Source organism: Eublepharis macularius, chromosome 12 (genome assembly GCF_028583425.1).
Source record: "Eublepharis macularius isolate TG4126 chromosome 12, MPM_Emac_v1.0, whole genome shotgun sequence".
Taxonomy (NCBI): domain Eukaryota; kingdom Metazoa; phylum Chordata; class Lepidosauria; order Squamata; family Eublepharidae; genus Eublepharis; species Eublepharis macularius.
The window spans coordinates 53,662,622-53,734,710 of NC_072801.1; the positions used below are offsets into that span (position 1 = coordinate 53,662,622).

Here is a 72,089-nt window from a genome sequence, read left to right on the forward strand (position 1 = left end):
CTAATGAATCATCCTTCAAATGTCAAAATCCCTCTGGAAAGAGTCCTGTCCTCTCCCTCTCCCTTTCCTGACAGAAACCAGGGCTGGATTACTGGCTGAAGTGTTATGGCTGCCTAGCAACAGCCATTGGTGGCATCTGGTTAAAGCTAAAGAAGTTTTTCTTATTAATTTGGAGGGTTTAAAATACTCCAATTTTTTTCAAGTTTTCAGATTTCTCCGCAAACTTGGAACATTTTCCAGTTGTATAGGAAGATCTATCCCCATTCATGCAGGCCCGGCATGCCCATTGAGGCCAGGTAGGCAGTGGTCTTGGGCGCGAGGGCACTAGAGAGGCGCCGGAGGGGGTGTCGGGGGTGGAGGTGTGCACAGCAGAGCTGGCGTGACTGGGCTGCTGCAGCCACCCAGCCCCATGCCGCCGCTGCCGCCACATGCCCCAGCCGGGCGCAGAAGCCACGAGCCGCTGCTGAGGTGGCGTGCGGAGCACAGAGCAGCCTCCGTGCACCGTCACAGCAGTGGCTCGTGGCTTCTGCACCCAGCTGGGGCATGTGGCGGAGGCACGGGGCTGGCTGGCTGGCTGCAGTAGCAGCAGCCAGCCATGCCAGCTCCGCTGTGCGCTCCTCCACCCCCACATGCCCCAGCCAGGCACAGAAGCCTTGAGCCACTGCTGGGGCATCGCGCAGAGCACGGAGCAGCTTCCACGTGCAGCCCCAGCCATCCTGTGCTGCATGATGACATCATCGCATGATGACGTCATCACACAGTCCATGGTGCGCGCGCTCTGCGTGCGTGTGTACAAGTGGCTGCAGGCTCCAGAAACTCTGGTGCCAGCAGTGGATTCATGGTTCCACTGTCTGAATTTATGTATCCTCAGATCAGGGCCACTAGGCAGTTAGTATACAAGATAGTATACAAATGTAATATAAAGAATTATTATGCCTACTGTTTTCCAGAGCATCTTAATACATATAAAAATTAGAGGACATTTTTTGAAACATATCTTTTCAACTTGATTGTTTATTGTGTTCCTGGGGGTGGGGGGATCCAGAGGGTTAGTGACCATCCTGCTTCATAGGTTTTAGTTAGGTATATGTTGCATCTACACACCTTTTATCCTTCCAACAAACAGACATTGTAGTTCTTTACTTCCTTTTGTGTCTCACAACAGCACTATGAGATAGGTTAAGTTGAGAGAAAGCAACTGGCCATGGGTCCCCCAATAGGTTTCATTGATGAGTGGGATTTGGACCTGCGATTCAAATGTCCTGCTACAATTTGGTCCTTTAGTAAATTTTTATGATTATCTACATGGTAATGCTTTGAAGATTTTGAAGTGACTTGAACTTCACTTTAGTACTTGCCAGCCGAGTTTACTTTAAACCCAAAAATGGCTGTTCCTGCAACAATACCGGTTGGAAAGAAGAAGGGAAAATTCCCTGCAGGAAGCAACGACACTCAATGTGCAAAATCTCTCTTATAATAATAAATATTTGATTTACAAAGTGCACGTGCCTCTTACTTCTTCAAACAGTGTTACAAATCCATTCATAACTACAATTCCTAAACATACAATAATCCAAAGATGGCGCAATATACAAATGGACTTAGGTTTGGTAGAAACTCAGTCCAGCTCCAGTCCTTCAAGTACTTCCTTTAGTTAGTTTGTTCATTCTTCTCATGTTGTTATTTCAATCCCAGGTTCTTCCAGGTAGGTGATACCGTTCTCAATATTAAGGGGAAAGAAGGACCGCCACGCTCAATCTGGGGCCGGCTACGAACACAGATTTCGTGCCACCTTCTTCAGGAGCGTGTCACACTCCCCCTCCGAGGAACCATCACCACTTCATATCTCTCCCGTCCTGGACGCAAGAGAGCGCAGGTCTAGCCATTGTCCAGGACGGGAGAGATATGAAGTAGTGATGGTTCCTCGGAGAGGGAGTGTGACACGCTCCTGAAGAAGGTGGCACGAAATCTGTGTTCGTAGTCGGCCCCAGATTGAGCGTGGTGGTCCTTCTTTCCCCTTAATATTGAGAACGGTATCACCTACCTGGAAGAACCTGGGATTGAAATAACAACATGAGAAGAATGAACAAACTAACTAAAGGAAGTACTTGAAGGACTGGAGCTGGACTGAGTTTCTACCAAACCTAAGTCCATTTGTATATTGCGCCATCTTTGGATTATTGTATGTTTAGGAATTGTAGTTATGAATGGATTTGTAACACTGTTTGAAGAAGTAAGAGGCACGTGCACTTTGTAAATCAAATATTTATTATTATAAGAGAGATTTTGCACATTGAGTGTCGTTGCTTCCTGCAGGGAATTTTCCCTTCTTCTTTCCAACCGGAGTTTACTTTAAAAGCTTCCTTGAAAGAGTTCATTAGCTGCACTGATATCAATATCTTTGTGCAATATTCTCAATAAAACTAAGTCAGAGTTCAATAGTATTAGCTTCATTGGTAATTGTCACATACTTGCTAGGAACGTGGAAATTCTCTGTTAAAATCCTTATTTAAGAACTAGTATAAGAAACAGGGCTGTGGCAGAAAAAAACAGAGAGCTGGCAAAAAGAAATACTTAAAATACTAAACAATAACCAACAACAATTTTCAATCCATTTTATTTTATTGGGGAGGTCATCTTTCTAAGCTGCAAACTCCATAACTACCACCACTTCTTACTAAAGGCTCGCCAAACTGCTCCATGCACTTCTTTATTCCTAAGACTGTATATCAGGGGATTGAGCATTGGAGTAATGATGGCATATAGCACAGAAGCTATATGCCCCTGTTCCACAGAATGATTGGAAGAAGGAAGAATGTAGGTGTATATGAGGGCACCAAAGAAGATGCCCACCACAGTGAGATGGGAAGCACAAGTGGAAAATGCCTTGATCCTACCCTGAGCTGTACGGATTTTCAGCACTGAAGAGACAATGAGGATGTAGGAGAGAAGAATCAGGGAGAAAGTTGCAATCATGATACCTCCAGAGATGGTAAAGGTCACCCACTGGCTAACCAATGTATCAGAGCAAGACAGTTGCAGGAGAGAAGGAATGTCACAGAAGAAGTGCTTAATTTTGTTGGAGTGGCAGAAGTCAAAGGAAAAGACCAAAGCTGTATTGATGATGGAGTTGAAGTTTCCAATAGCCCAGGAAGATGCCAGGAGTCCCCATCGTATTTTCTGGCTCATGAGAAGGGTGTAGCGCAGTGGGTGGCAGATAGCTGCATAGCGGTCGTATGCCATAGCTGAGAGAAGCACACACTCTGTGCTCCCTAATGTAATAGAGAAATACATTTGGAGTGCACATCCTATGAAAGAGATGGTCTTGTCTCCCAACAAAAGGTCCCACAACATCTTAGGAACAGTAGTGGAAGTAAAGCAGATCTCAATAAAAGATAGATTGCCCAGGAGGAAGTACATGGGAGTTTGGAGGCACTGATCTATTTGGATCAATGTAATGATGGCTAGATTTCCTGCCAACGTTAACAGATAGACGAATAGTCCAAGAGCAAAGAGGAAAGTATGTCTATTTGCATCAACAGAGAATCCCAAGAGGACAAACTCTATGACACCGGTCTGGTTCTGTCTTCTCAGAGGCTTGATGATGCCCATCTTCATAAAAAACAGTGGGGCTTCTTTGGTAGAAAAGGGTAAGGCTGTTTGATCTGGGGATGTCAGCAGTTTCATAACAACAACAAATAAGAGACAGTCTGCAGTCAGTTTTTATTATTCACTTTGCATGAATTGTACATTTTCTCAATACAATTTTACCCTCAAACTACAAAAAATGTATCATTGTGTAGACCAAGGAAGAAAGTAGATCACAGTCTATTGATGAGCTAGTGTCCTCTTTCCAGTGGACCTTAGACTTCCAGTGGACTCTTAGATTTCCCTATTCTGGAATTCGTGAACCAAATAGATCTTGGATGGATTTCAAAAAGTACTTCTTCTGTTCTTCACCAAAAGTGTAGTCTCAGTCTCATTTAACAAATGGTAATTATCTCTTTATTTTTTACAAGTTTTTGTGTAGACACTTGCTTTGTAAATTTAAACACACATTTGGTAGGCTGCTGGATTCCTAGCAATAAGAAATAAATCAGGCAAGACTTGCCTCCACCCACTCTTGAACTCCTATTCCAGCCAGGAATTGTGACTGGGGTGGAAACTATGAGCCTGTCATTACATAAAACAAAAGTTTTAAAAATGGCAACTGTAATTACCAACTAATGTGAAGATAAAAATACAGTTTGCCCATCAGAGTGGAAAACCCATATAATTGCTGGGTACAAGATGATTTCAGAATAAGTCATGACTGGGATAGATAATCTGTGTTACTAGAGAACTGAACTATTAAAAACACCAGAGATGATTTGAACTAGAAAGGGAAGAATAAAACCGCAATAACAATTAATGAAGTCAATATTACTTTAAAAAATCTAAGTTATTGGCAGGCAACAATGTTGAAACAGTGTTTTCTACATTTGGCAGGAAGCTAGAATGGCAAATGTAGCATTTTGTGCTTTTGCTGGGTGGTGGTCAGACTAATGGCTACAAAAAAACACATGGAAGGTTTGAAGTATTGGCAGTGGCCTAGATGCAGGCAACTTTTCCCTTCAATGGCACCCAATTCTCCTCTTAACTAAAGCTCCTGTCCCACAAGGCTTTATTCCTTCCAGGTCATATGATCCCCAGTTTAGAATGCTTTATTGGTCCATGGGGACCTCTCCTGACTTTTTCACAAGCAGAAAAGACAGTTGGATTGAACCCAGTAGGTGGTTTGTCTTGCTGTTAACATGGCACTGCAGTAGAATGCCCAACAGAAGAGAAAGGAAAGAACTCTATGGAATGCCTAAATATCCTTTCTCAAACATACAAAACGTTGTGCACAGGAAGGAAGGAATCAGGCACTTACGTATCTTCAAGAGGGATACAACTGTATCCTTAATGAAAGAGAAGATAGTAATCGATACTAAAGAATGTGTATATTGTACACCACAGAAACAAACCCACCCAGTTTATGCACCAAGATAATATGCATTGATACATTTTTCCAAAAGCAAGGACAGTAAAACTGCTATTAGGAAAGCATAGAAATGAATTGCAGGTCCCTGAAAGCTGTAGCCTTAGGATAAGGATGTTTAGAATTGGTCCTCCTTGGCAGTCACCCTGGATTTGACTTTGACTATCCTTGGATCCAAACTATAAGTAGTTTCTGTCACAGGAAAATGAAAGTGGTTCCTGGCAGGATAGTCAACACTTCCTGTTTGAAACTTTGTTTTGTTTAGATTGTTTCATTTACACTGCCCTAATTGTCCTGGAATTGTGCCCAATACAAAAGTTTGCTCTCTCCTCCTGACTCCTCTTAGCTTCTCCCGTTCATCATGCCACACCACCCAAATCGAGTTTTGCCCACTTCAGAAAGAAATGTGCAGGATATGGACTTGAATCTTACCTCTCCACTCAGCAAAGTTTGATGACTTCCTCCAACCTTCCTTCAACAGAAGGGCCACCGCATCAGAAGAAAGAATCTTAGGCTGGGAAAAAGCTTCAGGCTTTGCCAAGTAAAGTGATAAGATACCAGCAACAGAGCTCTCGGCCATAGGAAGACAGTCACTCTGTTTTGCTGGAACTTTTCTTGTTTATTCTTGAAAGCAACTTCAGAAAAACTTTTCTCTTTTTTTCCTGTGAATTTCCTAAATGGACATGGGCAGGATGTACTACTTATCACAAGCCTTTCAAATTGCCTTTTATTATTATTTGAAAAGACTGTCTTTATTCTCATTAACTGATCCATAAAAAGCCTTGCTCAATTCCAATCTGGCTTTGAAAGTTCACCAGTCATTTCACGTATCCCTCGAAGCTTTCATAAGTCATGGGTTGGATCCATCCAGTTTCTCAGCTGGTCAACACGAGAAAGATCCTTTTTGACCACCCAAAAAGTCTACACTGAGGATCATGAGATCTTCATGGATAAACGCTGCAGTAAGGAGGAGAATTGGGGGGGGGGTATCGGCCTAAAAAGCTGGATGATCCAACCTCATAAGTATGTTTATGGGTTTAATAAAAACAGAAACTGGAATCTGAGGGAGAATGAAAAATGAGGATGAAAATGTGATTCTCTGGTCTGTCAACATTTATGTATGTTCCATTTCTCCATATAAATATCTGCAAAGGCCGCTTACAATAAATACAGAACAATGAAACAAGAAGACAAGCAAGAGAATAAAATTCTGAATAAAAGCAATTTAAAACATTATCAATAAAACATCTGCAGACAATACAACTGGAATCCTAGCCAGTATCCTACTAGTCTGCTCAGCAAAGTCTTCCTAGACGAAGAGTCATGTCTATTGGAAGAAGGCTCTTTTGGCCGGAGGAAGGTGTCACACTTGGCTAAGAGAAGTGGTAGATAATATTTCCAGGACTGAGTGCTGGTTTGTTGGTCCTCATTCAGTCCATCTCTCTACACCATTTCAGGACATCTCTTACAACACCTAACAGTTAAAAAATAAGAAAACCTCCTTCAAACTGTCTTCTGAAGTGCTTTCACTATCCAGAAAGCCATTACAAGAATTCTGTGCTCAAAACCCAATAAGAACCAATTTGTTACCTGCAAGGCATATTGATTCAACATCTAAGAGTGCTGTTGGAATTGCCAGTCACTGCCAATGAGTTCTTCTTTCTTGGAGCTGCACTCATATCTCCATCTGGGAAAAATTCCCATTTTTGCTTCTCTCAGTTGTAGCTTTTTAGGGGAGGTCTTTATTCACCACCTGAGAACCTTCATCTCTTCTCTGCTGCTATTGAGCTTTTAACAAGACAGGACCAAATTTTTGCAGTTTTTCCCCCTAAATACAAGCACTTTTCCCTAGGGCTGATGGAAGTAATTAGCTTTAAGAAAAGAACTCACTGGGCTCATTAGCACGATCTCTTAGATGGAGTTCAGGTCAGCGGGGGTAATGTAACAAAAATAATACTTTCCCACAGCCATGTGTTTGAGGATGTTGGGTTTACTAGCAATTACTCCTTGGCATTATTGTGAACTGGTGACCAAATGAATCATAAACTATCGATCCTTTTTCAAGCATGGCTGCTGCTGTTTCATGTCTCTTCCCCCAACACACAAGCAACGTTTAGTTAAATGGGATGTATAAAGTCCACTGTCATTGTCAATGTTTTCCTTCCCCTTTCCATCTTTCTGGCTTTTGCTTAATAGCATTATGCAAGAATTGTGAGAGTGAGGAACTTATCCACCAGCTTAAATAAAGAAATGCAAGGAAACGTGGTCGTAACCACATTGTTAAGAACCCAAGAAGGGTCTTCATATCAGTCACTAGACACTCAACAGTAGAGATGGGCAAGAATTGTGAGAGTGAGGAACTTATCCACCAGCTTAAATAAAGAAATGCAAGGAAACGTGGTCGTAACCACATTGTTAAGAACCCAAGAAGGGTCTTCATATCAGTCACTAGACACTCAACAGTAGAGGTGGGCATGAACCACAAAAAAACCGAACCATGAAATTCGTGGTTCATGGATTTTCACGAACCATGAACCACAAACTGGCACAAACTGGGGCCAGTTTATGAACCAGTTTGTGGTTCATGGATCATGAAGTTTAAATGCCCCTTTCTGGCCACTTAGCGGCAGCAGGGAAAAGGACATTTGACAGTTTAAAGGACCATTTCCTGCCTTGCAAGTGGCAGTTCCCTTTAAACTATCAGCTGTCAGGCAGCAGAGGGGATCCCCCTTGCCGCCTGCCAGCTGATAGTTTAAAGGGCCCTGCCGCTTGCAAGCGGCAAGGCACTTTAAACTGTCCAAACCCCAGCCCCCAGCCCTAGTCCCAGCCCCACACTTACCTTGCCCTGCGGGCCCGCAGCATCCTCCCCCTCCTCCCATTTTTGGCCTCTTCTACCACTGCGTGTGGATCTGTCGGGTGGCAGAGGAGGCCAAAAACGGCTTTCCCGCCCCTCAAATGGTGGGCACAGCAGCCATGTGAGGGGCGGGAAAGTCTCCTAGGCTTCCTCCACTGCCAAAAACGACCTCCCTGGGCAGTTTAAAGGGCCCTGTGGCTTGCAAGCGGCAAGTCTCTTTAAACTATCAGCTGGCAGGTGGCTAGAGGGGATCCCCCTCACTGCCTGCCAGCTGATAGTTTAAAGGGACCTGCCGCTTGCAAGCCACAGGAAAAGTTTATATGGCCATTTCCCCAGGGAAATTTAAACTGCCCCTTTATGACCCAAACGAACCAGTAGACCAGTTTGTGGAAGTTCACGGAAACGAGTTTCGCAAACCACAAACCAGCCTGGGGTTGTATTTTTGGGTCGTAATTCAATTTATGCCCATCTCTGCTCAACAGATCATAGCCTTTCTTCCCCAGGACAGAATGGACAGGTCCAAGGGAACCTATCTCTGCCATTCTCAGATTCACCTCTATATACTTTATATCCATAATTCACATCCAGGGTCTTGGTGGTAGAAGGTACCTTCATGTCATAGCTGACTTATGGCAATCCCAATAGAGTTTTCATGGCAAGAGACTAACAGAGGTTGTTTGCCATTGCCTGGCTCTGCAGCTCTCATCTTTATTGGAGGTCTCCCATCCAATGTCTAACCAAGGCCAAACCCTCCTTAGCTTCTGAGATGTGATGAGATCAGGCTCACCTGAACTATCCAGGTCAGGGCATCCAGGATATTAAAATGCCAAAAATAAACTCAATACCTTGGCCCAGATTCTGTTTATCTGTGTACAAGCCATCTGGATATGTGCTGAAAAACCCCTTTGATGAGTTCCTGCCATATTTATTGTGTTACCCTCAGTTGCAAGATCACATAGCGATTTCTGATTTCTGATTGGCTACACAGCATTGTAACAACACCCCATCTGAGGCATGACCAGCAATTGGATAGATGGCTCCATGTGACTAATTCAGGAAAGAATCAACAACCAAAGATGAAAATGGCATTAAAGCCAAAGGAACGATGGTGCTAAATACAGTTTGGGGGGAGGAGAATGAACAGTTGCACACATCTGTTATTCAAGAAGAAGAAAATACCTGCTTCAGAAATACCTACATTCTATCCAAAACTCATAAATTAGAAATACTAAGCAGACTGGTATTTTGCTATCTTTTATTTTAATTATGTATTCTGCAAAGGCTATTAATGTCTTCTTACCGGGGAGGAAAGCTCAAGAATATTGACTCAATGTTCCCATTTCCATGCTATGGATGGATCCTAGGAATTCTGAGACCCTGTTCTACTTTATGTGAACCCAACAGTCACACTTCTCAGCCTAGCCTACCTCACAGTGTTGTCATTGTGAGGATAAAAGGAAGAGCAAAGAATAATGTGAACTGTTTCGAGTCCTCATTGGAGAGACATCAGGGTATAAATGAAAGGAATGAATAAAATAATAAAATAAACAGATCTAGCACTTAACAGTATCGTATGAGGTTAATGGTGGGGGAGGTGTGTGTGATTCCATCAACCAGGTTTCAGGCATTCCAAACACTTTAGAACGAAACTCGTAAACAGAGGCCAGAGTCTAGAGAAATCTCACTGTCAAATGCAACTCTTCCTGCTTCTACAAATAATAACAAATTAATCTTTAAGGTGTCATAAGACTCCTTTGTTATATTCAGTGATCACTCTCAGTGCTAGTTCTTCAATATCAGTATTAAAGCAGGTTCCCCACAACTGTTTGTTGTTAATAGGTCCACTGCTTTATCCCAAGCCACTCTTCTCATGGCTTCTCAAAGTGTCTGTTGCACATCTTTATTTCCTAAACTGTATATAATTGGATTGAGCATTGGTGTAAGGATCCTATAGAGAACAGGCAAGGCTCTATCCTGCTCCTGGGAGTACGTAGCATTGGGCTTCATGTATGTGAAGATTATGGTGCCAAAGTAGAAGTTGACGACAGTGAAGTGAGAAGTACAGGTGGAGAAAGCCTTAATCTTTGCCAGGATATTTCCAGTTCCCTGTACTTTTGGCACTGTAAGTCCCACTGTCGTGTATATTTGATCTGAATCATATGTACTCATATTATACATATGTGCAATTGTGTACTTTTCATGACCCTTACAGTTCACTGCAGATTAAGAAGAAATACAAGATTTTAAGGAGGAGAGGTTCGTAATTCCCAAGAATCCCAGATTTGTATTCCCATTCCAGAAAATCATTGCCATAACCTGAAACAGAGATTTTTGCGTATATTTTCAGCTCAGGAATGCCATAATGTACTCCATTAAATACAAGAGGAAATTTATCATTGCTTTGCTCCTTGTGTTTAAATTCTGAAATTAAGGCTGCTGTGAAAACACATTTTTTTTTAAAAAAATACAGCTAATGCTAACATGATACAGGCTTCTAATGGGCAGAAGGAAGTTTGGGTTGGGCTCACCATAGCAGTATGATATTTAAGAAGGAACTGGGAGGTCACACACTAATAAAAGACGTGGCTTGGGAAGTGTTCTGGAATGCTTGGTTTCTTAAACAGAACTAGAAAATTGCTAGAATTTTACCTGCTTTAAACACAATCGTTTCCCCTGTGCTCCAAGCTGATTGCTAAAATAAGCCAATGGCAGTTTCTTCAGCATGCTGCTTGGGTAACACATTCACATCACAAGGATACCTCAAGGGTTATTTTTAATGGTTACTCTCCAGTGCTGAAACTGGTTGGTTCTTTAGTTTTACAAAAAGATGGGCGTCCCTTGAAGGTGACAAAGTTTCTGTTTAGGCAAGCATTCAGTGATTATGGATAACTAATGGTATTTTAAAAATATGCTTTGTAAAAGCAAGTCTTCAGATATATTCTTGTATTACGACTTTAGTCATGTGTTGCACTGCAATATCAAAAGCAAAGGTAGAAAAAAATGGGGTTGGATCCAGGCAATTTTCCTGCTCAGTCATACCCAGCTTCCTCCTCATTACAGCAATTGTCTGCTATGGCTTTTGTCCATGTAGATCCCATGATCCCCAGCATAGCCTTCATAGGAATCAAAGATGACCCTCTCTTCCCTCTTGGACCAGTGGAAAAGCTGATTGGATCTAACTCATAATCCCACTTCTAGCACATTTCCTTCTCCATCAGTAATAATGGTCCTCAGTTTCTGCTGAAGTTTAAGGCATTTGCAGACTATTCAAGCATACTTAAAGCAGCATTGGATGTCAGTTATGAAATCCCAGTTGGCCTTGACTGGATGGAAAAGCTACGTAAGCTCCCTGCTTTGCTTCAGGAGATTCAAATAGTGGTCCAGAATCCAGACTGGCTAAACCACCAAACTGGAGGACACAGTGGAGGACTTTGGCTCTGGCCACACTACTGAGTAATAACAAGTAATAGAACTATTAAAACCATAGCTGGTGATACTGCTCACATGTCTTTTGTCTGTTGAACCTCTCTATATAAAATTATTATTTTCCCTTCTTCTCTATTCTGTGTGCGCGCACACACACACTTCCATCTGTCTGATAGCTATGACAGCTCAAGGCACAATAAATTAACTTCAAGTGGCAAGCTTTCCAAAATGAGATTAAAGTTACTGCTCTTCTCTAGTCAAGAAGAAACAACATCGCTACTCGGGAGAAATCAAGGAGAACTGAGTAAGTGTTGCTTAATTATATTGTTGTTATTATAAATAAGCTTCATTTGACTCCGTACTCTAATACTTGGTGAGCCACTCACTTTCCTTCCTTACATCTCAGTTTTTATTCTGTTTCTCAAAGCTTGCCATTTGAACAGCATACATTGATTTTGCTTTTTCACTCTGTAGCAAAAAAATTTAGGAGGCAAAATAAGAGAAACCTTGCAACCAAAACAGCAAAAGTGATTATTTAATGTTTTGACCATGTTCTGAAATAATTAATAGAGTATTTAGGTGAAACTTCATCTACAATTATTTTTCAATTGTAATTTAACAGATAATAAGCAAAGGATCCCGCCAACATTTTTAGCTCAGTTTGGCCCAATTATCCCTATTAATTCAATCTCTGGCCAACATGGCTTTTGTCCATCAGGTCTTATAAAGCCTGGTGTAGCCCTTTTGGATGGCCAAAGCAGACCACTTTCTCTCTTTTTCTCCAGCAGAAAAGCTGGATGGACAGACCCCATCTGGGTAAGGGTTTACTCTCTTGTATTTGGGTTGGTTTTTATACATTTTAAAAAGGTAATATTAGAATTAAAATTTTGTGCCTTTAAATACAGAAAGATGTGGGCTGACATGCAAAACTGCAGTTCAGACAATCTTACCATGAAAAAAATTGCAATCTACTGTCCCAAGTCTTTGATGTCACTTTCCAGCAATGCATAAATGTTTAAGAGTGTACGGAAGGGAAGTTTCTGTCTACCCTATTTAATACTCATTTCACATTAAAGAAATGCAACAGTATCACATTTTAAAAGTATAAGAGTTTAAAAATATAATAATTTATTACAAAGATATTAATATTCAGGGCTAAAGAGCAGGTCCCAGCAGATTAATAAACTCTTTAATGTTTATAATGTTTATACATTATATAATGTTATAATGTTTATACATGATATGTGTGTGAGGAGCTTTCAAACAAATCTACCACTTCTCTATAAAAATTATTTTTTCTATGCTAAAGAGCCCCCCATTCATTTGTGCCAAATGATCATGCTGTATTTTAGTTTTCTGCCACCATGACAGGTAGCAAAATATCCTGTAGCACAGCTCTAGCATCTTATTCTTGAATTAGTAGCCCCTGTGTTTCATTATGTTTTTCTTCAAGTTTAGGCGGCTTAGTTGCTTCTCTAAAATTATTCTTGCTGCTTTCACAACAATAAACCAACTCCTCAAGGTGATGGTGAACAGAGGCATCATCCTGTCTTTCTGAAGCATGTCAGTTCTCTCTTGTCGTTGCTTTGTGGCTTCCAGTCTAGCATTTTCTGTTGACCAAACAGTACATAACAAGTAGTGTCCTTGCACAACAAATCACTTTATATGTGATTTGGAAAGAACAAATCAACCAAATGATAGTGATACCCTTTAGGTGTAGCTGTAGCTTCACGGGAATAGGAATTGCTTTTTCGTGAGATGATTCCTGTAGCTGGGGATGGTGTCTAATTATTTGAGGATGCACATTTAGAGATTTTGTATGCAGCCTCTCTGTGGTGAACACTGCATCAATTTTCATAGGAACTGGTAGCTGCTTGTGGAAATGCAACCTAAAGCTTGGATTCAGAAAGAAGCAGGTAGCAAGAATAGCTTCAAAGAGGAAATCAATGGAAGAGCATTTAAACAGCCTTCTCTCTTACAAAAGATCCTCTTCGGCAGATCTTGCCTTCTTGGTGCTGAAATGCATAGGATAAGCAGGGATCAGGCTTGAAGGCACATCATTAATGCAGAACAGGTTTGTATTTCCTCAGTTAATGAAGTTTCTTATTGGTGCAATTTTAAGAACACTTTCGTGAGAAGAACCTCAGGACATTTTTTTTCGGCAGTATGCTCTGGTATGCAGTACTGACATTTCTTTTTGTATTATTGGTGCCTCTTTCAGGCAGTGGATTTGGGCATGAAGGTGGTGATTACATCACAAGTACCGGCACCTCTCTTGCTCACTCTTTAGAGAAAAAGCACTGAGTAAGCCCCACCAAATAGACCTGAGCAGGATTCTGAAGATCTGTTTAGAATTGCTTTCTGAGCTGGTAAGAGATTGATTCTTCTCCCTTGTCACAAACATGTTAATTTAGTCTCAAGTTGTATGTGGGCGGGGGCGGGGGGGAGTAATTGCTGGCAAAATGTCAGGGTTAGTAGAATAAAATTAGAGAATTTACAGTGTAATCCTAAGTAGCGCTTCCATGGAAATCCGTAGAAAGGGCACAACTCTGCTGAGGATTGCACCATCAGTACCACCAGTTGTGGTGGTGACCATTAACTTAACTAACCATGGATTTAGTGAAACCATTTTTAACAAGGTTTATACAGATCTGAGGATTATATGTCTCTCAAGAACTAGTAGCCATGTTAACTAAATTGAACCTTCATAGCAGTGTCTTTGCCCAACTGTTGGAGACAAACAGTGAGTATAAGGACAACCTGCTCTATTATCTTCTGCTTATGAGCATCCGAGAAGCAAGCCTATGACAGCCTTTTGATATAGGATGCCAACCTAAAAAAAGTGCAGCTCCCTCCGCCTTCTCTGCTGCTGCCCCTTTGTCCCATCTGACACAAACTATGTAAAATATTTGTCTTAAATCCAATTTTTAATTATTATTTTTTTGCATGCCATCCCTCCTCAAAGGAAACCGGAGAGGTGTGCATCTGATTATCTAAGCCATCCTGTACTGCTAAGAATGCAAATACCTCAATTTTACAGCACCATCGATCATTGCATTGCAAACAATGGGGTGGTACATTGAGAGAAAACTTTCTCTCCCCCTGCCCCCCCCCCCCGCAAATTATAGAACTCAGAGGCATCCAATGAAGACGATAGAAAACAGATGCAAGTTTGACAAAAGGAAGTACTTTGTTCAATGGGTGATTAACATGTGGAATTCACTGCCACAGGATGCAGTGAAAGCCACATGTATATATGGTTTTAAAATGGGATTAAACCAGTGCACAGAGAATAGGCCCATAGCCATGGTGACTAAAGAGAACCTCTCTGTTCAGTGGCAGACAGTACACCTCTGAATACTGATGCCAGGAGGCAACATCCGGGAAGGCCTGGGCCTCTATGCTCTGTTGCTGGCCCTCCAGATTAACTGATTGGTGACCAGAATGCTAGAAGAGATGGACTCACTGGTCTGATTCAGCAGGGCTCATCTTATGTTCTTATTAAAAATAATAAATTATTATTTTCACACAGTTATTTATACTGTCAGATGTTATGGGGGAAAACAAATCTTGAAAGATTCTGGGAATCTAAAACAGGCTATCTGTCATCCACAAAACAAGTAAGCTGTACAGGTACTTTCTGGATTCCCCCTGCCTTACCCCATATGCTAAATGCATAGTTGTGTTATTTAACACGTAAATTTAATATCTTGTACAAGCCACTATTCTCTTAGCATTGGTTTTGGGTCTAAAGCTCTATTATTGCATGATTCTTATATTATGCATCCTGTTTTAATTAGGTTTTCGAGACTTTCTTTTTCCATGCTCCACCATTCTTGAAGGCATATCTTCCCTAGTGTATCATTTTAAAAGCAAAGAATAGGCTGTCCAACTGGCAGTGGAGCTATGTCCTTGACAGGATTGCTACAAACTGACAGGCTTGATAAACAGGCCATTACGTTTACACCTAACTGGACTCAGATGTAGATAATAATATACTTTAATGGCTGAAAAGCTCTCTGCAGATTTCTGAATGTCACACCGATCAAAGTCTGAATGTCAGACCCATCAAAGTCTTGATGCAACTTAAAACATCATGAATTTCTTTTTTTTGAAAAGTTTTTTATTGGGTTAGAACATTATTATTTTTACATTACAATCAATTTTCCCCTAATTTTTTGTTTCTAACCCCCTCCCTTTCCCCCCCTTTTGTTGACTTCCAACAGCTTTCCCACCCTCTGTCCCTTTTCCCTTACTTCTATTAAATTCCTCTGTCTAAAACAGATATACATTCTCCATTATATTAAGCAGTACATCTTTAACTCCTTTACTTATTATACACCCAAACTATGCGTCTTTAGATAAACAATTTATCCAGTTTTGAATATTTCTATATAAACCTATATATCATAAACCATAAAAATTTCCCACATTTAAATCAAACAATTTGATTTGTTCTCTATATATTACTCATTTCATCTTTTTATGGTAATTCTATATAACTCCTCGCATAATCAATCAATTTAACTCTTCTGTACATTCAGTTTGGTGCATATAAATCTTATCAAAGAAAGAAAATATTGTTAATTGCTCAATTCTCATGTTTAAACCTTATCATTAATTATTCTCTATCAATGTTCTATCAGTTAACCTATACATATCTATATATATCTCAATCAATTAATCTAACTGCTTATAAATTCACATTTCTCTTCCTCCCCTGGTAAAGTCACCCCTCTCTTTTATACTTTTATACTTTTATTATACTTCAGTAGTTCTCAAACTGCCACAGTTTTCCTCCCACCTCCCATTTCTTCTCCAAATATTGTTTCAGCTTCTCCCAGTCTGTGTTAAACTGCCCTGAGTCCAGATCTCTCAGTTTTCTTGTCATCTTGTCCATTTCAGCCATATACAGCAATTTGTAAATCCAATCTTCAATAGTTGGCACTTCTTGTACTTTCCATTTCTGCGCATATAAAAGTCTAGCTGCTGCAGTCATATAAAAAATCAACGTCCTATGATGGGCTGGAATTCCCTCCATTCCCAAGTTTAGCAGCAGGAGTTCTGGGTTCTTATTTATTTGAAACTGTAAAATTTCACTCATTTCTCTTATTATTTCCCCCCAGAACTGCCTAGCTACCTCACACGACCACCACATATGATAGAGGGAGCCCTCATGTTTCTTACATTTCCAGCATTTATTAGAAGTATTCAAGTTCCCTAGCGCAATCTTCTTTGGTGTCATGTACCAACGATAGATCATTTTAAAAATGTTCTCTTTAATATTAATACATGTCGTTGTCTTCATTGTAGTTTTCCACAAGTATTCCCATGCCTCCATTGTTATTTCTTTATTGAAATTTATAGCCCATTTCACCATCTGTGTTTTAACTATCTCATCCTCAGTATACCATTTCAACAGTACTTGGTATACCTTGGATATTCTTTTCTTGTCTTCTTTAAAAAGGGTCTGCTCTAGTTCCGAGTTCTCTGTTCGTATGCCCCCTTTTGCAGAGTCCGAATTGTATAAGTCTCTAATCTGTCTGTACTGGAACCAATCATAGTTAGGTGATAGTTCCTCTTGCGTCTTTATACTAAGTTTAGATACTTCAATTTTAGTTATTTCTTTGTATGTTAAACATTGTTGTTCATTATCAACAGCTCTCGGATCTATCACCTCATATGGAACCACCCACAAGGGGGTTCCTTCTTGTAGGTAAATTCTATACTTCTTCCAGATTGTATATAAACTTCTCCTTACAAAATGATGTAGGAACATCGAGTTGACCTTTACTTTGTCATGCCATAGGTATGCGTGCCATCCAAAAAATTTTTTATATCCCTCTAGGGCTAATAATTTCTTATTCTTTAGTGTCATCCACTCTTTTAACCAAACTAGGCAGATTGCATCATGATAAAGTCTCAGGTTGGGCAGTTGCATTCCGCCTCTTTCCTTTGCATCTTGTAAAACTTTTACTTTCACTCAAGGCTTCTTGCCTGCCCACACAAAATCTGATATTTTCCTCTGCCATTTTTCAAATTGTTTAGAGTCTCTGATGATTGGTATTGTCTGTAGCAAAAACATTACTCTTGGTAGCACATTCATCTTAACTGCTGCAATCCTGCCCAACCATGACAAATTCAATCTATTCCATTTGATCAAGTCTCTCTCTATCTGAGTCCATAATTTTTCATAATTATTCTTGAACAAATCTATATTTTTTGCAGTCAGCTCAACTCCCAAATATTTCACCTTACTAGTTACTTCACAATCCGTTGTTTCCATTAACAATTGTTGTTTCTGCTTAGTCATGTTTTTGCATAATATCTTTGACTTCTTTTTGTTAATGAAGAAACCTGCCAAGTCTCCATACTCCTTGATCTTGTCTATCACTTTTGGCATGTTCTCCAGTGGGTCTTCTACAATTAACATTATGTCATCTGCAAATGCTCTGACCTTGTATGAATAGTCCTTTATTTTTATTCCTCGTATTTCCTCATCTTGTCGTATTTGTATCATCAGAATCTCCAATACTAAAATGAACAACAATGGAGATAACGGGCAACCTTGTCTTGTTCCTTTACTAATCGTCAATTTCTTAGTCAGTTCATCATTCACTACAATTGCTGCAGTCTGGTCTCTATAAATTTCCTTAATTGCTCTGATGAATCTTTCTCCCAGTTGTAGCTTTTCCATAGTGGCAAACATAAAGTCCCAGTTTAAATTGTCAAACGCTTTTTCAGCGTCTACAAAGAAGAAACCAACCTCTTTGTCACAACGCTTATCATAGTATTCAATAGCATTGATCACTGTCCTTAAATTGTCTCTTATTTGTCTGTCTGGCAAAAAGCCTGCTTGTTCCTCCTCTATGACTTCCGAGAGCCACCCCTTCAGTCTCTCCGCCAATATCTTCGCAAAGATTTTATAATCATTGTTAAGTAATGATATAGGTCTGTAATTTTTCACGTTAGTCAGGTCTTGGCCCTCTTTTGGGATCAATGATATATTCGCTTCACTCCAAGTGTCTGGAATCCTTTGATCCCTAAAAACTCCATTCATCACCTCTTTTAGGAGTGGTGCCAGTTCATTGGCCATTGTCTTATAAAATTTAGCCGTAAGTCCATCTGGCCCTGGCGCCTTTCCTAAATTTGCGGATTGTATTGCCTTACTTATTTCCTCATCAGTTACTTCACTGTTCAACTTATTTCTCCAAGCTTCCGAGATTTCTGGAAGTTTAGTTTTCTCCAGATATGATGCTATTGATTCTTTGTTTACTTCTTTTTTATTATACAGCTTAGCATAGAATTTATAAAAGGCTCTACTAATGGTAGTCTGCTCCAGATACGTTTTATTTTCTTCACAAATTTTATTTATTATTTTCTTTTCCCTTTTCTTCTTCAATTGCCATGCCAAATATTTCCCAGGTTTATTAGCGCCCTCAAACGCTTTTTGATTCAGTCTTTTAAGATTCCACTCTAATTCTTTATTACTCATTGCTGTTAACTGTTCTTGAAGAATTTTGATTTCCTGGTATATTTTCTTTTTTCCTGGTCTCCTTTTTAACTGTGCTTCTTTGGCTTTTATTTTCTCCTCAATCTCTTGTCTTTTCTCCTCTTTCTTTTTCCTTGCTCTACCATTTAAGTCCATTAGTATGCCCCTTACAACCGCCTTATACGCGTCCCAAACTTTGCTGGTTGGTACTTCTTTATTCACGTTGTATTGTATGAAAAACTTTGTCTCTCTTCTCAATATTTCCATATTCTCTCTTTCCTGTAACAAGTCCTCATTTATTCTCCAGGCTTTCCTTTTTCTCCTTTTTCCAAATTTCCACATAATTGGGTTATGATCTGAGCCTACCATCGGCATTATTTCTACCTCCTTAGTCCATAGCGCTAAGTCTTTTGAGGCCCAGATCATATCAATTCTTGATAATGTAAGATGCCTTGCAGAATAAAAAGTAAACTGTCTGGATTTAGGATATTCTCTTCTCCATACATCTTCGAGAGTCTCTTGTTGAATCAACTAAAAAAAAAGCTTTGGCAATAGTCCTCTTTTCTTTTGTGCTGTTGTAGTCTTTTTGTCTAATTCCAAATCTGTCACTCCATTGAAGTCTCCAGCAAGAATTATCTGGTCATATGCATGGTCGTCTAAATGCTTCCTTAAATCCTCAAAGAAGCTTTCCTTTGCACCGTTAGGTGCATAAAGTCCGACTACCAACACTCTCTTTAAATTCCAATTACATTCCACTGCTACAAATCTAGCTTCCACATCTCTCATAACAAATTTTGGCTGCAGCTCCTCTTTTATGTACAACACCACTCCTCTTTTTTTCTTGTTGGAGGCCGCTGCAAATTCTTTGCCCAATTTTCCAGATTTTAAGTATTTTACATCCTGTTTTCTGATATGGGTCTCTTGCAAACAAACAATATCACATTTTTGTTTTAGTAGCCAATGAAAAATATTTTTCCTCTTATTCGGTGAGTTTAGTCCATTTACATTCCAAGATAATACTTTACACTCCATATTCATAGTTTTGTTGGTAAGTCTTTTTCATTGTCCTTAATAAATCTCTCCATCTCCCGCTCAGATCTGATGCGTTTTTTTGCCCCTCCAAACTCAAAGGACACTCCTTCCGGTAGCTCCCATCTGTACCTGATGTTCATGTCCTTCAAAGTCTGAATTAACACTTTATATTTTTTCCGGTCCAATAACACTGATCTGGGCAGTTCCTTCATTATAATAATCGTCTTGCCATCAATCTCCAATGGATCTTGAAATTGTTTTGTCACAATCCTCTCTTTCATGTTTCTAGTTGTAAACTGCACGATCACATCCCTTGGTAGTTTCCTCTGGGTTGCAATTCTCGAATTCACACGGTACGCCACATCTAGGATAGCCACAATTTCCTCCTCCTCCTTCCCCAGGTATTCAGCCAACACCTCAGTCATCTGTTCTTGCGCTGACTTCCCTTCCACTTCTGGCAGACCACGAAAACGAAGCTGCTTCTCCATGTGTTTGGTTTCTGCAACTGACATCCTCCCCTTCACCAGTCTCATCTCTGTTTGTTGCGTTTCTATTAGATTCTCCATCGCGTCTTCTACTGTTTTGACTCTCTGCTTCGTTCCTTGTAATTCACTGCTAATCGTTTCCACGCCTTTTTTCACTTCTGACAGCTCCGACTTTACTGTCTGTGTAACTTCTTTGACCTCTTTAATAAGCTCCAATTTCGTGTCCTTGAGTTCTTTCATCATGTCTATAAGTTTTTTGTACAAATTTTCTATTGCCGATTGCCACTCTTTTTTCGACATCGTGGGGCTTGCTTTAGCTCGCTCCCACGAATCTGCTCTCTTCCTTAGCTCCGTGGCGTATAATTAAACGTTTTCCTTTTTTTCAAATGTCCCAATCTTTGCCAAAATTAATTTTTTGTATCCAAAATGTCGGGCGTCTTTTCTCTATGGTTTCTCTATGTTATTATAATCCAAGATGGCCTACTTCCTCTTCCGCTGAAGCCGCGACCCTTCCCCTTTCAAAAATGGCGATTCCCCACTTCCTGTCCGTTGGCAAGGGCCGCTTCCCTCCAGCCACTCTATTGTTGTTACGCACTTCCTGTCTCCCGTCTTCCCACAGCAGGTCTCGCGATGGTGTCTTTTTCCCACAGCTCCCAAACCACAGGTATTCAAAACAATAGTCCGATTTTTGTAATAACTTCTTTAAACTTAGTCTCTTTTAAAATACAACTCCCGCCGAATCTTCACCTCCTTTTCACTAGTCTGTTGCAGTTTAAAAATCTACTCTCTTTCCTCTCTGTTTTTGTCAATCTGTCCCGTTTCAAGAGATAGCGATCTTTACCTTCTCTTCAACTTTCTCGGGTTGTAATCGCTGTTTCGATCTTAAATTCTCCTCTCGACTTCCCTCCCCGATCGAAGCTTGGGTATGTAGGTCTTATGCCAGCCGAATTGGCCCCAAGACTGCCGCAGAGATTATAGCCGACCCGTCGCAAGGTGGGACCTCAAGGATCGGGGGGGAGACTCCTTGTGTAGAGCCCCCCCTCGTCCGAGATCTAGCTCACCCTAGGGTCTTGAGCGTTCTTTGCCTGCTCCCCGCCTGAGAGCAGTCGGCCGCGGGTTATTTTCACCCCTCCGGCCGGTTAAAACGGCAGTCCGGTCAGCTCCGCAAATAGAGCTGCGTTAGACCTCCATGGATCCCAAACCGGAAGTCTCAGCAGAGAGAAAGCAAGGAAGCATAGAACCATTGAGAAAATAAATTGTGATGAGTAGCTGTTGGGATAACAGTGAAATGCTTTCTGGGAATTTGAAGAAAGATTAGCAGAGTGCTACATCCTTTAGGGGAGTTCAACTTCCATCCAGTATAACTTGTGCTTATATATTTTTAAACAGACAAATACATAATAGACTCTGTAAATATCCTGTGCTTCTGATACAAGGAAAGGGATGCTATAAAAGCCCATTTCCAAAGCTTACAATCGTGTGAAGAAGTTGGAGTGAGAATCAATTTCAAAAAAGTAGCATATGCTACTGCTGCTCACAAAGAATGACACAGAAATTGTGATTTTGGAGTGGGTGAACAATCTGAGAGTCACTATGAAAAAAAGGAATGGTCAAAAATGAAGAATAAAACATATGTTTATTAAGGCTGACTGCCTATTGACACAAAATCAAGAGCTATTGGGACTAGTTTGGTTTTTCCCATGCTTCAGGGATTCCTCAGTTCTTTTACTAAATATAAGATCCAAATAGCTTTTCAACTGGTGAAAAAGCAAACAGGGCCCTCCTTTGATCAGCAAAAGTATTATCTTTGTACGTGGTTGGACAAAATCCATATTTGATGGGGACTGTCGCAAGGAGGAGATTTGGAGGAGATTGAGTGAAAAACCTGGCTGGTTCAATCTGTAGAAGTGCCACTAGTTGCCAATGGATTGGTGGAGCAGGAAGAAGAAGAGGTGGGAAAAGCAAGAGGCAGATGAAAGCATCCTAAAACTTTCTAAGCATTGTCTAAAGGCTGCTACACTGAGATGGAGCACTTTTACATATGATATTAAGTGAATAATGTTTGAGGATATGAAGCAAACCCCCCATAAAACCCACCCCCCATAAAACATATTGTATGTATTATTTTCTCACAGATGGAGTCACCACCACATCAAATGCTGCAGAATGCCACCACTGTCACTGAATTTATACTCCTGGGACTCTCCAGCAACCCTGAAGACCAGCTCATTCTCTTCGGTGTCTTTCTCCTCGTCTACTTGGTGGCCCTGATTGGGAACACCCTGATTCTTCTCATTGTCAGTTTCGACAAGAGGCTCCACAACCCCATGTACTTCTTTCTGGGCAATCTCTCTGTGGTGGACATTGGGTACACAACATCCACCGTCCCCAAGATGCTGATGAATTACCTCTCTCAGGACAAGACTATCTCCCTAGCTGGCTGCTTCTCCCAGATGTACTTCTTCATCTCCTTTGGTGGCATTGAATGCCTCCTGCTGGGTGTCATGGCATACGACCGCTATGCTGCCATTTGCCACCCATTACGTTACAGTGTGCTCATGAGACCCAAAGTCTGCATCTGCTTAGCTGCTGCAGCTTGGATTCTGGGCTTGGCTAACTCAGGTGTGCACTCTGGAATGATGTCTCATTTGTCCTTCTGCCGGGACAATGTCATTCAGCACTTCTTCTGTGACATCCCACCCCTCTTCCAGCTCTCTTGCTCTGACACTCAAGCCAATCAAATTGCTACATTTGTGGTGGGTGGTGGTGTGATCATGGGTTCCTTTCTGGTTACCCTGGTGTCTTATGTCTACATAGTCTTGGCCATCCTGAGGATCCGCACCAAGGAAGGACGTCTCAAGGCTTTCTCCACCTGTGCTTCTCACCTCACTGTTGTCAACATCTACTTTGGCACCATAATCTTCACATACATTAAGCCCAACTCTACATACTCCCAGGAGCAGGACAGAGCCTTGCCTGTTCTCTATGGGATCCTTACACCAATGCTTAATCCAATCATATACAGCTTAAGGAATAAGGATGTACAAGGAGCACTTCGGAAAGCCATGGGCAAAGGAACATAGGGTAAAACAGCAAACCTATAAAGTACAAACAGTTGTGGGAAATCTGCTTTAGCATTGATACTGGAGAATTAGCACTGAATGTGCACTCTGAAAACAAAGAAGGCTTTGACACCTTTAAGATTAATTGACTAAGATGGAAGACTTGCATTCAACAGTGAGATTTATACCTATATCCATAAATGACAGGCAGTGGGGGGGATATGTGTTAGCACTCTTAATTTTTACCACTGCACAGTCAGTATTTTCTGGCATCTCCAAGTATTTCTGCATGCTTCATGGAAATTCTGACATACATCTTTAGAACATATTTAGAACTATGGCTCCCTCTTCTGTGTCATAAACTACTTTTGAAATTATCCTATTTTTAGAGCAAGATTTGAGTCCAATAGCATCTCAAAGAGCAACTAGATTTCAAGGGTAAGTGCTTTCAAGGGTCATAGCCCCCTTCGTCAGATACGAGGAGTGCAAACAGAAAGGGTGTCCTTTCTAAGCAGAAGGTGGGAGGCATATTGTAAATCAGAGTGTCATGCTGTAGTTTGCTTGATAAAGCCTGGGTGCAAAGTGCAGAAAATCAGTGTCTGAAATGTGAGAAAAATTCTGTGTCTTGATTCAGCCCTGGGGTATCCATTTTTCTAAATTAGAGGAAAACACCCTCCTCTTCAGTACTAGAAGAATTTCACCAAGCCTTCAGCAGCTTCCACCCTACCACGACCATGAATCAATTCATACAGGAAGAACATTTTCTAGAAACCACCGTACAAATACATGACAGAAACCTAAGAACCACCTTATCATTTCTACACTCTTTCATAATAGCAGTTTTTCTGTCCTTGTTTTTGGAAAAATGTATCAGAATTCTTATTATCTTAGTGCATAAAGTCTGTGGGTGTGTTTTCCTGAAGCACAATACACACATTCATTAATATCCATTACTACCATCGCTTTCATTGGAGATAAAGTTGTATCCTTCTTGAAAACAGGTAAGATCATGATCCATTCATTCCTCTGCACTAAGCTTTGTATGTATGAAAAGGGATCTTTAAACATTCCACAGAGCTCTTCCCTGCCTCCCTGTTGACTTCTGCTGGGCACTCTAATGCAATGCCATGTGAATGGCAAGGCAAACCACCTATTGGGTTGAATCCAACCGTCTTTTCTGCCGGTGAAGAAGAGGTCCCCTTAGACCACCAAAACAGGCTAAACTGGGGGTCATGTGACCTAGAAGGTCTAAACCCCTGTGGGACAGGAACTCTAGTAAAGAGAATTGGGTGAGATTGAAGGGGAAAGTTGACTGCATTCAACCCACTGCCAATACTGCAAAACCTTCCATGTGCCCTTTATAGTCATTAGTCTGACTACCACCCAGCGAAAGCGAAGAAGCTACATTTGCCCCTCTAGCTTTCTGTCAAATGTAGAAAACACTGTTTCAACATTGTTGCCTGCTGATAACTTAGATTTTTAAAAAATAATATTGCAGACAAATGAGGCCCTAAGAGTTATAAAATTAAAACTAAAGGATCTCGATTACAGCAGTACTCTCCAGAGAGCCAGACGTACATGTTCGGGCTTATCCCTGGGACTTTCACCCCCAGAGGCTATTCCATCTTATTGCTATTCTTTAAAGATTCCAGCTCAATGCAGAGCCTTCACATTGGCTAGACTTAACTCCTTCCCCTCTAAAGTGCTTTCTGGTCGTTTCTCTGGACTCCCTTATTCTGAACGCGTTTGTGACTGTGGACAAGGAAAGTTAGAGACCTTGGATCATATAATAGTTTTTTGCCCTAAGTGGAGTAAGGAAAGAGAGAGATTTATTATTCCTATTATGTTAAAAGAAAAGCTTCCCTTCCTTCCATGGGCAATCTCAGTGTTATTGTCTGATAACTTTCCTGACAATCAAACCTCTGCTATAGTGGCTTCCTTTTTAGCCACAGTGATAAAGAAACAAAATCTTCATGAGCTTAGATAGTTTAAAGTGATAATGACGAGTTATGTCTGTGTGAATTGGGTATGTTCAAGTGTACAGTTCATATTTTGTTGGTGTTTGTATGGCTTATGGCTTCGGCCGGAAAAGCAATAAACATATTATTATTATAAAAATAATATTGTCTACATTCATTGTTATTAAGGTCTCACGCTTCCATTTTTCATTCAAACATCTCTGGTATTTTTAATAGTTTAATTCTCTAGTAACACAGATTATCTTATTTCAGTAAGACCATCCCTGGTCATCTTTTTAGGAGTGCAGAGGAAGACATTGGCAAATCACCTCTGCTTCTCATTTGCCTTAATTTAATTTAATTTAATTTATTATATTTATATTCCGCCCTCCCCGCTTTCGCAGGCTCAGGGCGGATAACAAATACAAACATGTTTTAAAACATTTAAAAACATTAAATAATACATTTAAAAACATTTAAAAACATTAAATATAACAATTCATGCTGCACAGTGGTTCATACATGCCTCTGTGTTTGCATAGGGGTGATGGTTTAACCCCCCCTTCATGGGGGGGGGCGGGCACTGCCCGGCGTTAGCCATATGCCTGGCGGAATAGCTCTGTCTTACAGGCCCGGCGAAATGCAAGCAAATCTTGCCGGGCCCTTGTCTCGCAAGACAGAGCATTCCACCAGGTCGGGGCCAGGACTGAAAAGGCCCTGGCCCTGGTCGACGCCAGGCGGGCCTCCCTAGGGCCAGGGACACTTAAAAGATGTTTTCCGCCAGAGCGGAGAGTCCTCTGGGGCTCATATGGTGAGAGACGGTCCCTCAGATACGTCGGTCCCAGTCCGCATAGGGCTTTGTAGGTTAACACCAAAACCTTGAACCTGATTCGGTACTCCACTGGCAGCCAATGCAGCTGGCATAGCACCGGTGTAATATGCTCCCACACCGGTGCTCCAGCAATGACCCGCGCTGCTGCATTCTGTACCAGCTGTAACCGCCGGATCAGGCCCATGGGAAGCCCAGCGTAGAGCGCGTTACAGTAATCCAACCTAGAGGTGACCATTGCTTGGACCACTGTAGTCATGTCACGGGGAGACAAATAAGGGGCAAGCTGCCTGGCCTGCCGAAGATAATAAAAGGAAGACCTGGCAACTGCAGTGATCTGGTCCTCCATCTTCAAGGAGGAATCCAGAATCACCCCCAGGCTCCTAACCCTCGGGGCCAGTGTAAGTGCTGCCCCATCAAGTGTAGGAAGCTGGGGTCCCAAAGCCATCTCCCCACGACCCACATACAGGACCTCCGTCTTCGTGGGATTCAATTTCAGCCGACTTTGTCTCAACCAACCAGCCACAGCCTCAAAAGCACGCTCCAGGGCATCAGGGGCCGATCCAGGCTGCCCGTCCAACAACAGATAAAGCTGGGTGTCATCCGCGTATTGGTGACACCCAAGCCCGAAACTCCGCACCAGCTGGGCGAGGGGGCGCATATAGATATTAAATAATAATGGAGAGAGTATCGCTCCCTGTGGCACACCACAAACCAGTGGCCTACGAGATGACACCCTCTCCCCGAGCGCCACCCTCTGTCCCCAATCATGGAGAAAGGAGACCAGCCACTGCAGTGCTGTCCCCTGAATCCCCACATCGGCAAGGCGGTGGGTCAAAAGCTCATGATCGACCGTATCAAATGCTGCTGACAGATCCAGCAAAATCAGCAGTGCTGATCCGCCCTGATCCAGATGTCTGCGGAGATCGTCTGTGAGGGCGACAAACAATGTCTCGACCCCATGTCCCGGGCGGAAACCAGACTGGAAGGGGTCTAGGGCTGAGGTCTCCTTCAGGAAATTCTGCAGTTGCTTCTCTGCCGCCCGCTCAATCACCTTCCCCAAAAACGGAAGGTTGGAAACTGGTCGGTAATTGAGCAGGTCAGCAGGATCTAATGATGATTTCTTCAGAAGAGGCCGTACCACAGCTTCCTTCAGCACCTTGGGAAAAACCCCAGAGCTCAAGGACAGGTTTATAATCGCCTCCAAGAAATCCCGAAGCCCGTCAACACTGGCTTTCACCAGCCATGACGGGCATGGGTCCAAGGGGCACGTGGTAGGCCGTACCACCTGCAGAATCCTGTCCACCTCTTCCCCGCAAAGAGGGCTGAAATGATCTAATATGGGTCCCGAAGACGGCCAAGGGGCCTCTAGTTCATTTACTGTATCAACTGTGGCTGGTAAGTCGCGGTGGAGAAGCAAGATCTTATCAGTAAAAAAGCTCGCAAAAGCCTCACAGCTTATCTCCAAATTCAACTTTTGATGGTCTCCACCTGATTGGGAGACCAATGAACGGACCACATTAAATAATTTAGCTGGGCATGAGCTAGCTGATGCGATGGAAGCTGCATAATACTCTTTCTTCACAGCTTTCACCGCCATCTCATAGGACTTCATAAACAGCCTATAAGATGTTCTTGCTTCCTCGTCACGAGATCGCCGCCACACACGCTCAAGTCGTCTTAGCTCCCGTTTCTGTTGCCGCAGCTCCTCTGTATACCAAGGAGCCCGGCGATTCCGGCAGCGAAGAGGACGACGGGGGGCGATTTCATCGATGGCCTCAGAGAGCCGGACTTGCCAGTCCTCCACTAGCTCATCTAATGAACCACCGTGGAGCATTGGTTCCCTCAGAGCATTCTGGAACCCAATTGGGTCCATCAGTCTCCGTGGGCGAGCATAAATTTGCTCACCACCCTTGCAGGAGGGGGGTGGCACGCCGAGCCGGGCCTTCACAACCACGTGGTCTGACCATGGCACCAACTCTACTTTATCCAGAACCACATCCAATCCCATCCCGAAGATCAGATCTAGCGTGTGGCCTGCTTCATGTGTGGGTGCCGATACAAATTGGGAGAGTCCCAGTGTTGCCATGGCTGACACCAGGTCTGTGGCCTGTATCGAGGTGGCATCATCTACATGGGCATTGAAATCCCCCAGCACCATCAACCTGGGGTACTCCAAGGCCCACCCAGCAACCACCTCTAGCAGGCGCGGTAAGGCGTCTGCTGGTGCGCCGGGCGGTCGGTACACCAAGCAGACAGCCAAACTCTCCTCGGCATTCCACACCAGGCCCACACAATCAATGCCAGAGATCTTCAGGGCGGGAAGCGGCTTGAAGGAGAAACCCTCCCGGACAAGGATTGCCACCCCTCCCCCCCGACCCTCAGTTCGTGACTGATGAAGGACCGCATAACCCGGGGGGGTCAGCTCACCAAGAGCAACTGTTTCTCCTTCCCTCACCCAAGTCTCGGTCACGCATACCAGGTCCATATTAGCTGCCATAAAAGTATCATGCAGCATACTGGTCTTATTATTTATGGACCTGGCATTGCACAACATCAGTGTCGAAGGAGGATTTTTCCTAGCTCCAACACCGACGTGCCTCGGGATGGGGCGTAGGTTAGAAGGGCACCGAGCCTTTCCACATCTCCGTGACCTTCTCCCTTTAAACCAGGCCCCACCGCCATACCTCCCCCGTCCCCAGAGGACTGGTATCCCTGGCCCTATCTCAGATGCCTTCCTCATATCCATCCCCTTATCACAGCATACAAACATCCTAAGCAGCAATAAACAGCACCAGTTCTTCAGCAGCAGCAGTCCCCGGCAGCAGCTCCTTTGAGGCCAGAGCACCCAGGGGGCGGGGCTGAGCAGGTGGAAAAGCTCAGCCCTCGATGGAGTAGCCTCCCTGATCAGCAGAGCGCAGGCAGCTTCAGCAGCAGCAGTCCCCGGCAGCAGCTCCTTTAAGGCCAGAGCACTCAGGGGGCGGGGCTGAGCAGGTGGAAAAGCTCAGCCCTCGATGGAGTAGCCTCCCTGGTCAGCAGAGCGCAGGCAGCTTCAGCCTTGATAGCCTCTTGCTGGAGGCACCATAATAATTTGACTTGACTGCACAGACACGCACACACCCAAACAATTTATATCGGACTCTCCCTGATCACCATCTATGTTTTACATGTTTTAGAGCGCAATCTTTATCGATGGGTGGAAATAATCAGATTAAATCACCACAATGAGATCATCCTTCAGTAACCTATCTTACTATTCTTTTTTGGGATTGTACAGTTTATATTCTTAGTATTTCCTAAGCTGCCCTGACCTTGATAGCCAACACAAGCCCAATCTCACCAGATCTTAGAAGCTTAGCAGGGTTGGCCTTGGTTAGCAATTGGATGGGAGACCTCCAATGAAGACCAGGATTGCAGAGGCTGGCAACAGCAAACCACCTGTTAGTTTCTTGCCATGAAATCCCCACCAGGGGTCGCCATAAGTCAGCACTCTCCACCACCAGTATTACACCTGTTTCCATTTCTTCTAATTCTTATCAACCCAGAGTGGAAATACACGTTACAAAGTATTTATGGTGTGAGATCTGCATTTCAATAAATGGATGTGGGAGTTGGGGGAAACTGGGGATTTGGCACTTGTAGACAGAGAATTTCCTTGTCAAAGATTAACTACAGGAGTAGCAAAGAAAGGCTTGGCCAGAGTTATTTCTTTATAGAAATGTAATGCAACAGTTTGCATCAATTTCAAACCACATTGTTATTGAAAAGAAAAAATGTAAAACACTGGTGCTTCACAATCAAGTTTTAAAAAGAAGCAAAGGAGCCTGGTGTACTTTTAGCAGTTGAGGAGGAGCTGATATTTAACATGTGAATATACTCACGTGGAACAAATGGAAATGTGACTGTGCGAACAAGTGCATGGAAAGTTGGAGGGGGGACATGTGAACTGAGGTTCACTTGAGCATCCCTAGGTAATAAATAACGTGTATTTCCACTCCAATCTGTTGCTTAATATTATGGAATACAAGAGGGGACCCATAAATTTGTGGCAGTAAGGGAGGAGCCCATCTTTCCCTGCCTTTGCTCATTTTCCTTCATCTACCTCAAAACCGACAACTGTTCACTACTTGGGCTCCTGCATACCCCTCAGAAGCAGACTCACAGAGAGTGGGATTCTTGCTAGGTTTCCTGCCTGACCCCTCCAAGCCAGCTGCCTCAACAGCATCTTTGCAAATGGGGGAGAGGGGCAGCAGATCCTCTACCTCCCCCTTGCCAGCCACTTGGCTCCAGCAACTTCTCCTCCAACCTGTTCCTCACAGCAATAGGGACTTCTATCCCTTCCTGGCTTTCTGCCATCTCATCTGCTCACCACTGCCCTGCCACCTCCCTTGTATTCTGCCAGCCCAGGCAGCAGTTCCAACAGAGATTTTCCATTTGGGGCAATTTGACTCCTCTATTCCCCCCCACCCCCAGTTTTCAGATTTTTTGGAAATACGGGAGGTCCCCCATGTTTGCAGAAAAGTTTCCCTTGTCTCAATATGGCCCTAATCTGAGGATTTAAGCATCTACTCCTACCTGTCCTCCCAAGCCCGCCCCCAAGTTTCAGGGTGATTTCATATTGGGGGGCCATTTTATGCCCCCCAAAGGTGGTTTCCATCCCACACCATATTTCTACTGTGAGGAAAACTCCCACCCAGCAAAAACACATGGATTGTGGCTGCCAGTGGCTGCAGCCACAGTCCCACAATCCACCCCTCCAACAGCCCAACAGAGCCAAACACAAACTCCACACCAAATTCCCTATCATCCCCACAGCTAGCTGGCCAGCCACTCTAAAAGTGTGTGTGTGTGTATATAAAATATTTAAAATATATTTATTATAGATGTATATACATATTAAAAAAAAAATCCTTCCCCCTTCTTCTTTTGTTACAGCTCTAGATAAAACACCGGGAGCACTGCATGATTGGTTTCCATATGTGTGGGTGTGTTTGATCATAAATTGTTTACAATTGACCACTGAGGAAGGCCTAAGGGCCAAAACGCGTCTGGTCAGTTTTGTACTGTACCTTGGTCTATTTGTGTTGGTCATTGCACTGTACCATCATCTGTATCTTGAGATGTTTTAGCAAGTTTTAGTGTATATATGTAGCCTGTAATTCAGGCCGTATGTTTTAAACTTGTTTTTATTCACATTGGTGCACATCTCTAATAAATACTTTTTTAATATTTAATATATATATACAATTTTAGGTTTTAGGTTGTTACTGAACCCCTTTTGTTCCCCTGCTTGTTTGGGTTGAGTTTGTGGGTTCTCCCCACCACCACCCCTTTTTTCTTCCTTGCTGTGGCCAGCCACTCTCCATTGTTCTCTATGATGAGAGCTTTAAAAAATTTCTTTCCCAGGGGCACTTATGCACAGAGCAAGGATGCCATAGCACAGGCACATATTCCTGATGTAAGATCATCCCTGGGAAAGCACAGCACACCCCAAAATTCCCCATCACACCCAGAGCTGACTGGCCAGCCACTCTCCATTCTTCCCTATGAGGGCCAACCATCGCACCAGAGAATCAAAAATGTATTTTAAAAAATGCATTTCTTAATAAAAGCATTAAACATCACATCACTATTAAATCACAACTTCTAAACAATCCCCACCATCACACTAGAGAATCACACACACACCAAAAATAACATTTAAAATTTTATTTCTTGGATTTCTTGCATGCCCTCCCCACAAGCAGGCTGAGGGGGGATTACAGCATTAATAGCACATCCAAATCACAATGTACTTTGAGACAAAACCTAACATCATACCAGAGAATCAAACACCAAAAAAATGTTTTTTAAAAATTATTTCTCCGATTTCTTGCTTGCCTTCCCAACAAGTGGGCTGAGAGGGGGTTACAGCATATACGATGGTAGTACAACATTGATTACACTCCCGTCCAACAAAAATAAAGTGGTTCAAGGGGAAATTTACCATAGAACCACATCCATTCCACCCAAACCAAACTGAACCAGGGAACGCTCTTCCAACTTAGTCCAGCAGAACCATTGTCATTTTCTGCAGCCAGGCTCTGAGTTCAGCCAGTGGGGAAGCACCACAGAGCAGAACCAGACAGTACCAAACAACAGGCACAACACAATGGCATTCACAGAGCACAGTTGCAAAGGATCCCCCTCTCCTCCCATGCCAGCTTCAGGCCGAAAACTGCCTGTGAGGCAGTGTTGGGATCTAGCTTTCATCATCAGCTGGCACTCGGCCACACCATTTGTCCCCGCTCCCCCCACCCCTTCAATGAGAACATTTAACAGAATTTACCAGAATTCAACAACATTTACCAACATTTAACAGCATTTAACAACAACAACATGAGGAGCACAGCTTAGTTTGGCTGCTTCTCTGGGTTTTCAGTTGTGTGTCCCTCTCTAGTTTACCTAACCTAACTTGTCTCTTCCTCTCTTCTCATTCCAGTGGCAATCAACATTTCTGGGGCCTCAATTCACAATTATCAGATTAAATTTGTACCCGCAGGGACTGGGACAGTGATGCATTCTGTGCGTGTATGTGGTTGAGGAGCAGCCGAATTGCAGGGTGCATTCCTTTTGCCACTGAGTTCCACCCTCCTCCTGCTGGTGATCTAACTTGGGGCCAAGCTACAAGTGACGAATGACACTTGAATGGCAAGTGTATTTCTCCCTGTTCACTTGCCCTCCACTCAATCCACTTGCTGTTCAAGTGTCATTTGTCACTTGTAGCTTGGCCCTAAGTTTACTTTTAGGAAGAGCGCTATTCCCTGGGTCATAGACTTGCAGAGGGCATAGGCCACAAGGAGGGCTCACCTCATTCACTCTGAAAGTCCACTCCAGAGAAATCGAAGAGCCACATGTTGACCTTCAGAAAGACCAACTGCTCAACTCTCCATGAGAGAAGGCGAGTGCAATGTAGGCTGACAATGTCGCCTGCAAAAGAAAAGACACACTCATCCTCCACACTCGTTGGAAGGAATGAGAGGAGCCACTGCATCTCAATGGAGAGGTCTGGCCAAACCACCTCCTTCTTGGCCCAGTAGCTCAGAGGATCAGTGGAGAGCAACTTGCAGGGCTATGCAAGGTAGTCCTTGACCACTGCCTCTGCTGAATCCTGTCTCACACGACTCACAATCCCAGAGGGGCTGAGGGCCCACTGGAGCATCTCTATCTCCATGGACATCCCGGTGGTGGCTGCAGGGGGAGCCTGCTCAGAACGGGCACAAGCGGGACCCACAGAGTTGCCCCTCCACCCATCCCCTCTGATGACACGTGACCCCTCTTGGTCTGCCTACACCTCACCAGCACACAGAGAGCATCTCTGGTGCTTGTGAGGTTCCCATCCCACTTGACAAAAGTGCCCTTAATGTGTGGGTTGCACATGGTCACCAACATGTACCACTCCTTCTCCACGAGAGGCTTTAGCTTGGCAGCTATGCCTTACTGCAGCCTTTTCATGAGCACGCTCACTGCTGGAACCAAGTCTGCACATGGTGTGTCTGGGTCCACAAAGTAGGCCATTGAACTCTGGAGTAAGTACACCAGAGGAATGACCAGATCCAGGGTCACCATGTCAGACGAGACCACCACAGGGCTTAAAGGGCTTTAGGACTTCCACTTTCTGGGAGATTATGAGCCAATCCTCTCGGCTGAACTCACTCTCCTGCCTCCAGATGTCGCTCTCCAAGAGCCATGACTCGAGGGAGGCCGGCTGCTCCACCAAGCGCCCAAACATGACAGAGGTGGAGTTCCAGCAAGTGGGAATGTCAGAGATCTGGTGATGTTCTGGCATGCCTGCCCTGGCCTGCTTCTGGTGCAGTTCATGAATGGACTTCACACTGCATGAGAAGTGACTTGTGAGTCTCTGACACTTCTGCAGGAGATACTGAAGGTCATGAGTTATGGGGTCTTAGGGTTCCCTGGGGGGAGTGCAAACCAAGCACATTCCTCACCACAAGGTGGTTTGTGGGCCACACAGTAAATGCACTCCTGGCCCACTAGCGCCACCACTGCCCTCATGTTTGAGCCACCATCCATCACCATGAATCCCATGGTTATGCTGCCCTCACCTACCCAGTCGTCCAACTCCCTCCTCAAGGTGGATGTGATGTTCTCCGCCATGTGTGCCTCATCAAGAACATCTGCATGTAGCAGAGCCTTGCAGTAGCCAGCCCAGCAGTCTCCCATCCATCCCAGCCTGACTATGGGCACCCCACCCCCACCCTGAAGTTCCTCTGGTTGCCACCAGTGAACAGTAAGTGACATGTATGCATGCTGCACATTAGAACAGGTCCATATGTCAAACCTCAAGTGCACTGTTCTCCCAGCAGTGTGGGACAACTGTGCCTTCACGTGGTCCCTGGCAGACCTGTAAAATGAGGGCAACATGGTCCTGCTCAACTTTCTGCAAGCAGGGATCGCATACCAGAGAATGGGATCATGAAGCAGCTCCTGGAAGCTGAAGTCATCTACTAGAGAGAATGAAGGGCTACCTATAGCAATCATCTTGACAATATGGCACATGACATGCCTGCTCGCCTTCTGGATCCCCCCTTTGTGCACGCTAGTGTCTTGTGTACTAAGCATCTCCGTTAGAGATGCTTGGTGTCCTTGCCCTACAGGAACCTGTGGAGAGGGAGCACCAGAGGAGCCTGCCTCCTTCTGGCTAACTGGCAGTTGTGTGGTGCCACTAGAACTTCCCCCCAAAGAAGCACCACCTAGGCCCTTTTCACACTGCTTACCTTCACTCACAACAACGTGGAACATGGCGCTAAAAATGTGGGAGATCGCGTTTTCTCATGCAAGATTTGCGTGATGTTGCAAGAAAACATGCGAGAAAATGCAATCTGCCACATTTTTAGTGCAATGTTCCACATTGTTGCAAGTGAAGGTAAGCAGTGTGAAAAGGGCCTGGTGTTTCCTCTTCATGTAGTTCCTCATGCCAGACGTGGAGAGATGGTTCACCTCCCTCCCACGACTGATCCGTTGTCTACAAAGCCGGCACTGGGAAAACCTGGGGTCCTCTGTTCTCTGGAAGTGCTCCTAGATATCGAAGGTAATGGGAGCCCCACGCCACACAGGGACTGTGCTTATGGGGGGCCCAGGAGACACTTCCTGTGAGGTGCTTGAGGCAGACACACCATGCCTCAGCTGGGCAGTCACAGATGGATGAGGATGAAGTGGTAGAGATGTGAACTCTTTCACCACACTCTCTTCCTCTTCCTCCAGCACCATCTCCTCCTGCACAGCCATGAGAGGCCTGCTGCTGGCCTCAGAGAAAACTGGGGAAGTTCCACCAACAGCAGGGCTGTCTGCCAGTTCCTCCAACATCCTACAGGTCCCTGGGATGAGCATGAAGGATAGAAAAGTCACATGCCCCTTGTCCACCCCAAAAGACTCCACATGGTGCCCTTCCTCCAGCTGCCAGGTCTCAAAAGCTGCAGGAGGGGGAGCCTCAGCAGCAGGCCCCCCACCCAGTGCCAGCTTCTGCCTCAGACACCTGGGTTGGGGGTGGCCCTCCAGCAGCTGCCTCAGCAAAGAGGGCCCTGCAAGCCCTCTTGCTGTCACCAGCCTCTTGCTGAAGCCAGGCTGGTGAGTGGCAGCTGTGCTGGGGAGGACCTCCTCTGCTCATGTGGAGGGATAGCCACAGCTCTCCTTCTCCCCCACCCCTCCATCCCCTAATCTTAGCCCTGGCCTTTCTCTCAGGGCCCCTCTCAGCTTTCCTATCACTCATTTTTCCCCTCCACTTGAACCTACTCTAACTACTTGCTGTTAAGTTTTTAAAACACTCCCCCCCAAGCACCTAGCCAAAAGTTTTAGTTTCAAAACCTATCTACCTATTCTAGATCTTTGTTTTTGTGGCTCTATTCCTGGAGATGGTCACTGAAATATCATTTTAAATGGCCCTTTTTATTTTTATGAACCTAAACAACAACACCAGACAGCTGAATTCCTCTTCAGGAATCAAACTGTCCCTAAACCACAATACATACAAGAAAGCCTAATACAAAAAACATGCCCACCCTGGCTCCAAGGGTGCCAGCAGTGGACAGGGAAACCCTAGTTAACTGAGTACTAATGGGTAGCCTAGTTATCTGGATATAATTGGACCAGAACCTAACTCTCGCTAATTCCTTTCTTACAAAAATATATTTAATGGGGAAAACTAGCCTTTGTTCCCTAACAATTTAGTTTAGAGGGCAAATATTCAATGAATGATAAAGCTTACAACTAGCCTACCTTACAAAAACACTATTTAAAACTAAGTAAGAACAGTACTCTTGGAAACCCAAAGTATGCTACCCCAACACTGCTATAACTACAAACGCCACCACCCCCAATCAACAAAACAACAATAGTTAACAACAACCCCAAACTGTAAAGCACCAATGTTCAGCAGAGAAGCAGGAAAAAATTAAAACAAAATTAACAAACTCAGCCCCCCCCCATTAAGCACAGCAAAGCAATCCCCCCTACTCAATTAGCCCCCCAACAAAGCCCACCTAAACTTCCCCAACACACACACTGGAAACCTTCAGCAGAAAAGCAGGAAAAAAATGAAAACAAAATTAACAAACTTAGCACCTCTCAATTAAGCAAAGCAAAGCAAACCCCCTGTCAAGCCCACTTACACCTCCTCAACACACACAGCAGCCCCCCTCAAAAAGACCTAGAAAAACCAGGCCCCCACAATAACTTTAAATCAAGAACACTCAAAGCCACCACACAAACACACACTCATCACTCACTCCCCCAAATAAATTAAAGATTTATTAAAAGTAAAGCTTTTTTAAAAAAAACCTTTCCTCCCCCCACCCACCAAGACAAGCAAGCAATCACCACCAACCCCCTTCCCCACAAAGAGAAAACCCAGTGAGTCAGTGACTGACTGACTCTCCTACTAGGCTCCTGAAGTGCAGCAGTAAGTCAGTCAGTAAGTCACAGGGAATCCATCTTGCAGTCCATTCAGAATCCATATTCAAGGCAAGCCAAGTGAAGTCCCAAGCCACCACAGAGACAGAGAATCCAGGGACTCTTTCAATATCTTTCTCTAGGCCAGGGAAAAATGGAAGCTTGCTAAATGGCAAGCCTCCAATTCAAATCCCCTACAGCATCTCCTTCCAGAGAACCTATTGGCTGGAAGGAGGATGCAGCTGCAGGATCGGACACTCCTAACTCCCCCCTCCCTTCTCAGTGCTCCCTCTCTCCTCCCCCTTGTACCCCTAGTCTAGTCACTTGTACCCCCGCCTCCCCCTCCCATCCTGCAAATTAGGAGGAAATCTCTGAAAGCAGCACTTTTCTTGCTGTTTGTAAGTTTGCAATCAGCAAGAAAACTTCTGCAAATTCAAGCTTCCTACCTTTTTTACCAGATGGGAAAAAGCTGCTTTCACTTCCTTGTTCTTCAGGCTGTAGATAACTGGGTTGAGCCTGGGTGTTCCCACATACCCAAAGAGCTGAACAGGAGTCACCAGAATCTCACTGAGTGAACTAATCTCAATATACTAAGTCAGAGCTCAATGGTATTGAACTGTAGATGTAAAGAACCCCTCTCCATCTCATCTGGTATTGCCATATACTTCCTAGGAACACGCGCAACACTCCATTCTTTGGTTTGTGGCATCCTCCAGGGTGATGTTGTTTAACATCTATATGTTCCCCCTTGCCAAGGTAATTTGTAGCTTTGAGCTGGGTTGTCATTGCTATGCGAATGACACCCAGCTGTATCTGTTGATGGATGGCAAGCCAGACTCTTTGCCAAATGCCTTGGCAAAAGGTCTGGATGCTGTGGTGGTAAGATTGATGCAGAGCCACCTGAAATTAATGGGTGTTTACCTGGATGCCACACTTTCAATGGAGGCCCAGGTTATGGTTGTTGCCCGGTCTGCCTCCTCTTTGGCAGACCAGGCAACTGGCACCCTCTCTCTCACCCCAGGTCTTGGCTTCGGTGATCCATGCAATGGTCACCTTCAGGTTAGATTACTGCAACTTGCTCTGTGCTGGACTACCCTTGGGCTTGACCCAGGAGTAACAGCTGGTTCAGAATGCAGGGTCTTTGCTTTGAGTACCAGAACCAACACCTTGAACTGGATCTGGAACTCAACTAGTTACCTCTATCATTCATGGTCAAGCTTTAGCATGTTTACATGAACCATTTTATACTGCCCCTCTTCAGAATTTATATATATCAGAGAGTTTACATTTGAAACCTTATTTACAACACTAAAAGGTCCTTCCCAAGCTACTGCTAACTTTGCTTTCTCCGAGGTTTCAACATGAGGATGTGGTCTCCTAGCCTGAAGATTCTTTCTCTAGCTTTGACGTCATACTAGGTCTTCTCTTTTTGCTGGGCTCTTTGCATGTTGTCTGCTGCAGCCACTCTCAGTTCTTGCAGGATCTCCTGTAGTGCCTGAAGATTGGTGACTATGAGCGGAACTACAAGTGACAAAAGGCACAGGTTGGATGCTTGTCAGCTTCCCTCAAGTTTTGATAGGAAATGTAGGCATCCTAGTCTTGCAGCTTGGCTCTCTGACTGCTGCCCAATGGACTTTTCAACTGTCACTTGTCCAACATTCCACCAAGCTGCCTACATTTGCCATCAAAACTTGAGGGAAGCTGACAAGTGTCCAACCTGTGCCTTTTGTCACTTGTAGTTCCGCTCTACATCTCTTCTTTCAATGTTCTCTCATCTTGTCCATGCTTCTTTAAGAATGTCCATAGGTTCACTTGCCTGACATCACCTGCCACTCAAAGCTCACTGAATCTGAGAGGGATTAACTCTTAACAGTCCTACAAATGTGTGTGTACAGCCCTCCCAGGCTTTCTTTAACATGTGCTGACAGCTACAGGGAGTAATGATGAGGGATTTGTGTATGATTTCATCAACCAGGTTTTAGGCATTCCAAACACTTTAGAACTAAACTCATTGATAGAGGACAGAGTCTAGAGAAATCCCAAACTCGGCCAACTGTTCCTGAAACACTAGTTGGCAGAACACAAAAACTGGATAATTTCAAAAGCGATTTATGTCACAGCACAGGGAGCTGCAGTTCTAAAGATGCATATCAAAAGTCCTATCAGGTATGCAGAAACATTTGGGCATGCCAGAAAGTGTGATTGTGTAGTGGTTAAAATCAAAGATTCAAACACCACCACCCCACACACTGTAATTTGTGAATATGGGTATAAATCTCACTGTTGAATGCAACTCTTCTAGCTTAGTCAAATAATAATGAACTAATCTTTAAGGCATCATAAGACTCCATTGTTATGTTCAGAGCACACATCCATTGCTAAGTCATCAGTATCAGTGCTAAAGCAGGTTACCCACAACTGTTTGTGGTTAATTGGTCTGCTGCTTTATCCTGTTATGTTCCCCTGCCCAAGACTTTCCGAAGTGCTCCTTGTACATCCTTATTCCTTAAGCTGTATATGATTGGATTAAGCATTGGTGTAAGGATCCCATAGAGAACAGGCAAGGCTCTGTCCTGCTCCTGGGAGTATGTAGAGTTGGGCTTCATATATGTGAATAATATGGTGCCAAAGTAGATGTTGACAACAGTAAGGTGAGAAGCACAGGTGGAAAAAGCCTTGAGACGTCCTTCCTTGGTGCGGATCCTCAGGATGGCCAAGACTATGTAGACATAAGACACCAGGGTAACCAGAAAAGAACCCATGGCCACACCACAACCCACCACAAATGTAGCAATTTGATTGGCTTGAGTGTCAGAGCAAGAGAGCTGGAAGAGGGGTGGGATGTCACAGAAGAAGTGCTGAATGACATTGTCCCGGCAGAAGGACAAACGAGACATCATTCCAGAGTGCACACCTGAGTTAGCCAAGCCCAGAATCCAAGCCATAGCAGCTAAGCAGATGCAAACTTTGGGTCTCATGAGCACACTGTAACGTAATGGGTGGCAAATGGCAGCATAGCGGTCATATGCCATGACACCCAGCAGGAGGCATTCAATGCCACCAAAGGAGATGAAGAAGTACATCTGGGAGAAGCAGCCAGCTAGGGAGATAGTCTTGTCCTGAGAGAGGTAATTCATCAGCATCTTAGGGACGGTGGATGTTGTATACCCAATGTCCACCACAGAGAGATTGCCCAGAAAGAAGTACATGGGGTTGTGGAGTCTCTTGTTGAAACTGACAATGAGAAGAATCAAGGTGTTCCCAATCAGGGCCACCAAGTAGACGAGGAGAAAGACACCAAAGAGAATGAGCTGGTCTTCAGGGTTGCTGGAGAGTCCCAGGAGTATAAATTCAGTGACAGTGGTGGCATTCTGCAGCATTTGATGTGGTGGCTTCATCTGTGAGAAAATAATACATACAATATGTTTTAGGGGAGGTGGGTTTTATGGGGGGTTTGTTTCATATCCTCAAACATTATTCACTTAATAATATATATAAAATAAAATGTTCCATCTCAGTGTAGCAGTCTTTAGACAATGCTTAGAAAGTTTTAGGATGCTTTCATCTCCCTCTTGCTTTTCCCACCTCCTTTTCTTCCCTTTTCTCCAAACCATCTACAGTTTGGATCCAGCCAGTTTTTTTATTATTATTATTATTACTAACCACAAAAACTACAAAGAAGGGGAAAAGGGAACAGGGAGAAAGGGAGAAAGGGAAGAAACAACATATAAAAAACACAGACTACATCTACAAGTATTGCATTCCCTTCATAATACAATTATTTAAAGTTAAACTTTCTAATATGCTATTAGATCGGTAGATCTTATAAAGTACGAACTACAGTCAGGATCAGGTCTTCTTCCCCCCCCCCCCCGGCGTCTCGGTTGCAGCTCTCTCTGAACAGCTACAGTAGCTGCGCTCACTCCCTCCTCCCCATTTCCCCCTTCAGATCCTAAATCTTCTCCTTGCTGAAACTCTTGATGATTAAACACAAAGTCCCTCAGCTGTGCTTCCGATGTTATCTTGTAGGCTTGGTCTTTATAACTGAACCAGATGCCTTCCGGAAATAACCATTTGTATTTTATTTCACGCTTCCTCAGCAGAGCTGCAAACCTTTTATATTTGAATCTTCTTTTCCGAGCTAAAAATGGAACGTCCTTCAATATCTTAACCTTGTTACCCAGAAAGTCCAGGTCCACATTGTACGAATTATATAAGATGGTGTCCCGAGTCTTCTTAGATGAAAAATAAATAATAATCTCGCGAGGCAGCTGACGCTTCGTTGCATATTTTGAAGATGTCCGGTGGACTTCCAGAATATCACTTTTTAACTCTTCTTTAGTTGCCTTTGCGAATGACACCAAAAGTTCCAACACCAAATCCTTTAAGTTTTCACTTTCCTCCTCCTTCACATTCTGAAGACGCAATACCGTCTGAGCACGATCCACTTGTAACCCTATCAACTGATTCTCCAAAAGCTTTACTTCTTTGTTACTTTCATGAGTAGTGTGTTTTCCCGAGCAGACTGCTCTGCCCCAGATGCTACATCTTTAATGGTTTTCACTTCGTTCTCAACTGAGCCAACCCTTTGACCGATTTCATTTAGCTTATCAACAAAGGGCTTCATAGCTTCAACGACCGACCGTTTAACCACCTCTTCAAGAGACTCTCCTTTCCCCTGCAAAGCAGCCGAAACAGATTTGCCCACAGCAGGGCTCTGCTTTTTTGTCGCCATCTTAAAGGGGGGGGGAGTCCGCCAACTAAGTTCCAAAACTCAAAGAAGGGGAAGATATCCGAACCTTCTTAGCTTCAACTCCCACCAATCCTTCGCATACGCTTAGAATAACAGAAGGGATTCGCTTACTTTCAGGTTTTCACCTTAAATCTGCTTGTTGCCGTTCTCCATGGCCCGGCAGCATGCGATGTGCTGCGCAAGTCTGCCGGCCTCCATAGGAGCAAATAGGCAATTTACCCCCTGCATCGACTTCAGGGGGCTCTTCCTGCAGCGCTCCGGACCTTGACCCCCTCACTGGGAGTCCTGGGGGTTAACCCTCGCAGGCCAACCACCCGGTCAGGCTGCTCGGGCGCTTCCTACCGGACCTGCGGAGAGGAGCATCCGACATGGCTGGGAAAACGAAATCGAATCCCTATCCAGCCAGGTTTTTCACTCAACCTCATCCAATTCTCCTCCTTGCCAGAGTCCATATCCCATGTAGCTTTTGTCCAACCAGGTTCAAAGTTAACATTTTTGCTGATCAAAGGAGGACCCTGTTTCATTTTTCATCAACTGAAAAGCTACGTTATATTCAATAAAAGAATTCTGAATCCCTTAAACATAAAAAACAATTTTGCCCCAATACCCCCCAGTTTTTTTGGGTAATAGGTAGTAGGCAGCCATCCCCATAGATTTTAAGCATTCCATTTTTAATAGTGATTCTCAGATTGTTCACCCTCAAAAATCACAATTTTTGTATCATTCTATGTGAACATCACCAGCATGTGCTAAATTTTTAAAATGGGTTCTTCCCCAAATTCTTCAAACAAATAAAAGCTTTAGGAATTGTATTTTTATTTAGGAATGGGATTTTCCTCATACCAATAGCACAGGTTGTTTACAGAGTCTATCACCTATTTGCCTGTTTACAATTCTATAAGCCAAGTCATACCAGATGGAAGTTGAACTCCCCCTAAATCAGGCAGCATTCTGCTAATCCTGCATCAGATCCTCAGAAAGTGTTTCACCATTAACCCAACCCTTACTCATTACAACTTATTTTCTCAATTTTTGTATGCTTCCTCTCTTTGAGTCTCTCTACACAAGATCTCTTACACTAGGACACTGGAGTGAAGGAAGGTGCAATGTTAGCTGGGAAACATAGTTTTAAAAGACAGAGGCAAAGGCTCTGTCAATTTCCCCTCTCTACAGAGCCAGAAATGATCACTGCTCAGAGGGTTTGTTTATTTCATCTTCACCTCCTGGAAGGGGAGGTGAAATTGACAGAGCGTTCAGGGAGATGAAGGTGAAATAAACCCTCTGAAATAAATCCAAATCTTTTCTGGCTCTCTAGAGAGGGGAAATTGACAGAGCCTTTGCCTCTGTCTTTTTAAACTACACTTCCCTGCTAAGATTGTCTCTTCCTTCACTTGAGTGTCCTTGTGTAAGAGGTTTTGTATAGAGAGACACTCAGTCTCTGATCAAAACCATAATGTTTCAAGACTTGAGGGATGGGACTTTATGAAGTCTGGAAAGAGATTTCCAGCCATCTCTATATATAATTGAGTAAGCGTGTTTCAGACAACTCACTTTATACCCTGGTGCACCACCAGAGGGTGCTGCTGCAAAGGAAAGCCCAGGTAACTCACCATATCACTCCAGAAAACATGTCTTGGTGGGAATCCCAGGCAGGGAACAGAAGCATAGCAGGTAGCAATGCCCTCTCCATGCCTTAACACAGCCAGTATTAGGAGCAGAGCAGGTGGCAATGCCCATCTCCAGCCTTAACACAACTGGTAATAGGAGAGAAGCACTTGGCAATGCCCACTTATACATTAACCCAGCTGGTATTAGGTGCAGAGCAGGTGGCAATGCCCATCCCCTTCAGCCAGCTGGTATTAAGAGCAGAGTGGATGGCAATGCCCAACACCACCTTAACCCAGCTGATATTAGGAGCAAAGGAGGTGGCAATGCCGACCGCTGACTTAACCCAGCTGATATTAGGAGTGGAGCAGGTGGCAATACCCATCCCCACCTTAAAACAGCTGGTATTAGGTGCGGAGGAGGTGGCAATGCCGACGTCACCTTAACCCAAGTGTTATTAGGAGCAGAGTAGGTAGTAATGCCACCCCCGCTTCAGCCAGCTGAGATCAGGAGCTGAGTAGGTGGCAATGCCTGCCTCTGCCTTAACCCAGCTGGTATTAGAAGCAAAGAAGGTGGCAATGCCCAACCCCACCTTATCACAACTGGCTTTAGGAGAGAAGCAGGTGGCAATGCCCACCCCCGCCTTAACCCAGCTGGTATTAGGAGTGGAGGAGGTGGCAATACTGACCTCATCTTAACACAGGTGGTATTAGGAGCAGAGTAGGTGGCAATGCTGGCCCCCTTCACCCAGCTGGGATCTGGAACAGAGTAGGTGGTAATGCCTGCCCCTGCCTTAACACAGATGGTATTAGGAGCGAAGAAGGTGGAAATGCCCACCCACACCTTAACCCAGGTGTTAAAAGTGGAGGAGGGGCAATGCCCATCCTCACCTTAACCCAGGTGTTATTAGGAGCAGAGGAGGTGGCAATACCCACCCTTGCCTTAACCCAGCTGGTATTAGAAGCTGGGTTAAGGCAACCCTCACCTTAACCCAGGTGGTATTAGGAACAGAGTAGGTGGCAATGCTGCCCCCCCCCTTTCAGCCAGTTGAGATCAGGAGCTGAGCAGGTTACAATGCCCACCTCTGCCTTTACACAGTGGGTATTAGGAGCACCCCCTGAGGACTGAGACCCAACAAGGAACCAGTCATCAACAATGCTTGTTTCCAGACTGCATCAGGGGCCAACAGACCTCCTCACCATACATCTCTGAAAGCTGTAAGCACATACATAATTCAAATAAACCAAATATTCATCAGCTTGGTGAAGGGGGTGGGTGTCCCATTTGCAGACTCACACTGGCAGCAGGCAAGGGACAACTCCCAAGTTGTCTGAGCAGGGCAAAGCACAGTTCCAAAGCTCAGGCACCAGCTGGGCAACACTCATAGCTTCAAGTCCAAAGGGGTATTCCAGAAACATGTCCACATGAACAGACCAAGGTCAGAGACAAGAGAATCAGTTCCAAACACAGCAGCAAGGTCAGTAGTAAGCAGACACATTGCTTCCACACAGCCACTCCCTTTTTGGCTGCTTTTAACCCTCACAGTGCTCAGCTGCTTGTGCTATAGCATGCACCTGCCAGCTGTCTCAGTCCTGCTCCTGCAAGCATTCATCATCACTACTGATTCTGGGCCGGTGATGTGCTGCTTGCTTGGCACTGCATCTTCTGGCTTGGAGGGCTCTCCTAGCCCTCCTCTGACAGCGCTCCCGAGGCTCTGGTGATGGAGGGGGAGAGCTGGCCTGCACCTGGCTCTCTGCTGCTAGTCCAGGGCTGGGAAGCTGATGGGGAGAGCTGGCTAATGCCTGGCTCTCTGCTGCTGGCCCAGGGCTGGGAAGCTGAGGAACCGATGTGCTGGGGCCTGGCTGTGGGTCTATGTCTGAGCCTTCAGAGATTGCCTCCTCCTGCAGTGCCTTTGCCACTGGCTGTGGATCTAGGTCAGGTTTGCCAACTGCCTCTCCCTCAGAAGAGTCCTCTGAGTCTCTCTGCTCCGCTGGGCCAGGTTGATCCATGACAGTGGATATTGTCACCTGCTCTGCTCCTGATCCCAGCTGGGTTACGGTGGAGGTTGGACATTGCCACCTGCTCTGCTCCTAATACTTGCTGGGTTAAGGCAGTGGGTGGCATTGTCACCTGTTCTGCTCCTAATACCAGCTGGGTTAAGGCATGAGTGGGCATTGCCACTTGCTCCACTCCTAATACCAGCTGGGTGAAGGCTGGGGTGGGCATTGCCACCTGCTCCATTCCTGATCCCATCTGGCTGAAGTGGGGTGGGGGGGTGGGCACTGCCACCTGCTCTGCTCCTAATACCAGTTGGATGAAGGCAGGAGGCAGGCATTGCCATCTGCTCCCATCCTCCTCCCTGCCTGGGCTTCCCACCATGGCACGTTTTCTGGAAGGACATGGTGTGTTGCCTAGACTTCCTTCCATGCAAGTGCCCTCTGGTGGTGCACAAGGGTATAAAGTGAGTTGTCTGAAATACACTTTCTCAATTATATAGTAAGATATACACATATAAAGCAATATGGCTTTGTAGATGGGTGAAAATAAAGTTTTATCATCCCCTCCCCCACTTTTCCAGGTCAATTTGATGCTTTTTTGATGTAACCTGACAACTGAAGGAGAGGAGGCCAATGGAATACACTGTCAGAGAATGATCCCTATTTTCAGCACAGTCACTGAACTGTTCCATGTTTCTATTCTCTTTGCTTCCATAATGCAAAACTAGGTCAGAATCTTAACCTAGTAAGTTCCTGGCTGAGATCAAGTAATGCTCTTGCCCGTAACATTACTTGAACCAAGCATTTAAAATAAAATAGCATCGGGCAGTAACATGCACATAATCATTTTCAACATAGCATCCCAGAACACAACAGACAGGAACGTTGCCTGTTCCCATTGTAAAAAATATGATAGAGTCTGCTAGGGAAATAGCATCTCATTCATCCACAACAAACGAGTGCACTGGAACATGTCTTTTGGACTGGAATCCTTTCAAGGTTTGGTTTACCTCATAACATCTGACAGTATAAACATTTTTGTGGAAAAATCATTTATTATTTTTAATAAGAATGTAAGATGAGCCTTGATAAATCAGACTAGTGGGCCCATCTAGTCTAGTGTCCTGGTCACCAATCAGTTAATATGGAGGCCCAGTAACAGAGCATAGAGGCCAAGGCCTTCTCCTATTGTTGCCTCCTGGCACTGGTATTCAGAGGTGTACTGCCACTGAACACAGAGGTTCCCTTTGGACACCATGATTAGTAGTCACTGATGGACCTATTCTCCATGCACTCAAGTGATTTGCCATTGCCTGGCTCTGCAACTCTGGTCTTCTCTGGAGGTCTCCCATCCAAAGACTAACCAGGATCAACCCTGCTTAGCAGCTGAGATCTAATGAGATCAGGTTTACATGGGCTATCCAGGTCAGGACAGCTACCACTGCATACTGCTGGAGAAAAAGCCTTGGGCTTACTCTCAAGAAAGTGGTCTTAGAATTACACTGTTGAGTAACTTCATTGACTGAGGAAAGAAACAAAGGCTCTGCATTAACCTAGTACCTTTAAGCCTGGTTCCTGTTTCTCCTATGCATATCAGCACCAAGAGGGCAAGATCTGCTGCAGAGGAGCTTTGGGAGGGAGAAGGCTGTTTAAATGCTCTTTTAGTGGCTTCCTTTATGCTTGTTACCTGCTTTTTCCAGATCCCAGGCTTTGCTTTGCATTTCCACAAGTAGGAATTTCTTGGCAGGAATGATTCAGTGCCCATCACAGAGAGGCAGCATATACATTTTCTAAATATGCATCCTCAAATAATTAGATACCATCTCATGAAAAAGCAACTCCCATTAAGTGACCTAATGGACATCGTTGTATGTGTCTGATTTGATTGTTTCCCAATCATGTATAAGGTGATTTGGTATGAAAGGACAGAGACTGTCCCACTATTCATCATGCACTGTTTTTTCAACAGAAAATGCTATTTTGGAAGCCACAATGCAACAACAAGCTAGAATTGATAGAATTGAGATGCTTCAGAAAGACCTGCAGGATAATGGCTTTGTTCACCGTAACCATGAGGGTTGATTTATTGTTGTAAAAGCAGCAAGAATAATTTTAGAGAAACAACTAAATCACCTAAAGTTGAAGAAAAACATAATGAAACACGGGGACAACTAGTTCAAGTGCCTCCAGACAAGAAAGCTTCTGGTATCAACCCCCGTATGGACAGCAACGCAAAGAAGTACACCTGCATCTCCAAGCCTCCAAGGCCAGGTGTCCACAATGGTCTCCAGGAGATCCATGACTATCTGTCCCTGATGAACAATTGCATATCCAGGATCAAGGTTGCCATGAAGGACAATGCATCAGTGGTTGTTTTACAGTCGCATGCATCAGCACTATAGCCCCTGCCTGGCACCCATTCCTGCCTTATCCATCTCACAGGTCCTGTTTTTACTCTATGCCTTCCAAATCTCATCTGCCTTTCCTTGAGTTTTCACTCAGCCAGCTGTCCCTGCTCTTGTTAACCATTGACTTCTTTTATGGTTAAATTGAGTCTATCTGCTATTCTGTTCCATTAGTTTCTGGTTTCTTTTTATTTATTTATCTTCTAGCTTTATAATGTGTTGTTTTACATGTTTAGGCATTGTATGCTGCTTTGGACACCGTTTGTGAAAAAGTTGTCTCTCGGTGTTTTAAATAAATACATTTAAATAAACAGCAAATTTGTTTCTATGCACATGAAAGCACCATTGCACTAGCACTCACCAAAAGAGAAATTCCCCTCCTTACCACTGCCTCCATTCCATACACAGGTCTAAAGATTCCCAGTATACATTTTGGTGGTCAAACTTCTGATGAAAAATACCAGCCGAAAAAATGGTTGGGTCCATTGAGATAGATGAATTAACTAAAATACAGCATGAGCATTTGGCGAGAATGAAAGGGGGATCTTTGCTTTGGGGAAAAAAATATAGAAATGTGGTAGATTCCTTTGAAAGCTCCCCATACACACATCACATATACATACACATTATATTTAAATCAGTTTATTAAACACAAGTGGGATCTGATCTTTATCCTGAATATTGGTCTCTTTGTAATAAACTATTATGTTTTTAAACTCTTATACTTTTCAAATGCTGTTGCATTTCTTTAATATGAAATAAGGAAACTTCCCTTCCTTAGCTCTTGTATATTTCTCTATTGCTGGAAAGTGACATCACACGTCTGGGACAGGCGTTCAAAAGAGTTGATCGTAATTTTTTCATGGTAGGACTTTCTGAACGGCAGTTTTCCATATGTCACACATCTTTCAATATTTAAAGGCACGTTAATTTAAGTTTAATTTTTAAAAATATATAAAAACTAACCCAAATGCAGAAGAGTGAACATCCACCCAGGCAGGCTCCATCCAGCTTTTCTGCTGGAGAAAAGGGGAGGAAGAGGTCCCCTTTGGCCATTCATACAGGCTATGCCTGGCATTCTAAAACGGGATGGACAAAATCCATGTTGGACAGAGACTGATTTAACAGGGATAACTGGGCCAAATTGAACTTAAAAAGTTGGCTGGATCCTTTGGTTATTATCTGTTATTATAGTACAATTGAAAAATATTTGTAGATGAAGTTCCAACTAAACACTTTATTAATTATTTCAGGACATGGTCAAAACATTAAATCATCACTTTTGCTATTTCAGTTGCAAAGTTTCTCATATTTTGTCTCTAAAATATTTTGCTACAGAGTGAGAAAGCAAAATCAATGTATGACAGATATAAGTTGATCAAATGGCAAGCTTTGAGAAACTGAATAAAAATTGAGACTCAAGGAAGGAAAGTGAGCGGCCCACAAACTGTAAGGGTACAATGTGGAGTCGAATTAAGCTTATTTGTAATAACAACAATTTAATTAAGCAACACTTACTCAGGTCTTGTTTTCCGCCAAATTCTGATGCAGTTTCTTCTTAAATCAAGAAGAGCAGTTGCATTAATCTTGTTTTGGAAAACTTGCCACTTCAAATTAATTCATTGTAGCTATCAAACAGATGGAAATGTCTGGAACACTGATAGATTTTATATGTGTGTGTGAACGCACACACACAGAATAGTAGAGAAGAAGAGAAAATAATAATTTTATAGAGAGAGGTTCAACAGACAAAATAACATGTGAGCAGTATCATCAGCTATGCTTTTTATTCTTTCATTGCTTGTTATTCCTAAGTAATGTGGCCAGAGGCTGATCTCAGCCAAGATACTCCACTGTGTCCTCCAGTTTGGTGGTTTAGCCAATCTGGGTACTGGACCACTATTTGAAGCAAAGCAGAGAGCTTACATAGCTTTTCCATCCTGTCAAGGCCAACTGGGATTTGCTGCTTTAAGGATACTGGAATAATCTGTAACTGCCTTAAACTTCTGTGGAAATGGAGAACCATTATTGTTTATGAATGAGAAGGAAATGTACTAGAAGTATGATTATGGGTTAGATCCAATCAGCTTTTCCTCTGGTCCAAGAGGGAAAAGAGAGTCATCTTTGATTCCTAGGAAGGCTATGCTGGGGATCATGGGATCTCCATGGGCAAAAGCCTTGTCAGACAATTACTGTAGGGAGGAGGAGATTGGGTATGACTGAGCATGAAAGCTGGCTGGATCCAATCCCATTTTTTTTCTACCGTTGCTTTTGATATTGCAGTGCAACACATGACTAAAGACACAGAACAGGAATCTATCTGAAGACATACTCTTACAAAGCATATTTTTTAGGTACGGCAAATAGGCACGGCTTGGTCTTTTGGTGCTCCGGGACAGACACACAAGAACTTGCAAGTGTGTCTGGTGATCTCTGGTGGAACAGATGGAGGACTCCTGATGAAATTATTATTGATGAAACAAGCCTAACCAGCCAGGTTAAGAACTCTTGTCAGGTTCTTAACAGGACTTATTCCTGATATTTTTGGATCCACCTACGTGAAAGAAAAACAAAAGAACATGTGTTAATGAATGACAACTTCAAGTGTTCCTATACCTGTCAGATTCATATATTCCTCTGAGAGCACCTTGTGTCCATGCACATTCATTTAGGGTGTGGATGGACTATTGTGTTTGGACTTCCTGGTTGCTGCTTGCACTAAAGAAGATTCCTACATGGAAATATATTTTTGTATTGGGACATTCCCTATTTATTATTGGAAATTACTATTTATTATTACTGTTTATTATTGTATTTTTCACTTGAACACTTTATACTTACAATTATATAAAATTATATAAAAATTATTTATATACAATAGTTGCTATAGATCTCCCTCATTCCTGATTCCAGCTGGGTAAAGGTGGGGAGCGGGCATTGCCACCTACTCTGCTCCTGATATTGGCCAGATGAAGGGGGAGCGGGCATTGCCACCTACTTTGCTCCTAATCTGAGCTGGGTTAAGAGGAGATGGGCATTTCTACCTGCTCTACTCCTGATCCCAGCTGGGTGAAGGTGGAGGGGGGTGGTATTGCCCCCGGCTCCATGCCTGATCCCTGCTGAGTAAAGGCTGGGTAGACATTGCCACATACTCTGCACCTGATCCCAGCTGGGTGAAGGTGATAGGCAAGCATTGCCACCTGCTCTGTTCCTGATCCCAGCTGTGTGAAGGGCAGGCAGGCATTGCCATCTGATCTGCTCCTGATCCCAGGTGGGTAAAGGTGGGGGATGGGCATTGCCACCTGATTTGCTCCTGATCTCAGCTGGGTGAAGACAGAGGTGAGCATTGCTACCTGCTCCACTCTTGATCCCAGCTGAGTGAAGGTGGAGGGCAGCATTGCCACCTGCTCCACACTGCTCCGATCCCAGCTGGGTGAAGGCAGAGGGCAGGCATTGCCACCTGCTCCACTCTCGATCCCAGCTGGGTGAAGGCTATCCCAGTTGGACATTCCACCTGCTCCACTCACAATCCAAGCTGGGTGAAGGCAAGGGGCAGCATTGTCACCTGCTCCACTCTCAATCCCAGCTGGGTGAAGGCAGGGTCAGGTATTGTCACATGCTCTGTGCCACGCTCTCTGGAGGTCTGGCTGCCTCATCTGGGCTTCCCTCCACAGTAACATCCTGTGGAGGTGCATCAGGGTAGGAAGTGTATATGTATATGTATATGTATATGTATATGTATATGTATATGTATATGTATATGTATATGTATATGTATATGTATATGTATATGTATATGTATATGTATATAGTCATATAGTATATTGATATATTTCTGTAAAGAAATAATTTAACTAAGATAAGCCACATTGCACTGTAGAGTATAGCAACAGCATTGAAACAATTAATCCTGTTGGTTTGCAGTGAGAAGAGAAGAGAAGAGAGAACTCTGCAAAGTGAACAGATATGAACACTCCAAGCCGATGCATATTTAATTAACAGTCCCCAAAATGTATTGTCGAAGGCTTTCATGGCCGGAGAACGATGGTTGTTGTGGGTTTTCCGGGCTGTATTGCCGTGGTCTTGGCATTGTAGTTCCTGACGTTTCACCAGCAGCTGTGGCTGGCATCCTCAGAGGTGTAGCACCAAAAGACAGAGATGTCTCAGTGTCACAGTCCCCAAAATGTTTCCTGCCAAGTAAGTGTGTTTCATAAGAGTTTCTAAAGTATACAAGAATGTCTCTCTTCTCCTTGGGAGCAAAAGAACGCCACTAAAACATTTCTGATATTGTATTGCTTTCTCTAGCCTGAAACAGTATCATGCTTCTTCTCTTTCTCAATAGTCAAAGGGGTAGAAAAACTAACTGCTATAATGGTCTTTTCCACATGGTCAATTTCTGGCGATTCTGATTTCCTTCTGCTTTACTCTATCTCCAGATTTCCACAAGTGAGGGTGACTCTGATTCTGTTCTACATCTCTCAATTTCCAGATTTTCACACCAGGAAAGGAGGCATGAGATGCAGAACTGACCTTTCCCTGATTTGTCCAAGACTTTTTCCATGCACACATACAACGACCTTTTTTCTGAAACCACTGTTGAGTTGCTGCTGCTGTGTCCTATGTGTGTGTGGAATTCTGAGTTCCTAACTGTGTCTCCCCCACTCCTTTTCCTTTCCCTGAGTGTTGCTTGGTTGGCCGCCCCATAGAAACCACTCCCTCCCCGGCTGTGCACACACTTCCTTTTTATTTCTTTTCCTTAAGCCAGGGAAGGTTTGTAATGCCGTGGTCAGAAATGGCTGCTGCAAAACGCTCCCTTTTTATTTTTATTTTTCCCTTCAGCCAGGGAAGGATTGTAATGCAGTGCTCTGAAACAGCTGTTGCAAAACAGTCCCTCCCCGGCTGTGCACATCTCCAACCCCCCCCCCCAAAAGGTGGCTTCAAACACACACATCTCAAGAAAGCAGACACCAAATCACCTTGAGGTCATACAGTGCAGGCAGGAGCCCAAGCCAATTCAGCACCAATCAACGTGAGTACACAGCAGCGCTGGCTTAAAGTGCCCCTTGCAGAAAAGGCCACTGAAGGAATTTTCATCTCCACCTTAGAGAGCAAGCAAAGTGAAGGCACATGAACACTCCAAACTTATGCATTTATACTCCCAAAAATCTTTTTCTCTTTCTCAATATACAGGAGAGTAGAACTAATTGCAGTAAAGAAGAAATTATAACATACTCAGAGTGCTTAGTGAAAGGGCAGTTGCTTTTGAACCTTAAAACAAAAAAGAGGGTTCTCTGTTGTATTTGTTTGTGAGCCTAAATGTTTCTGCTCTCAATCAAACCAAGGAACAGCACTGGACTTGGGGTGAAGGGAGATAGATTTAGGGATATTACTAAAAAGCAACCAAGTGTCAACTGTAAATTTATATATTTATTTGTATTTACACATATTTTGATATCACAAGGCATTCTTTGCATTTTCTTCCTTAGACAGCCAGTAAGCAATCATAAACAGGATTCTATTCAAATTTCTGGTCAGCTCTCAACAATGGTGCTTATTCCCCAGAAAGTGTTCTTAGGACTGCACTGAAAAATTCTCTTGTACACAACATTTTTTTACGTTTTTCGGCAATACTCTTCCACGCCTGTAAATGTTATGTCAAACCAATCCTGTATTTCTTTGACAATGACAGTGAATTCTGCAGCAAATCTTAAACTGGGGCAAGAAATTCCTATGCATGTTCTTAACGGTCATTTGAATCAGAATTCACTTTCTATTCAAAATGGGTAAAAAAACAACAACATAGCCTCTTTCTGCTCTTTGCTCACAAACTAAAGCCTTGTTTGTTTTTTCAGAATTAGCAGTGAAACAGCAAGTAGGAAAACTTGTGGGAAAACTTCATTTCAATACCTACTGTTACCTCAGACTCTGGGAAGACCAAACTGTCAGTCTCAACAATAAACAAATTTTGCCTGTCCTAGTATTTTTCAGGGCACTTTACATTCAAACCCCATGGCTTGCTTCAGCTGTCTGGTGGGTGACCAACCTCTTCCACCAGATAGCTGGAGCCAGCCGCAGGGTTTGAAAGTACCCTGAAAGTGACCCAAATTGCTTCAGAAAGCTTTGATTCAGCATTTCTGAATCAGGGCCAGCATGCCAGGCCCAATTCAGAAATCCCAAATCTTTACTAATAGGGTCCAATTTGGGTATTTATCCCAAATTGGAAACCTGAATTGCACACCCCTATATTTTACTGCTATGCCAAAAGTAGAGACAGAGACCAGAAAGTGTGTCACTCATCCCTGCATTGCTCGAATCCAATGGATGCACAAAATCTAGGATGGAAATGGAATAGCTTACCATAATTAGAAAGGAAATTGCTCATTAGCATCTGTAGTACTCTTGCCAGGAGATAATTCAAAGAAGGTGACACAGGCTACTTCTACACAAGGATCACCCATGTTTCAGCCACCCAGCCATGCACAAGTCATCAACAGCCTGTTCTTGCCACAAAAATAACTGCTTTATTTTCAGCCTATTAAAACGGCATTTCCTGGCAGGACACTACCTTCAGGAGGAGTTCCTTTTTCTGAAAGGAAGGCACTGTGATTACTGAACATCAATGAATAGCCAGTCAAGTACTCTTTTCTTTTAATAGGGAGAGGATCATCAGATGTGTCCGCATATATGTGGAGGGTTCTTTTTAAAAAAAAAATGGTTTTTCTATTCAGTGTAACATGGGGTAAAAATCCCAAGGATCATGTGAGAATACAGTTTCAGTGTAGGTGAGAAAGGGAAACTACGACTAAAAATGAAGCAAAGCAAAAACGCATTACCCTGGGTTGTCTGGAATCTTTGTTGCAAGCACAAAATTTCACACAATTTCACACAAAAGCACATCACCAACCAGATGACTGTGGAAAATCACCGTGGTTTGGAAGCAGCCACTGTACTTTTCAACACTTCATTACAGGACTGAAACTTTGCTTAAAAATGTTAAAGCTGCTTGAAACTCACATCCAGTCGAGCCCTGATATTTCATCTATTCCTTCTGTTTCATCCAGTTTATGGATTTCTGAAGTGTACCTTTCACATCCTTGTTCCTCAAGCTGTATATGATTGGATTAAGCATTGGTGTAATGATCCCATATAGAATAGGCAAGACTCGATCCTTTTCCTGGGAGTAAGATGAACTAGACAAAAGATACGTAAACATACCACTGCCAAAATATATATTGACTACAATCAGGTGAGAGGCACAAGTGTTAAAGGCCTTGTGACGCCCATCCTTTGTGTGGATCCTAAAGATGGCCAAAACTATGAAGGTATAAGACACCAGGATAACCACAAAAGAACTAATGTTCATACCTCCTCCAACAATAAACATAACAACTTTATTGAGCTGAGTATCCGTGCAAGAAAGCTGGAAGAGAGGTGGAAGGTCACAGAAGAAATTATGGATGATATTGTTCAAGCAGAAGGACAAACGGGTCATCATTCCAGTATGCACACCTGAATTAGCCAAACCCATAGCCCAAGCAGTGGCTGCTAAAAAGGCACAGACTCTTGGTCTCATGAGTACACTGTAATGCAGGGGATGGCAAATGGCAGCATATCGGTCATACGCCATGACACCCAGCATAAGGCATTCAATAGTGCCAAAGGACATGAAGAAGAACATCTGGAAGAAGCAACCAGCTAAGGAGATAGTCTTGTTCAGAGAGAGGTAATTCATCAGCATTTTGGGAACAGTAGAAGAGGTGTACCCAATGTCTACCACAGAGAGATTGCCCAAGAAGAAATACATAGGGTTGTGGAGTCTCTTGTTCAAGCAGACAGCAAGAAGAATAATGGTGTTTCCAATCAAGGCCACCAAGTAGATAAGGAGAAAGAGACCAAAGAGGATCAGTTGGGCTTTGGGGTTGCTGGACAGTCCCAAGAGTATAAATTCATTGACATCTGTGCCATTCTGCAGAAGCTGATTTGAGAGCTCCATCTGTGAAAAAATATTAATATTTGCAGTTTTGATTTGATTTTAAACCACCTGTGATCCAGAGAGTGGAGTAAATTTTTAAAAAATAAAAATTCACTTGCTTTCCCTAATTACTTAAAATATAAAGAAGTGGTAATTTCATGCTTAATAGTTGCTGCCTAAGTATCCTTAGGACTGCTCTATAAATCTCTCTTTATTTCAGTGCCCAGTACTTTCTAGCTAAGATTAATGAGAAAACTTGTGCAGAGACTAGAATGTTATTCCTGTGAAATCACTTTTCAAACACGGTAGAAATCCTCTTGGTGTGGTTTACACTTAGGTACTTTTCACACTTGTTTTTTAGAGCGCATTTGTACCTGTTCCACATCCCATGTTTGCAAGGTTTTCACACTTAAAAGCAGTCATGGGATGCAGTCCCACTTTTTGTCCGCTGTATCCCCGATTTTTCCCCCTGCGGACATACCCCGATGTTTTTTTAAGTTCACTGCCGACTGGCAGCTGGCCCGCATTTTGCTAATGTGAACACTTTTGCCCCCTTTTTGCTTCTCTCCCCCCCTCTCCTTTTCCCTGGGAGCTGATTGGTTTGTGCAGAATTAACCACTCCCACCCTCCTCAGCTCTCTGAACTCCTTGTCCACCATTTTTTATAGTAAAGCCAGGTGAGGGTCATAAGGCTGCTTCTTCGTTGGTTTCCTTCCTCCCGGTATGCATGCTCTTTTATTTTTTTTCAAAAGCCAGGAATGATTCCTAAGCTTGCTGCTAATTCCCTGCTAGCTTTAAAAGCAAGGAAAGTGTTAAATAGCTGCTTTCTCCTTCCTCCCTTAGCGTATGCACACACATTCTTTTCTTTTTTAAAGACAAGAATGGGTTGCAACGTTGTAATGTTACTGCACTTTTTTCCTGGCTTTAAAAGCCAGGAAAGGATTAAATGGCTGCTTTTCCCTCCCTCCCAGGCATGTTTCAGACTTTGCCAAAGAGGGGGGGAAATCCAAGCATTTTGCACAGCCCTTTGGAAACAAGCCTCTGCTTCCTGGGAGGAGATGAATCGGCAGCATTTTAACCCTTTCCTGGCTTGATTTAAAAAAATGAGAGTGGTACATGTTTTCCCCCAGAACTCTGCCACCAATTGCATCTCCAGTGGGCAGGGAACAGCCCAATCAGCAAAAAGGGAGGAAGGGTGCCAACATTGCAACATTACTACACATGCTCAATTTTTTTTAAAAAAGTGTGACGTGAATTGCAAGGCCCCGAAAGCCCAAAATTGCACCGAGGTTTTGAAATGAAGCACAGACACCAAATCGAAATCGCAGTGGACAGTGTGAAATGAACAGGTGCAATGCCGAAGCCACTGCGATCGGGGCGAATGCTCATAAATGGCGGTTTAAACCATAAGTGCGAAAAGGGCCTTAGAGTTATGTTATTTGATTACCCAAAAGCTGAAGGTATGAAATAGCATCATCTAAGGTACCAGTTCTGCTTGTCTGCTGTTATCTGAGGGCGAAGCTACAAGTGACGAATGACACTTGAATGGCAAGTGTATTTCTCCCTGTTCACTTGCACTCCATTCAATCCACTTGCCGTTCAAGTGTCATTCGTCACTTGTAGCTTGGCCCTGAGAGATCGTTTACACAAGCAAGGTATCATTTCATGCTATTGTCACTATCTGGTGTGCATGCATGTATAAATCAGCCATTGGCTATTTAACTTGAGCTTGAGGGATTCCAGCATTTTATACATTTTAATTTAACTAACAAAAGGTTTTCCTTTTGTACTCTCAGCCAGAATTTCCCTACCTCCAACCTTCCTTCTAGCTCACATCAGTACACTTTTATCTCCCATGTCCTACTCCACCTTAGCTTTACGGGTCACTTTAACAACTTCAGTTTAGGTTCCCCTCCTACATCATTTCATGATGTCCCCTGTAAGGGTTCACTGATGCCGGTATGTTTATGAATGACAGAGTAGTCTGGGAATCAGCAAACTATTTTTGTCATATTTAAAGAGCTAACAAAATGAAAAATATATACTATCTATAAATTACAATAACTAAACTCGGCTTGGTAGTGGTACTTTACCTTTTTGGTTTACTGCTAGCAGTCTTACTTTCTGTAATCCCATTTTGGAAAATACTGTGACAAAGATGATATCTTCTGCCTTACCCACCAAACTCAGCAAGTGTTTGGCCTGTGCCTCATGGAAGATGCAGCTGCAAACCAGATTCTTAGGGCATACTAAATGTTCTAGTCAAATGTTCCCATGGGGCTATGTGCTAAAGGACTTCTGCAGAAACCACTGTTAATTGTTGTGGGATTTGCGGTTGGAATATTCTCTAAATGGAATTTAATAGACAAATAACTTGTGAATTTCTTCAGCCCATCAGAAGTCTGTATCATGTTGGCATTTGGTGTATTTTTTAAAAAAATCATGTTTTCACAATAGCTTTAATTTCAGAATTTAAACATAAGGGACAAAGCAATAATAAATTTCTTTAGTATGCAGTGGAGCATATTATGACATTCTTGAGCCAAAGATATACACAAAAATCACTGGTTCAGGACATGGGGGACCTGAGCTCAAATGCTCACACTGCAGTGAAATGCATCAGGTGACCAGTCACTTTAGACCTCATCTTGAAGTTGGCAACCCTAAGGCTGTGGCGAGAGACCAAATGGAAGAGAAAACCATGTTTGCTCCACAGTACTACAGGAAGATACACTGTTTTATCTAACATGCATGGAAGAGGAGCACCACATCTTCTGGAGTATTCCCCATTAACACTACTAACCAATCACATTGGAAAGCAGTATTTCACAAAATTATACCACAACTTGCCCTGTAATGTATCTAGGTTCTAAAACATTCTGGAAAATAGCAATCGTACTTAGTGGGCATAGTCTCAGTGAGAAAGGTGGGCTATAAATGAAGGAAATAAAATTAATTTTTAGGTATTATCTCTGTATGGTAGGGTATTTTTTAAATCTGGCGCTGGATCCATTTCCTCATTCAAGAGATCTGGTCCTGTATCTCATTCATCTCAGGCAAGCAGTCAACAGCTTCTGTGCTGCTCCATCTCTAAGAAGATGGGTTTCAGATCTACATGATAATTCTTTTATACATAGAAATCACTGGTTCAGGTTTAGAATTATTTCCTGGCATAGGGGTACAAATCCAGGATTTTTTGGAATTACAACCCCCCTCCCTCCCCCCCCTGAATGATCCATTCCCCCCCCCCCCGGGTTTGCTTACAAGCAATGCAGCATATGGTCATGTTTTGCTTTGATCCTATGGATTTCCTGCGCAATGCCATTTCTCCTTTCCAATCACATCCTTGCAAGGGAGAAACACAGAGCACTCCCACCCAATTACCTTTGGAGACAAGCTACAGAGAGCTGCAGTTGTCCTTCCCTCCCTCCTTGATACCTTCACAAGTATGATGACTGGGGGCACCTTGTTCAGGGCCCTGTAGAATTGGACCACTTGAAACTTGGGGCTTCTTTAGTTTACAGGCAGCATGGATTTTGGTTCAAACCTGAGTATATTTGCTTCATCTAGTGCCACTTTAGGCCAGTCTTCTCATTTCTATTTGTAGCTTTATGTTGTCATATATATTCGATCATTTCCCCCTTCACTTTGTTCCTGAAACTGCCATTTTTAAACAGTGTGTTGAGTTTGGGAATTGTGGTGGAGGATTCTTGTCTCATGAACTATCACTGACACAAGCCATTTCCTTGTTTTAAAAAGGACTTCTCTACTAAGCTCCTCAGACTGAACTGTGGTGTCCCAGTTCACCAACCAAATCAATGACACCCATTCACTTTGGGATGGTTATAAGAATTGCAGTGCCACATGTGAAGGTACTTGGAACATCCTGGCCTATATAATCACCAGAAACCCCCACCCCCTTACTTTTTGCATTGGAAGTTATGGTTGTCTGTGAAAGGCCCAGCTCATCAGAAAATAAAGCTACGCATCTGAAAACTGGCCACCAAGTTCAGGATGGTGATAGAATGGCATTGCTAAGAACGAAGGGAACCTAGATGTTTTGGCCCAAGTTATGTGCAGAAGCCCCCAACACTATTTGCAGCAGAAGCTAAGGTTGTATATAGCAGGCATAACACCTGAAAATAAAGCTAAAGGGCTCAAAACTGGGTCACCATGAATGGAAAGGGAGCATCCTGGCCTGCATAATGCCCAATAATCCCCCCTCTGCCTTTTGCTTTGGATGCTATGGTTGTCTGAGGCAGGCATAACCCATCCAAAACTAAAGCTATGAATCTCAAAATTGCCCTCTAGCTTCAGGATGACAATGAGAGTTGCTAAAGGAATCAGAATGTCCTGGTCCTCAATACCATCCCATCCCCAACTTTTTGCATTGAAAGCGATGATTGACTCATCTAAAAACCTAGTCATCTAAAAGAACAATCTGAACTTCAAAATTGGCTACTGATTTCAGGATAATAGTGCCAGACATGAAAGAAATTGGAACATCCTTGCTCACACAATCCCCCCAGACCCTCACCACTGTGCTCATGGTGCCCTCAAGTCATAGCTGACTTATGGCAACCCCAGCTGCGGTTTTCATGGCAAGACACTATCAGAGGTGGTTTGCTACTGCCTGCCTGTGCAATCCTGGTCTTCATTGGAGGTCTCCCATCGAATTACTAACCAAGGCAGACCCTGCTTAGCTTCTGAGATCTAATGAGATCAGGCTCACTTGGGCTATCCGGGTCAGGGCACCCTCACCACTATCACTACATTTTTGCAGTGGAACTTACAGCTATCTATGGCATGCATAACCAGAACTGACCAGCAGCTGATCCGGGGGTTTAAATGCCCCTTTCTGTGCTGCTTCACAGCAGCAGGGAAAGGGGCATTCCCCCCACCAGCTTGGATCAGCTGCTTGTCAGGGAGATCCCGACAAGCAGCTGATCCAAGCCGGTGGGGGGAATGCCCCTTTCCCTGCCTCTTTGCAGCAGCAGGGAAAGGGGCATTTCACCCCCGCATACTTGGATCAGGGGTTTAAATGCCCCCTTCCTTGCCACTTCGCAGTGGCATGGAAAGGGGTATTGGGCTTTTACATGAAACAAATGAACTGGCAGACGAGTTCATGGAAGTTCGTGGAAAAGGGACTTCCACAAACCGCTGGTTCACGAAGCATGAACTGGCCCAGTTTGTGACGAACTTCTGTTCATCTTGCTGTTCATGCCCATCTCTACTGGATATTAAATTTCCCAAGTGCCTGTTGTATAGTAGGCGATTTTCTGGAAATCCCTGCCTCTGCTCACTGATCCTCAGTTGATTGACGGACAGAATCAGGCCAGAGAAAGGGGGCATACCATCAGCATCTCCATATGATTATGTCATTACTTGGTTGCACCAGAAGATGTCATCACATGAGGATGCCAATCATGCCCCCCAGTTCCCACCTCTCCCCATCTCCCACCAATTACCAGGATTGATCTGGCAAGCCTACTGAACATAGATCTCTCAAGAAGATAATTAAGCCTTCCATACTGTGTTATGTATACTGCTTGATATTTACCCATCTCAATTAGTTCTCATTTTTTTTACATTATTTACAAGTACATTCTTTACAGTCGGATGATATACCAATATCAATATTTTGCAGTAAATCATTCCAAATGGCATACATTAACAATGTCTCAAAATGGCCAAGCTAATTAAAAAATTAGCAATTTTGCTTCACGAACAGCTGCTGTTCACTTTCAGAGATGTTAAATAATGCTTAGAGGATTTCATAGTAGTTAATAAACAGAGCTCTAGTAGCATCGCTTTGTGCACACCATCTTGTTTTTGTTACATTTTTTACAACACAGGTAATTTCTTTCATATTTCCCCTCAATTTAGAATACCTATTTGGCGTGGATGAAAAAAATACACTGACTGAATGTAACATTCCAAAAAAGTTCACTACTACTAAACCACTATAGCTGCTGATCAAACCAAATCTCAGCTCATGGACAGCTCATGGAACCTTTTTAGCTAGACTTAATTTCCCGAAATCTAGCTTGCATACCAGAATACATGCCACTCAAATTGCTAATGTTATTATATGACTAATACTTGCAGTCTGCAATATCTATACCATGAAGTTGGAGAATACTTAGTAAAATGTTTAATAAGAGTTTTTTACTGCTCAACCACATTTCCATTTTTGCGTACACAGTGAATGATCACTGTAAGCTGATCTATGTGGTAACATCAGGAGTTGAATGATGACTGTTTTTTCTTAATTCATTCACATAAAAAATACACAAATATAGTGATTACTGGTTCAATAATATTTAGCAATTTTTATTTCATATATTTGCGTCATCAACTTAGCTCCTAATATGTCAATGAATCTATCATGTATACTTCCACCAACCTCACCAGTAATGTCATTAATAGATGCATTTTGCAATAAATATGTAAATATGCAGTTTCAGAGAGAAAGGCAGATTATAAATAACATAGCTGTACAGCCCACCAACACTGCACAAGAACCACTGTCATGTGAATGATGGGGAGAATTTGTCTCCTTTCAACTCATTTAAATCCTTTTAGACCACCTCTCTCCACCCGCGGTGACTTTTCAACTATGATGGTTGAGCAGAGAGGTCTTGAATTGAAAGGAGAACAAATTCTCCCCGTCATTCATGTGGCAGTGGTTCTTGTTCAGTATGGTAGAAACTATACCACTTCTGATACAAGTCTACATACTCATAGAAATTCAGTGTAAAACCAATTTTTCTCATACTGTTTGTATTGGGTTTGGTCCAGCGATCCGTGGATTCAATGAGTGCAGATCTTTCCCCCTCCTCCCAGCAATCCTTTCTGACTCCAGGATTGATTTCCATAGTCATTGGATTAACAGTGACTGTGCAGTGTTGGTGGGTTGCACTGAAGTGTGGGAAGGGAATGAAATTGCCCCTCCTACATTGTCTGTTGGTGAGATGCACTGATTGGACATGTTCACTCCCTTTCCCCTTCTTAGTTCCAGTGGTTGATTGTATTGAATTACACTGTGCAATCTGCCTTGATCCTCAGTTTCAGGTGGGTAGCTGTGATGGTCTGTAGTAGAGATGGGCACGAACCAGAAAAAAAATGAACCATGTGGTTCATGGTTTGTGAAATTTGACAAACCACAAACTTTCACAAACCTGCCCTGGTTTGTGAACCATTTTGTTTGGTTCGTGAAAACGTCACATTCGGGTCAGAAAATCATCACTTCCAGGCCAGCAGAAGTTCACTTCCAGTCAGCAGAAGGTCTGCAGGAAGTCCATCCTCTATTGCCTAGGAAGCTGATTGATTGGCACCAGGCTGTCTGCAGTGACGAACCAAAAAACGAACCAAATGAACCAGCCTAAAAGTTCATGGTGGTTCGTCAGAAATGGGATCTGACGAACTGTGGTTCGCGAACCACGAACCAGCCTGGTTCATGCTTAATTTTTGTTCATATTTCGGATCATGCCCATCCCTAGCCTGTAGAAGAAGAGCAAGATTTGGATCCAATAACGTCTTAAATACCAGCTAGATTTCCAGGGTATGAGCTCTCGAGCTTTGACTCTAGAAAGTTCATACCCTAGAAATCTAATTGGTCTTTCAGATGCTACTGGACCCGAATCCTGCTCTTCTATTAGAAAGATGAATACTCAAACAAAGAAACAAACATTACTATTAGGTCACACAGGTTCTGATACTCCAGGAATCAGTTTCCTGGTTTGAAAAGGGCTGACAGAGAGTATTTACAACTCAAGTTTTGTTTATGTCTCAGACTTTCTTTCTCCAAACTGGATCTAGGCAGGTTGCCATGAAAGTTTTTGAGAGGCCTCATTCAGCAATGAGTTTTGCACTAAAGTTTGTTACAGAAAAGCTAGACCTTGTACTGAACTCTTTTTGTACCAGAAGGTACATTTAATTACTTATTAGAAATATGTTTTTCTTCCTCAGTTGCCTAGGAACTAGATGACATCAGGGTTGTTTTTTTAACGTACCCTATTATTATCAAAATAACTATTATTAATTTTACTCTTTGTAGTATTAGTAACAAAAAAAGTCCAGCTGAAAAACAGGTGTGGGTCAACATGTGGTTAAATTCTGAACTTGGTTGTACGTTGAACAGTGTCACTCAGAGCTGGGGTGTTGCTCCATATAGGAACAGAACTGTATCTGTTCATTCATTCGACAGATAGGCTGATGGCTTCCATTTGAATCACTGCAACTACAGATCTGCCTTTTGTTTAGCTTGGAGTGGTAAGAAGATACCTGCTGTGGGGACTGCTGGAGCTGGTTGCCAATTCATGATGCAGCTAGTGTATAACTGTGGGCTTGGGAGACATTTTTTTGCATTTAGGTGGTTGTTATTGCTGTTGTTGTTATTGCTCTTCCCTCTTCTTGTGTCTGAGGCCATGCAGGGAAAATGTGGCTTTAAAAGAAACATCCAAGACAACGTGTACATGCCAGGAAAAGCCATAATTGGTGGAGTCCTTTCTCTGATATGGCCTGGAATTCTTTTACCCAGTTTTAGGGAACCTCCAGATAGAAGTTATGATACTTATAGGTAAGATTATCTTTGTAATTTAGTAGCAGCAATGCTGTTTCAAGATGTTCGGTGCAATCCCAAGCAGCTACCATTCAGTGGGCTTAGAAGGGCTTAACTCTGTTTAGGATTGCAGTGGATGATTAGGTAGCAAACAGTTGTATAAGGATCTGGGGGAGGGTGAACTTTGTGGTGAACCTCTTGAAATCATGGCTCTGAAATCAGTTGAATTTCTCCTCAGTTGTGCATTAAAAGCCTAGAAGTCTTCATGGTTGTGGATACCTGAGGCAGGTACACAATATTTAACATAAATAAAATAAGTTTTACAATTCTAAAATGTGCTTATTACTGCAACCCTGTGCAAGTTTACTCGGAAGTTAGTCCTTCTTTTCCAGCAGGGCTTATTCCCAGGTCAGTGTATTGAAGATTGAAGCTATAGTATGCTACACAGTAGATACACAGTGTATGCTACACAGTAGTACACACCTTGCCATTTTCATTAGAGATATCTAAAACACAATGGTATTGATCTGATTTATACTGGTTTGATTTTTACCTAGGACAAAGAAGAGTATAGAGAAACAGGAATTTTAAAACAGTTGTGATATTTAATCATGTTTTATAGATATGTGATCAACATTACTAAAATGAAGAATTTATGACAATGAAAAAAGATTAATGATGAAATGATGGGGCTGAGGAGGAGTTTCAGGCCTTTGTACCATTCATATTAAAACAGGAGCCATCCTTCCATTGGAAGAAGGGGTCACAGTTAACAGAACTTTTGTATTCACCCCCACACATATCCATTCTTGGATCATTTAAGATCAGCAACCAAGAATGAAACTAGGGTGCAAGCAACATCAAACACTTTTCAGTCCTATGTTGAGCATGTGCTTAATGCTATCATTCATATGAATTAGACTCAAGATTACCCTTCCTTTGATGGAACATGTACCAAAGGTCCTTCTCTTTTGTTCTAAACACCCTCTTCTGTTCTAACACCCTAATTCAAACTTCCTTTCTGATCTTTGTTGGAAGGAATGGACTGTACAATGACATCAGAATTTCAGGAGAAGGCAGTGAAGTCAGTAAAGGGCTAGACAGGGAGCTTCCTGACCTTTCCTTTGTTCATACCTGCAGAAGTCACATTGTTAACCAGAATGCTATTCTTAGGGTTTCTTTCCTTCCACTCATTTTCCTTATTTCTTTCCACCATGAGGACTAGACATGTGTTCTACCATGGCTCTCCATCAAAGCTCAGATAGAAGCCTTTACTCTGGTTCGAGTTCTCTTACAATAAAGAACTTCTGTTTTTTTTCTAAGCAATAAGCCTCAGTGTGAATTTATTCCTCAAGCAGCCAGATGATAGAATTCCACAGCACAGAGACTCAGCTCTGCTTTCAGTCTTAACTACCCTTCCTCTTGAGGTCGTGATAAGAGGTTCAGAAGCTTTTGTTTACATTGTGCTACTGAAAATGTCACTTCTGACAGGAGTTTCTAACTGTCATTGTCAATCTCATTGCAGCGTAGTGATTAAAAATTATCAACATGTCCTATCCTTGATTTTTGCACTTCAAGAGATCAATAAGAATCCCAGACTCTTGCCCAATATCACTTTGGGGTTCCACATCTATGACAATCTTTTTGATTCTGGGAGTGCATATGAGACTACCTTGGACCTATTATTCATTCAGAAAATGAATGTCCCTAATTACAAGTGTGGTATAAAAAAAGATGTGCTGTCTGTTATTGGGGGGCTTACTGTACAAAACTCCATCCAGATGGCCACCATCTTGAGTGTCTACAAGATTCCACAGGTATGTACATGAATAGGTACACAGCTGCTCAGTTAATCTTGGCTCTAACATTCCTTCATATAAAGTACAACTCTAAGTACAGTTACTTTCTTCTAAATCCTTTAAAGGAATGGACTTTTAAAGTTGTATGTCTGGTTAGGATTGAACTGTTAAACATGTGCATTTCAAGACAAACAAATTTAGCGTACTATATCTACTCAAAAGAAAGATAATCCCCTTAAAATATTATTTTAAAAATATTACTGGACCGTAACTTATATGTGAATGTAAGATGAGCCCCTCATTTTTTTTTGTCTTCAATGACATACCTGCAGTTGAGTAAATACTATACACAACAAAGTAGAAAATATAGGAAAAGTTTTCCTCACTATTATTTTAACTATGTAGTCTGGCTACCTTTGTTTCACTTATATACCAAATATCTTCATTTCCCCATGAAAAGCAGTAGCATAGCAGGATTTGGAAAAGCTGAAGTGTAATATGAAAGGCAACATTACTGTAAGACATAATGGAGGATGGTTGGATCGACAGACAGGCAGCGTGGAAGACACCTTTTCCCCATTTTTATTATTTACTGATACACTTTTTTAAAAATAACACAGTGTTGGAGCCAATCTGCTTTTCCATGGGTGAAAAAAGGGAGGAGGGGGTCCCCTTTCATCACCAAAAATCCTGTGGGGAGACATGGCATCTGCATGGACTAAAATTGTGTTTTATGGGAACTGTAATTAAGATGAGCAGTTGGGTGAGATTTCTCAAAAAAAAAACCCACAAAAACCCTATTGGGATCCAAGAGAGCATCCATAATAAGAAAAACATACAAACAATATATGAGAACTGCCAACCAATTCAATCAAACAGATGAGGAAATCATAGCCACTGTATTTGTATGTGGCTTCTATAGCTATAAAAACTATTACATTTACTATTTTTGGCAGCACAGAGCTGTTATCCATCTATTTGGTTGAGCACTAAAAGTTACAAATGAGTTTAAGGCTGAATATGACTTATATTTGACTTTGGCCGTTTCCACATGGCTTACCTTGTTCTGGAAAACAGCAAAATCTTGGACGAAATCGTGCGAGAAGACACTGTTATCACGCAAAATCGCACAAGAAGACGCTACTATCACGCAAGAATATGCAATAACAACATCTTCTTGCGAGATTTTGCATGAGATTTCACTGTTTTCCAGAACAAGATAAACCGTGTTGAAATGGCCAGTGTCTGAATATGTGCTTATGAAACCCTCTTCTGATGAATGTTATATTAACAGAAATATTTACCAGTCAAACACATCAAAATCAAGGATTCTTCCAGAATTGTATTTCTGGAAGGCATGCAATAAAAGCCCTGACCTGGCTGGCCCAAGTTAGCCCAATCTCATAAGCTCTTGCAGCGTAAGCTGGGTTGGCCCTCGTTGGTTCTTGGATAGGAAACCACCAAGAAAGTACAGGGTTGCTTGCTACACAGAGGCAGTTAATTTCAAATTGCTTCTCTTTGTCTCTTGCCTTAAAAGGAGTATGGGGTCACCATAAGTCAGCTACAACTGGATAGTATTTTATAAACATAAAATTAAAAAAACAAAAAATGAACATAAAAAGATTTTTTTTAAAAAAATTAGTTATATCTCCAATTTCTAATGTCACATTTCTTCCTCCACCCTTTTAGCTCTCTTATGGTGCGTATGAAACCACACTAAGCAGACAGACTCATTTCCCTTCTTTGTACCAAATGGCACCAAGGGAAACTGTTCACCACACAGGGATTGTCCAGCTACTCTTACATTTCAAATGGACATGGATTGGCCTCGTTGTTTCAGATGATGATGATGGAGAAAGCTTTGAACAGAGCCTGATGCCTCTCCTTGCCCAGAATAGCATCTGTGTTGCCTTCTCACAAAGGGCTGTTTCAATGAACCAGGGCCGGCATCTTCTTCACTACCTAAAGCTTAGAAAGATTAACTCGGCACTTGCTTCCACTCAAGTTAATGTGATTATTGTCAGCGGGGACACTCAGTCTCTGGATTCTTTAACACTCATCTTAGAAATTAATGAATTTCGCTTTAAAAAATATACAGGGAAGGTTTGGATCACACCACCTCACTGGGATTTCACCAGCACTATCAGTAAGAACGGCTTCAGCACCATGAGCTTCCATGGAGCCTTGTCCTTCTCAATCCAAACGCAGGCAGTGCCAAGATTCCAGGATTTTCTCCAGACCTTAAAACCAGACAAAGCACTGATGTATTTTCTCTGCGTGTTCTGGAAATATGCATTCAAGTGTTGTGTTCTTCCCTATGAAACCGACAAAGATTGTGAAAAGTGTACAGGAGAGGAGAACCTGAAGAACGTGCCTGGTTCTGTGCTGGAGATGGAAATGACAGGTCAGAGCTACAACATTTACAATGCTGTTTATGCTGTAGCTCACAGTCTACATACAACACAATTGAACAGAAAAATACTTACGATGGACCAAAGCAAATTAGACCATATGAAAGTTCAACCATGGCAGGTAAATACACAAAATGAAATCAAATTCCAAAATTCTGTTTTAATTAACATTTATTCATAGAATCATAGAATCATAGAGTTGGAAGGGGCCTTACAAACCATCTAGGCCAACTTTCTGCCCATGAAGGAACAGCCTCAAGCATCCCCAACAAGTATTCATCCAGACGCTCCTTGAAAAGTGCCAATGAAAGGGAACCCACCACATCCCTAGGCATCTGATTCCACTGCTGGATTACTCTTAATGTGAAGAAATTTTTTCTACTTCTTACTTCCCTCCTGTAGTTTAGATCCATTGTTTCAAGTCCTATCCTCTGTTGCCAACAGGAACAGCTCCATTCCCTTCACTAAGTGACAGACATTTAAATACCTAAACAGAGTAATCATGTCTCCCCTCAATCTCTTCTCCAAACTGAACCTTCCCAAGTCCCTCGATCTTTCCTCATAGGGCTTGGTCTCCAGGCCCCTGGTCATTCTAGTTGCTCTCCTCTGCACCTGTTCCAATTTGTCCGTATTCATTTTGAATTGAGGCCTCCAGAACAGCACACAGTACTCCAGAAGGGCCTGACCAACACAGTATATAATGGGACACTGGCATCCTGTGATTTGAATGTTATGCCTTTGTTGATACATCCCAAGATTTCATCTGCCTTTTTTTGCTGCTGCATCACATTGACTGCTCATGTTTAGCTTTCCATCCACTAGCATCCCAAGATCTTGTTCATACACACTGCTACCAAGACGTGTATCTCCCAACCAGTATGCATGCTTTACATTTTTGCTACCCAGGTACAGAAAATGACACCTGTCCTTGTTAAATCACATCTTATTCAAATCTGTCTACTTTTCCAGTGTGTTCAGATCTCATTGAATTCTATCTCTGTCTTCAGTTGTCTGCTACTTCTTCCAGTATGGTAGCATTTAGATAGGTATTAAATAGGCAACAACAAGCTCTTATAACCAAATCCATTTTGCCAATTAATTTCCTACAACTGATGATACCAAAGAATATATACGGGTAGTTTCCATCTTAGACTCCTGCTAGTAATGGTTTCCATTCCTGCCAGGATATTGGCTTGGATCCAACCAGCACTCTGCCATATTGCTGTATTCTCTCCCCATCTAGCTCCATTATGTTCTGAGATCCATCCATTTCAACAACAATGCAGGACATGAAATATTATTTCAAAATGGAGAAGTCTTGGCTGGATATGATATCATCAACTGGATTACATTTCCCAATCAATCCTTCCGTAAAGTTCAGGTTGGAAAGATTTCCCCAAATCTAGAGCTCAGTGTTGATGCAGCTTCCATTGTGTGGAACAGAAGATTCAAAGAGGTAGGAATGAATGGCATTGGTGGACAATATATTCGACAGTATAATGAATGGCATATTTCAAATTCCTAATGAATGAAAAGTTCTGTTGCTTTCCACCTATGATAAGAGTGTAATTTGAGAGCTTTGGGTATCTCCTCTGTTGAAGTGCTTTACAAAAAAAAAAAATCTAGAAGATACCAAACATATTTCAAGTTTATTTGCAGAGACAGATAAGATGCAGGGTGCATATCTGGCCTTAAGATGAAGAAAGCGTCTTTCTTGTAGAAGAGACGTTTCCTTCTGAGAAAACCTCTTTGTAGTAGAAAAAGGCTCAGCACCTAACTTAGTACAGTGGCAGGATACAACCCAATATTTCCTATGTTGTCAAGGATAGACATGGTTGAGTAGTGTGTGTGTGTGTGTGTGTTTGTGTGTGTGTGAAAAGATTAGTTCTACATATTTGCCAAATATTTCTGCTATTAGATAATGCCCCATTCAACATGTGTTGAAAGCTGCCATCCTGGGCTCAGCAAGAAACTTCGAGAGGGAAAACCAGTTTGTTGCTACGAATGTACTCCATGCCCAGAAGACATGATTTCTAACCATGTAGGTAAGCAAGAATGCACCAGTTAGTCTGGGACTATGTTTTCTCTTACACTTTTTAATACATCTTATTATATGGGTTTCTTATCTCAGTAAATTGGAATACATTATTTCAAGTACTCTTCCAGCAACAGAAAACTGGAGAAAAGTTTAATATTGCATGTAATGTCCGTTATACATTAGTAATTAACTTGTTTAAAGAATCATAACCATAATGGAATGTTGTGGGAGCTTTGGTAGCCTGTTGGCTGAGCTGCAGTTTTTGAAATGTCCATAGCTATTCCCCACTAGAGATGGGCACAGAACAAAAAAAATGAACCAGGAGGTTCGCAGTTTGTAGGCAGTTTAAAGTGACCTGCAGCTTGCGAGTCCCTTAAAGGTGCAGTTTAAACTACCCCAGTAAATACGACCCAACGAACTAGTATACCAGTTTGTGGAAGTTCTGTGAAAAGGAGCTTCCACGAACACTGGTTCATGAACCCCAAACCAGCCTGGTTTGTGGGGTTTTTTGGGTCATATTTAGGTTTGTCCCCATCTTTATTCCCTACCTACCAAGATAAATGATTGTCATGGTTTGCTTGACTTGAGCCTCCCATATATGAATCTATTGAGGCTAAGTCCTGCTCACTCTACTCACCAACCCTGTAGCTCACAGTGCTTGAGATATTTAACAGTAGTTTGAATATTGAATGAGTAATTCTGCCTTAATTATAATAATAGAATAGAGTAGATAAGTTATCCATAGTCCAACAAAGCTGCAAACAGCTTAGCTCATTATGAACCAAAATAACATAGAGCACCCCTGTCACTGATCATGACTAACATGTCTCATTACTTTTAGTAGGACTTAGTAATCGATAAAGTTACTTGTGAGGAAGCCATTGCAGTTAGATAATTGGGTCTCATGAATATGCCAATAGTTTATTTTACTAATGTACAAGCTGTCAGTGTGAGCTGGGTACATCTAGACATAAGGGGTGTATCTCGAGAAATTTTATTCACAAACCAGCACAGAACTAGATGCATTTAAGCTCATTGTGTCCTACCAGTCTGCTCAGCTAAGCACAATGCCTTCCTCTGTCCCTAGGAGTTGTCCTGCATCCCAAGGAAACTTCCTTCAACAGCAGAGGCTTTTCATTTGATGGAAGACTTTCTTCAATGGAAGAAGGCTCCATACTTGTCTGAGTAAATTAGTAATAGCAGTGGCCATTGCCTCTAAAAGGAGATACAGGAGTGCCCAATAAGGACATCAAAACCAAACATTCCTTAAACTGCGTTAACTTTGAACAAGTTCATTACATTATTATGAAAATATCATAAGGTTTTCAAGGCAGGGGGCATTCAGATGTTAGAAATATTCAGGTTTGCCATTACTTGCCTCTTTATGGCAATTCTAGACTCCCTTGGTGGCCTCCCATCCAGGTACTAATCAGGGCTGACTC

At 42.8% G+C, this 72,089-nt stretch overlaps 5 protein-coding genes across 5 annotated transcripts in view; 2 read left to right on the forward strand and 3 right to left on the reverse strand.

Moving 5' to 3' along the window:
• Positions 1-2,661: 2,661 nt before the first annotated feature.
• LOC129339416 (olfactory receptor 5F1-like) lies at positions 2,662-3,612 on the reverse strand. Its single transcript, XM_054993996.1, has one exon. It carries the CDS (start codon positions 3,610-3,612, stop codon positions 2,662-2,664), a length of 951 nt encoding a protein of 316 aa, XP_054849971.1.
• An 18,853-nt stretch (positions 3,613-22,465) lies between these two features.
• On the forward strand, positions 22,466-30,015 carry LOC129338833 (olfactory receptor 1020-like). Its single transcript, XM_054993339.1, has 2 exons — positions 22,466-23,371; positions 29,998-30,015. The coding sequence occupies exons 1-2, from the start codon at positions 22,466-22,468 to the stop codon at positions 30,013-30,015; spliced, it is 924 nt and encodes a 307-aa protein (XP_054849314.1).
• An 8,318-nt stretch (positions 30,016-38,333) lies between these two features.
• On the reverse strand, positions 38,334-40,503 carry LOC129339417 (olfactory receptor 1020-like). Its single transcript, XM_054993997.1, has 2 exons — positions 39,572-40,503; positions 38,334-38,364 (listed from the first exon to the last, which is right to left on the reverse strand). Exons 1-2 carry the CDS (start codon positions 40,501-40,503, stop codon positions 38,334-38,336), a joined length of 963 nt encoding a protein of 320 aa, XP_054849972.1.
• Positions 40,504-53,865: 13,362 nt separating this feature from the next.
• Positions 53,866-55,858, reverse strand: LOC129339418 (olfactory receptor 1020-like). The gene is made up of 2 exons (XM_054993998.1): positions 54,942-55,858; positions 53,866-53,914 (listed from the first exon to the last, which is right to left on the reverse strand). The coding sequence occupies exons 1-2, from the start codon at positions 55,856-55,858 to the stop codon at positions 53,866-53,868; spliced, it is 966 nt and encodes a 321-aa protein (XP_054849973.1).
• Positions 55,859-70,530: 14,672 nt separating this feature from the next.
• Positions 70,531-72,089, forward strand: part of LOC129339419 (vomeronasal type-2 receptor 26-like) — a 2,738-nt gene continuing 1,179 nt past the window's right edge. Inside the window, exon 1 of the mRNA XM_054993999.1 lies at positions 70,531-70,654. Coding sequence (XP_054849974.1) covers positions 70,531-70,654 — 124 coding nt within the window. The remainder of the gene's footprint in view (positions 70,655-72,089) is intronic.

Coding starts and splice junctions, on each gene's coding strand:
- LOC129338833 (XM_054993339.1), top strand. CDS start 22,466: ATGCTGCAGAATGCCACCACTGTCACTGAATTTATACTCCTGGGACTC.
- LOC129339417 (XM_054993997.1), bottom strand. CDS start 40,503: ATGAAGCCACCACATCAAATGCTGCAGAATGCCACCACTGTCACTGAA. Junction 38,365..39,571: donor GCACTTCGGAAAGTCTTGGG/CAGGGGAACATA, acceptor TATATAAATTCT/GAAGAGGGGCAGTATAAAAT.
- LOC129339416 (XM_054993996.1), bottom strand. CDS start 3,612: ATGGGCATCATCAAGCCTCTGAGAAGACAGAACCAGACCGGTGTCATA.
- LOC129339418 (XM_054993998.1), bottom strand. CDS start 55,858: ATGGAGCTCTCAAATCAGCTTCTGCAGAATGGCACAGATGTCAATGAA. Junction 53,915..54,941: donor AAGGATGTGAAAGGTACACT/TCAGAAATCCAT, acceptor AGCTATCTGGTG/GAAGAGGTTGGTCACCCACC.